The sequence below is a fragment of the Gossypium raimondii genome, chromosome 13 (assembly GCF_025698545.1).
Source record: "Gossypium raimondii isolate GPD5lz chromosome 13, ASM2569854v1, whole genome shotgun sequence".
Classification (NCBI taxonomy): domain Eukaryota; kingdom Viridiplantae; phylum Streptophyta; class Magnoliopsida; order Malvales; family Malvaceae; genus Gossypium; species Gossypium raimondii.
The window spans coordinates 5176593-5248681 of record NC_068577.1 but is presented as its reverse complement, the minus strand read 5'-3'; the positions used below and the strand labels follow the sequence as shown (position 1 = coordinate 5248681).

The 72089-nt window shown below is 29.8% G+C and overlaps 5 protein-coding genes across 8 annotated transcripts in view; all 5 read left to right on the top strand.

The window, feature by feature from the left end:
- LOC128036037 (uncharacterized) overlaps positions 1 to 586 on the top strand; it is a 1290-nt gene extending 704 nt beyond the window's left edge. Inside the window, exons 3-4 of the mRNA XM_052626575.1 lie at positions 1 to 48; positions 184 to 586. The exon at positions 1 to 48 is cut by the window's left edge and continues 64 nt beyond it. Of these exons, the coding sequence (XP_052482535.1) occupies positions 1 to 48; positions 184 to 586 (451 nt within the window). The remainder of the gene's footprint in view (positions 49 to 183) is intronic.
- Positions 587 to 2973: 2387 nt separating this feature from the next.
- LOC105782969 (MADS-box transcription factor 23) lies at positions 2974 to 12457 on the top strand. Of its 2 annotated transcripts, XM_012608106.2 has the most exons (8): positions 2974 to 3026; positions 3409 to 3672; positions 9467 to 9548; positions 10029 to 10090; positions 10477 to 10576; positions 10671 to 10712; positions 11856 to 11939; positions 12115 to 12457. In XM_012608106.2, exons 2-8 carry the CDS (start codon positions 3491 to 3493, stop codon positions 12286 to 12288), a joined length of 726 nt encoding a protein of 241 aa, XP_012463560.1. In that variant the 5' UTR covers positions 2974 to 3026; positions 3409 to 3490; the 3' UTR covers positions 12289 to 12457. The 2 variants fall into 2 exon arrangements, with proteins under 2 accessions (XP_012463560.1, XP_012463559.2); XM_012608105.2 differs by lacking the exons at positions 2974 to 3026; positions 10671 to 10712 and having other exon boundaries at positions 3383 to 3672.
- Positions 12458 to 16900: 4443 nt separating this feature from the next.
- On the top strand, positions 16901 to 23190 carry LOC105782968 (uncharacterized). 3 transcript variants are annotated; one of them, XM_012608097.2, is made up of 9 exons: positions 16901 to 17194; positions 17279 to 17386; positions 17490 to 17643; positions 18040 to 18219; positions 18469 to 18603; positions 19644 to 19726; positions 19838 to 19937; positions 20042 to 20130; positions 22806 to 23190. In XM_012608097.2, exons 1-8 carry the CDS (start codon positions 16941 to 16943, stop codon positions 20117 to 20119), a joined length of 1092 nt encoding a protein of 363 aa, XP_012463551.1. In that variant the 5' UTR covers positions 16901 to 16940; the 3' UTR covers positions 20120 to 20130; positions 22806 to 23190. The 3 variants fall into 3 exon arrangements, with proteins under 3 accessions (XP_012463551.1, XP_052482044.1, XP_012463550.1); XM_052626084.1 differs by lacking the exon at positions 22806 to 23190 and having other exon boundaries at positions 17490 to 17622; positions 20042 to 20645; XM_012608096.2 differs by lacking the exon at positions 22806 to 23190 and having other exon boundaries at positions 20042 to 20645.
- Positions 23191 to 40577: 17387 nt separating this feature from the next.
- On the top strand, positions 40578 to 48390 carry LOC105782972 (MADS-box transcription factor 23). Its single transcript, XM_012608109.2, has 9 exons — positions 40578 to 40709; positions 41091 to 41364; positions 43063 to 43144; positions 43644 to 43705; positions 46386 to 46485; positions 46575 to 46616; positions 47017 to 47100; positions 47361 to 47524; positions 48123 to 48390. Exons 2-9 carry the CDS (start codon positions 41183 to 41185, stop codon positions 48130 to 48132), a joined length of 726 nt encoding a protein of 241 aa, XP_012463563.1. The 5' UTR covers positions 40578 to 40709; positions 41091 to 41182; the 3' UTR covers positions 48133 to 48390.
- Positions 48391 to 60430: 12040 nt separating this feature from the next.
- Positions 60431 to 63169, top strand: LOC105782966 (uncharacterized). The gene is made up of 4 exons (XM_012608093.2): positions 60431 to 61627; positions 61891 to 61970; positions 62040 to 62304; positions 62440 to 63169. Exons 1-4 carry the CDS (start codon positions 60871 to 60873, stop codon positions 62697 to 62699), a joined length of 1362 nt encoding a protein of 453 aa, XP_012463547.1. The 5' UTR covers positions 60431 to 60870; the 3' UTR covers positions 62700 to 63169.
- Positions 63170 to 72089: the final 8920 nt, after the last annotated feature.

Below are 72089 nucleotides of genomic sequence, written 5' to 3'. Positions count from 1 at the left end.
TCAAACCAACACATCTTTCCGGCAGTGGCTGGGTACCATGGAGCCGTGGCAATGGGCTCAATGTTTTGACGAGGGCTTTCGTTATGGTCAAATGACTACAAACTTAGTGGAGGGGATCAACGCTGTGTTATTAAAAACACAACATCTTCCAATTTCATCTGTCTTCTCGGCAACGTTCTACAGGTTGGCTACATTGATGCCAAGAATGGGTCAGCAACAAATGAACCAGATGGAGGCAGGACATGTCTTTGTCGAAGGCATTAGGGATGCAATGGTTGTAAATCGTCGAATGGCGAGGTCGATGACAGTAGAAGTATATTCACGACATAATGAAACGTTTCGAGTTACAGAGACCATCGGTTGTCGACCTAGTATACCACCTAGGTCCTACGGTGTTGATCTCCGAAATAGACGATGCGATTGCAGAAGGTTTCAAACACTTCATTTTCCATGTGCACACGTCGTGGCAGCTTGTGCTAAAGTTGGGCTCAATGTAGAACAATTTATCGATGAAGTGTACACCATCGAACGCACGTTGCGTGTATGGGAAAACGAGTTCCCCGTGCTTCCTGACCTATCTACTTGAGAGGTACCTCCGACGACCTTCGAGCTAGTCCCAAACATAAGGTTGCGTAGAAACCTGAAAGGTCGTCCGCAATCATCCAAAATCCATAATGAAATGGACATTAGGGAGAAATCTGACGGGAATTTGTGTGGCGTATGCAGATTACCCGGTCATAATCGGAGTAAATGCCCTCTCCGAAACTACCATGTTGGACAATCGTCTTAATCGGGTAGAAATTGATATGTACTTTATTACATAAAGATGGTTTGAATCACAAAATTGTCTACAAAATTGTCTACAATTTGAAATTGTAAAATAAAAAAAAACATTATAATTTTATTTACATAAGAACTATCATTACATAAATATGAGGTTGTTTATTACAAAAACCCTAATATTACAATATTCATATAAAAAATTACAATATTCATACAAAATTACAAAATTACAATATTCATACAAAAAATTACAATATTCATACAAAACTATAATATTACAATATTCATACAAAAAATTACAATATTCATACAAATTACTAATCCAAAACTATAAATACAAATTTAATTATAAAATAATTACAATATTCATACAACATTACAATATTCATAAAAAATTACAATATTCATATATACAAAAAGTTAGAATATTCATACAAAATTCTAATCTAAACTATAAACACTAAATATAGATAATTTATAATTAATAATTAATAACAAAAATTCACAATATCTTCTAAAATATTCACAAACTATAAACTTTTAAAATTATAAACAAAATTATTTACTAAAAAATACATTACCTTTTTTCTTTCTTTCTTCTTCTTCTTCTTCTCCTTCTCTTCTTCTCCTTTCTCTCTTTTTTTTTCTCTACTGTGTGCCATGTTGGGACCATTTACATTTACTTATAGGCAAAAAGAAAAGATGCATGAAGGGACAACACATGCAGCAGCATGCAGTGGTGCAGCGGTGGGCAGAAGGCCAACCATTGGTGCCTCTCAATGAGGCACCTTCATTGGCGCCTCTTTATGAGGCACCTTCATTGGCGCCTACCTGATAGGCGCCACCCGACCCCACCCGACCCTTTGACCGTATTTTGACCCGTATTTTTTAAAAAAATATTAAAAAATATAAAATTATATTTTATTCAAAAAATATATATATTATTTTTTTATTCATTGGCGCCTATCTAATAGGCTCCAATGAAAAAAGTAACCTATTTTGGTAAATTCTTTTTCTGACACCCTATTTCAGTATTTTTTATTTTTATTATAGTATTTTGGTAAAAACCCGAGTATTTGATACAACTCTTTTAACTTTACACGTAAGTGTTTTTCTCTATTTTTACTTTTTAAAGTAAAATTTAAAAACTTAATTTGTAGGGTTCAAAAATTAGATGTGATCGTGTGTTTGATGATAATTCTATTTAAAATCTATAAAATAAATTTATATATAAATTTGTTAATTCGATTTAAAATCGAAAATCTAACTTGATCAAATTAAACTTAAATTTAACTTAACATGATTTGATCATAAAAATCAATAATTTAATGAATTTGATATTAACTTGAATTGATCGAATCAATTAACTTAAGCCTAAAATAATATAAACTCGAAATATTCTTAATAAATAAGAACACATAGATTTTATGTGAAAACTCTTTCGGGAAGAAATCATGGGCAGAGGAAAACAAATTCACTAATGTTGAAAAGCAAATAATATAAGAGAAGTTTCGACTATATCTATTTAATTGTTGAAAAACCCTATTCTAATCAAAATCAAATAGAAGAAATATAGTTCTATGCGAACTCGCATTGTGCAGTATGGTTCGTACTCTAGTCTAGTTTTGTGTTTAATAGGGATTTATTATTTTTTCAACAAGTGATGGGATTTAGGTCACACAATCTCTAACAAAAATAACTTCAACTTGGGGTACTCGAAAGCAAATTAACCTAAAATTTGCAAAAATTATATTGACTTCATGTGAAACCAACTCCACCCGTCCAATTTGTTAATTGTACTAATGCATATAGATATAAAATATGTTAAATACAAGTACGGATATGATAAAAAAAATTAATTAACAAAGTTGTTTTCACTCTCAAAGTCAGTCCGAGGATTCTTCTATCTAACTCTCTCGAATACCGATTTCATTCTACTCGCTTTGTTTAGCCGACTCTTGTCCAGTTCTGTACCAACTTTGTTATGTTGACGGACGCAGAAGTCTGTTCAACAAAGCGAGTAGTGAATTATTTAACAACTCTAGGGAATAGGGGCACAGTAACCTATAATATGGAAAACCGCTAAGCGGATTTCGGCTCCATGTTTTTGGGTTAGAAAACCACTTCTGGGTTTCCATTTAGAGTATAAATCAAGATTTTCCTCTTTCACTTGCAAGGGAAAAAGAAGATTTGAGTCTCTGTATATCATTCACCTTTCATCCATCATTATTAGTTTCAAACAAGTAAGCTTTTTTATCTTCTTCTTTTTTTTTTTTTAAATTCCTACTGCAAATCATATATGTTACCTGTTTACGCATCTTTGGTGATGGATGGAGTGAGAGATGCTAAATTCCATAACATAAAACAAGGTTAAATGTTTGAATATGGTTGCTAGAAGGGTGACGATACAGCTTGTTGCTTACTTAAAATTAGCATCGGAAAGGAGTATAAGCTCCGACATCTCGAATTCACGTCTGTCTTGCAACAACTTGAGAACCTCCAAACAATCTCTCAGCTCGATCCATGCGTAAACAGCCTCTAAACAGGATGGCACCCATTCTTACTACTTAATATGTGTATATATTTTATGACTTTGCTGAGAATTTCTTTTCTTGATCGATGCAGGCAAAGAGAAGCAAAAAGGGGGAAAACCCTAATTTTCTTTTTTATTTATTTATTTAAAGGGAAGAAAATTAAGGGGGTTATAATGGGAAGAGGGAAAATAGAGATAAAAAAGATAGAGAAATCATCAAGCAGGCAAGTGACCTTCTCAAAGAGAAGAAATGGATTATTGAAGAAAGCTAAAGAGTTAGCCATCCTTTGCGATGCTGAACTTGGGTTGATTATCTTCTCCAGCACTTCCAAGCTTCATCATTTTGCCAGCTCTAGGTCAGTTCTCTTTTTTCTTTTTTCTTTTTCATTCTTTTGTTAATTTTAATGAATTATTTTGGTATCATTTCTCTGAGATATGGGCAGTGGCGAACAGGGGTGAGCAAAACTTAATTCGACTTAAAAAAATGAAAAAAAAAATTTAAATTTCGAGTTAAACGAATCAAGTTATTTGAAATAATTGAGTTACTCGAGTCAACTCGATTTTTTTTGAATTTCGAGTTCCAATCGAGTTTAATTTTCGAATTCGAATAACTCGAATAAACCGAATACCAAACTATAATATTTTACATTTTGACCCCAAAGTCTCAAACCTCTTTACTTTTCCCCAAAACTTTTACTCCTCTCTCATCCCAACCCCTTCTACCCCAAACTCATTCCCCCCCCAGTGTAAAACTTCACTCTCCCCATTTACTTCCCCCAAAAATTTTACTCCCAACCCCTAAAACTTTTTATTTTCCCCTAAACTTTTACTTCTCACATTTTTACCTCCAAATTAAAAATTAAAATCATCCAAAAAAATCCCTAAACCTAAATAGTAATAATTTTATTTATATCTACTATTTATATTATTAAATTAAATTTCACATTTTTTACTATTTATATTTGTTTAATCATATTGAATCTTTATATTTTTATTAAAATTTATTTACTTGATGATGCTACAAAATGTTCGTGTTAAAATTTTATATTGGTACCAATTTCACATTTTATCTTTAAGATAACTTTTATTAAAAAACGACATTTTACATTTAATATATTTTTTAATTTCAAAATACATAGTGACAAGAATTAGAAGATAATTGAAGCAACTACACGCAAGCAAATAAGTTAACCTGTATATAAAAGATTAATAAATAAATTATGAGGGGATGAAAGTTAATAACAAAATTGATTACGGTAGGTGATAGTGATTATAAAGACTCAAAATCATTTTTTAATTTAACTCGAACAAATATATTTAATTCGATTCGATTCAAATTCCATCTCACTTGACTCGATTTGAGAAAATTTCAAATTGAGTTAGGATGATAAAATACGATTCGTCAACTCGATTAACTCGAAATTTTTTCATTCGATTCGATCGAACGCTCACCCCTAGTGACGAATCCCGGGGAATGTCTTAGTAATGATAAAATTGTACTTTTTTTCTCCCTAAAAATGATAAAAAATTTATTTAATTATTTAAAAATTATAAAGATATAATTTTTACTATCATAAAAATATAGAATTTAATTTCGACGCCTCAAAAAATTTATCTAGCTTCGCCTCTGGATATGAGGGTTGTTTATAATTACATATATAGGGAATGGTTTAGTTACTTTCATTCATTTGTCATGTGTGTAAAAATTAACAATTTAACAATTACAATTTATATCAATATAATCAAACTTGTCATGTGTGTGAAAGTATTTAATCAATCTGATATCTTAATAGAACATTAAATATAACAGTTGAATTATCAAATTATTTATCCTATAAAAGTTATAAAATTAATTTAACACATTGAATTTATATAGAGTATAAGTAAATAATGTTAATAACAGTGAGGATGATTCCGTACATTATTAATAAGGAATAACTAAGGTTAACATTAATTAATAATATTTTTTTGTTGAATAACAGTATAAGATTTTAAAATCCTTAAAATGAAATAAGAATAAACTTTATTAATTAATAAATTATTTTTCAATTATTATCATTATAAATAATTAATAAATTTTATTCAAACATAATATTTTATTATTCTGAGCAGATATAATTTATTTTGGCCTAAGTAAGAAAATAAACAAATTATTTAAAGGTATGAATTTAATTTATCATGATAAATGCTTCAAATGGTGACCTAATTGCATAATCAACAAAATGTGAGGGACCGAATTTTAAATTAGCCCATGATGCGAATACACCGATGGACATTTCTTTTATAATGGGAAGCGATCTGCTTATATCGTGTAAAAACTAAAGTAATTTTACACACTTCCATAACTTTAGTGATCCAACAGTTAAATTTATCAATATAATTGTACTTGTCATGCATGTAAAATTTTGAATTGATCAGATATCTCTATCATATCAATCTAAAATAATGTATATATTAATATATATTCAACAATAATTTTTTATTACATAAAACAAAGCAGTTAGAAGTTTTAAATTTACATCAAATTTAACATGCATGATTTATATGAATAGACAATGAAATATAATGGTTGAGTCGTTAAATATTAATCATATAAATAATTATAGAATTGTGTAAAACTTCTTTAAAAATGAATCCCAACCATATATATATAATCATGCACTACCAGCTGAATATAGCAACACTCATAAATAAATAAATCAAAACTTTAAACACAAATTTTTTATGAAATTAATATATAAGAAATTTTCTATAAAAATATTCACTTAAATTTATTTTTCTATGAAAATGTAATATATAAAATATAAGATGAGCATCAACGAAAAAATTCAATTAAATAGCGAGATTTTATCTAGGAATATTTATATGATTTTTTTAAAATTAGATTATTATTAGTTATATGCATAATTGAGTTAAAAGCTTAAATACTCATTATAATATGTATTATGAATTCTAAAAAGTTTTCATGTGGTTTTGGATGAGCGGTGCATTTATCTGTGGTTAGTGTAAAAACAACGGTGGCGGAGAAATTAGATATTGTAGCGATACTGTAGCATAAGACAAAAAATAAGCTAAGTGCACCACACCCTACCGTCCATCCAAACTCACCCTTAATTAGGGATGAGCATTCGATCGAATCGAATCGGAAATTTTCGAGTTAATCGAGTTTTCGAATCTCATTTTATTATCCAAACTTTATTTGAAGTTTTCTCGAATCGAGTCGAGTGAGATGGAATTCGAATCGAATCTAATCGAATATATTTGTTCGAGTTAAATTTTAAAAAATAATTTTGGGTCCTTGTAACCATTGTCACCCATCGTAATAAAATTTGTCCACCTTAATCAAATTTTTTATTAACTTTCATCACCTCATTATTTATTTATTAATTTTTTATATACTGGTTAGCTTCTTTGTTTGCTTAGTTGTTTCAATTATCTTCAGATTCTTGTCACTATGTATTTTGGAATTAAAAATATATTAAATGTAAAAATATGATTTTTAATAAAAGTTATTTTAAAAATAAAATGTGAAATTGATACCAATATAAAATTTTAACACGAATATTTTATGGCATAATTAATCATTTAATTTTAATATAAATATTCAATATGACTAAACAATTCAATAATATAAATAATATAAAATGTGATATTTAATTTAATAATATAAATAGTAGATATAAATAAAATTAGTACTATTTATGTGTAGTGATTTTTTTTTGGATAATTTTGATTTTTTATTTGAGAGTAAAGGGTGAGAAGTAAAAGTTTAGGGGAAAAAAAAGTTTTGGGGAATAAAAGTTTGAGGGAAAGTAAATGTGGGGAGTAAAATTTTGGAGGGAAAATATTTAAAAAAAAAATGGAGGGGGAAGGGTTTGGGGTAGATGGAAGGTGGGATGGGAATAGAATAAAAGTTTTAGGGGAAAAGTGTGAGGGAGTAAAAATTTTGGGAGAAAATAAAAGGTTTTGAGGGATTTGGGAAGTAAAATTTTGAGAAAAAGTAAATGGAAGAGTAAAATTTTTGTGGGAAATGGATTTTGGGTAGATTGGGGAGTTGGGAGGGGAGGGGAGTAAAAGTTTTGGGGGGAAAGTGGGAAGGAGTAAAAGTTTTGAGGGAAAAGTAAAAAGGTTTGGGAGTTTAGGGTAAAAATGTAAAATATTATAGTTTGATATTTGAATTATTCGAGTTATTCGAATTCGAAAACTCAACTCAATTCGAACTCGAAATTCAAAAAAAAAAATTGAGTTGATTCGATTAACTCGAATAACTCGATTCGTTTAACTTGAAATTTAATTTTTTTCGATATTTTCGAGTCGAATCGAGTTTTGCTCACCCCTACCCTTAATTAGATTGTAGGTATTTTCTCCAAATTTTCGAATGTATATATAAATGATTTAGATAACATTCGAATTCAAATGTTATAATTATTATTGACAATCAATGTTTTTGAAATCAGATCAATGGTTAAACCGACCACATCATCGATTCTTGATCCGATCGATCTGTCCAGTTCAAATTAAATAGAATATTAAAATTTTTATTAAAAAAATTAAAAATTAGTGATAATTATGCCACACTCTGAATAAGTTTTTCAAGTAGCATACTTCAATTAATATGAAGTTGCATAATAAATCATTTTACATAAGTAAATTGAAAATAAATTAAGAGTACATAAATATTTAAGAAATTGATACATATCTCATTCAACATATTTCATTAAGTTAGAGAGAATGTGGCAAATGGAGTAAATTTTTAGCAATCATTACCAGATATGCCATTCCACATATCTCATTCACAATTAGCTATAAAAAAAAGTTTCCCATTCTTGCATTTTTTGTTTTAGAGGTTTTAGCTCTATAGCTCTTGCAAACTTCAATTCACCAAACACTACAATTAGAGGGTTTGACTATCCAATCTTCCATTTGTGTTCAAATCAGCTTTCAAAACTCTATTTACCAAACACCCCTAAAAAATATTATTTATTTATGAAGTAATATTAGATGCAACATTTATGAATAACAACACAATCATTATTAGGTAAAACAGAAAATAGAAGAAGATTTATAAATAAATACTAAAATTTTTATTTAAACATAATTAAATATTAATTATAATTACTGTATTTTTTATTTTAGGTTTAGAGTTTATGATTTATAAATTAGGGTTTACTTTCGAGTTTACATTTAAATCAAGTTATGTATACCAAAAAAATAAAGTTATTAATATTTATTTATAAGTTTTCGATTATCTTTTTTTTTTCATCAATAATGACATGTCGTGTTGTTGTTTACTGACGACACACGAGATTAATACACTAATGGTGCATCGAATATTCACCCTTTATTTATTTGTTTATGTTACCTTTTTTAACAATTTTTCATAAGACACGTATTTATCAACCAGGCTATTGGTGTAATGATAAAAGATTTTATCAACACAAAATCGAGGGTTCCAACTAGATATTAGATGTGTCCATGGGTCAGGATGGGCCCAACCAAAATTTTAGGCTCATTTGTCAGACTCGGCCCAAAAATAGGCCTAAATTTTGTCGAAGTTCGGTCCGGATAAAAATTCTAAAACCCGGGCCCAGTCCGCCCATATTAATTTTTTGTATATATATTTTTAAAAATATAATACATAAAAAATACTAAAATACTAAAATAAATGTTTCCCAACAAATTGAAAATAAATTTAAAAAATATATGTATACTTGAATAATACTTAAAAATGTGCAATTTAACAAGAAAATGCTTCTAAAATAGGGACAAAATTAAAAATAAAATAAGAGTTATACAATATCCAAATAATAACAACAAAATAGTAACAACATAATTGTGGAATGATAGCAAAATAGTGGAAAAAAACAAGAAAATAGCAACAAAATAATTAAAAAAGAGTAAAAAACAACAATTTTTTTTGCATATTCGGACCGGGCTGGGGCCAAAAAAAGCTTTACCCAAGGCTTAACCCATTTTTTAAAAAGGTCTTATTTTTGTTGCCCAAACACATTTTTCGAACTTATATGTTTACCCAAAGCACTCCTACTTTTTGGATAGACCTTCAAATCGTAGCCAATTCTAGTTCCAACCTCGAAACCCTTTCCTCTTGCCTGATGTAAAAAAATAGTCATTAATGCATGTTTTATATAGCATGAAATCTGTCATAGAACGCTACAACAAGTATAGAGAGGAATATCATCGTCAACTACTTGATCCTGCTTCTGAATTGAAGGTAATTATTTCTCCACCATTTGCTTTTATTTCATAAATTTTCCTGCACTTTTTCCCTTTTTGGTTCAGTGTGTATGTGTAGCATTTTTTGCTACTTTTTCCCTTTCGGTTGGTTTTAAATTATCTTAAATGCTAGATTAAGCTTTCAAATGAGGTTTAGATATTATTTAAATTTGATTTGATGATAAAATGTTAAAGGATCAGAGATAACCTTTCTTTCAGAAGACAATAATTAAGATTGTTGAGAACTAATTGATTACTAGACGAATGGTATTTTGAAAATTTCTTTCAAAAGAGTTAATCCTCAACAAACTTGAACATATAACTTAAAATAAAATATTTTAATCAGAAAAACATGAATCCAGATCGAATCTAAAAATTAAAATTGAATTAATCTGATCTAAAACCAATTTACAATAAAATACTCCACATTCAAGAATATAATTTTTTTATTTAATATCTGATTTTGTGGTTGATATAGTTTTGGGAAAAGGAGGTAGCAAGCTTGAGGCAACAACTAAATGACTTGCAAGAATACCACAGGTAATCAATCTCCCATTATTCATACATAAAAATAAAAATATTTAAAGTTGTGTTTGAATGAAAATTTTGTGTAATTTTGAGACGGGATTTTAATAACTTAATTTTATTTTTTAAATTTCACTTAGAATTTTATTCAATTTAATATACATAATTCCATCATAAGATAAATAAAAAAAAACTTAAACTTCAAAAAATCATTTTATTTAATTATAATATATATTTTAGAATTTCGAACAATTTTGCCAACTGAGCCACGGTCTCATTGACATTTAAAACAACTTAAAATGCTATGTAAAAGATTAGTCAACTTAATCTACCATCATAGTCGACAAACTTGACCGATTTAGAATATCTTACACGACATTTTCCACTGTGATGAATTGCAGGCAGCTGATGGGGGAAGAACTATCTGGTTTAAGCATCAAAGATCTACGGAATCTAGAAAACCAACTTGAAATGAGCTTGAAAAGTGTTCGCATGAGAAAGGTAAAATTAACTTCAAAACCTTGGTGAAATTTGCATTTACAACATTCAAGGATTCAACAATGCAATTTTCTCTCTCTTATTGTTTTGTTTTTAGGACCAAATTCTTACAAATCAAATCAAAGAGCTAAGTCTTAAGGTTAGAAAAAATTTTGCTGCACTTTCATGTTTTTTCGCTGATTTTCATCTATAGAGATTTTCTCTGGTTTGATTTTGGTTTTAGTCCTCTAATTTTTATTTTTAATGATGTTATTAATTTGTTCCAAATTGAAAACGAATTAATATCGAGTTATTTTATTGACTGAATTGCATACACAACTCATTCTAGTTTTATTCTTTTTACTATACTAAATTTTAGGGTTTGCTCTTTTTACTTTAAATTAACATAACGTTGTCTTATTTTTATATTACTATTAAATTGTCGGCAAATTCCATATTGGTTGAAGAAAATCTTGTAAGAGGGTTTAAATATAGCTTTGCCTCTTACTTTTATTGAGTAATTGGGAGATAAGACCTAACACACATGCCTTGCTACTTGGTTTGTGTTCATGTTTTTGAATAATTTTTGTTTCTTTTATCAATTTTTTTTTTTGTTTTCAGAATATTTTTTCGGTTGAGGAGAATCCTTTGTATTTTTGAAAATTGACTCTGCTATTTTACTATTTTGCCCTTTCAGAAAACAATAGAAATACAGGCCATTCTTCTCATTTTTCACAACAACAAAAACAACAATCTCTTCCCTGCCTTTCTTAGCTCGCCTATTTTCTGTTCCAAAAACTTTTCCGGTCAAATTTCCAACCAAGTTTTTAACTTTAATTTCTAGTCTACTGTTCTGAATACTTTTGAGAAGAGCAATATCATTTGTGTTCTACCTTCTTTACTCGGGTGTACAAATATTTAAACACTGTGTTAACCTTGGGGAGCAACGTCCACTACACACGTTTACACCGATCAAGGCAAATTTACTTCTAAGGCAATAGTTATTTCACAGCACAGTGATTATTTTATTTATTTACATTCAATTTATTTATACTATTAGTGCTAACTATTTTACTTTGCAGTGGTATATTTTTAACATAAACGTCAAAATTAAAAATGATGTTTAATTGCTTGTTCTGATAGTTTGGAAATTTAATTAATCATGTTCAACCAATAATCAAAATATAATGCGAATACTTAAAAAAAAAAAAGATTCCATCTCTTTATCCGTTACTATCAATAATATTATAAGTAAAACACTAAATTTATAATTAAACATATTTTCTTGTTTATCGAATTTCAGGGACACCACATTCATAAAGAGAATCTAGAACTACAGAAGAAGCTAGACCTTATTTGCCAAGAAAATACTGAACTTCAAAGGAAGGTATTCGCTAAATATTTGAAGCAGTGGTTAGAGCTCGCGTTAGATACTTAAATATCATCCCTTGTTCTCCCAGCCCAATACTATATTGATAAAAGAAAATTCTTGTAACTGCCGGCAAATGAATAATTTTCCTACTGATAATACTAAGCAACACAAATTTTTGGGGGTGACACAGGTTGATGGAAATGGAACAGTAGAAGCAAATGAAGGCAGCAAAAGCTCATCCCACAGTTATGGTTTCAACAATGGATATGATGAGTTGCAGGCACCTGTTGTCGATCTCCGGTTAAGCCAGCCTCAACAACTTCCCGACGCTGATACATCGTATAGAAACCTAAGACTGCTTTGAAAACCAGGTAAAATTTTATAGAATGTCCCTGTACTATGCATTTTTAGCATATCTAATCCCTCTAGTATAATTTGATTGTTTTTAGTCCCTCTACAATTTGGAAAGCGTATTTTCAATCTTGAGGTCAAATTTTTTGTGAACTCCGTCAGATAATTTAATATGGCTTTAATATATATATATATATATATATATGTGATAGATGTAACATATACACTTTTGGCATTTTTGTACATTTGGACAAATGCCGTGTGATCATATATTTTACGTCACGATTTGGCTCCTGAAAATTATACCTTGGTATTTATTTTTTTTTTGTCGTATATAAACTATTATTTTTGTCTTATTTCACCCAAAAAAATTTATCCGGGTACAATAAGAACGTGACACTTTTTTATGTTGGAAGTAAACTGGAACGAAACTAATAGTTCATATACTAAAACGAGACAAAAAAAAGTTTAAGTACCAAAATAAGAATATGAGTTCAAGGGTTAAATCGTGACTTAAGCAAGAAATATATGTTACATCAAATTATTTGACATAATTAACGAAAACAAAATAGAGAGACCAAAATTGATCGAAATATAGGAGAGAGATTAAGTCCGCGTAGCAAAGGGACTTCATATAGAATTTGACCATAAATAACTAGAGCATATAGAAAACAAGAAAGCAAAGCATTTCAACATCCAACCCTAAGGATAAACTTTGGGTGGACATATCATCAATGCTCCAACGACGACTTGCCCATGCATGGCTAAAATTAAGCTTCAATGGGTGAGCTTTTTCATATTCCAGATACTATATAAAGTATGTTCCAAGTTATAAATTACTGTAAAAATAAGAGGGAAACAAGTCTAATAGGATATAAATTTAGGTAATAAAGAGAATATAACTGATGTTACTCAGCTCTGCCTTGTAGGGTAGGTTTGGATGGGCGATTGAGTGCGGTGTGGTGCGTTTAGCTTACTTTTTGTCTCACGCTACAGTATCACTACAGTATCTAATCTCACCGCCACCGCTGTTTTTACACTAACCGCAGGTAAACGCACTGCCCATCCGAATTCACCGGTAGACAGAAATTGACTAGCTGCAAATAGCAGTTGCATGCTTTATTTTTTGTTATCCAATTTACACTTCCGTGGGTGATTGAAAAAAGGGCAAATAGAAAAGGTAAATGAATGAACATTGGTGTCGATACCAAATATGAATGGAGGAGAAGAAAAGTGGTTCGCACGGTGGTGCTGAGAGGCGAGAGAGGTGGTTTTGGAGTTGTGAGGTTAATTTGGCAAAATTTCGATATGTGAAGGGATCTCTTCGTGGTGAGTATGGTAATGATGAGGTATGTCCCCTTGATATAGGTCTCAAGTTACGAAAAGCAACTAGCTAAGTTAGGGAAGCTACTCCTTGCTATCTCTTTAGGCGAAGTAGCTCCTTTGGACGAGTTAGTTTCCCGGCCCCTAACAAATTGTGTTAACTATATTGGTGAAAATTTCAACAATTGGTCGAAATCATATAGTTCTCACTGATAAATGACGGGATGCATGAGGATGAGAGGGGGTGTGTAATAGAGATGTTTATGTATTGGAGTTGAGTTTGTGCGTGCTATAATATTATATTTAATTGTTTAAGTATGGTCTAGTTCGGAATATGAACTTTAAATTTTGTTCAAATTCATCCATTTTTGTAAACGGCTAATCTAAGTCTATTTAAACCCACTCATTTTTTTAAAAATATAATTATTTTTAATTAATATTTAATAATATTATATATATCTTCTCCTACAATTATATACATTAATTAATTTTATTAAATATCAACATACACAACTTAACATGTCTTTTTATATTTACATTATAATTAGTTTATTTAATTTTTCATATAATATAATTATATAATATATATCACAAACTTGAAAACGGATCACGTAACACCTTACACTCCAAGAATGCGCACAAGTGTTATATATAATCGCACACAAACATCAAATACAAATCTCCCGGGTGCTAAAAGCAAATTTGCTTATACAAAAATTTTAAGAGCTCTTTTATTTTGTGGAATGTCAATTATACCTTAATATTTTTCCAAATCGTTTAATGAAGCTCTTAAAAATGATCGAGAAAAAATCAAAAATTCAAGTTGTCCCTTCTACATGGGTTGATGTGAAATGAATAAATGGAGAAGGAAGTGATAAAATCAAGTTTTTAAAAATTGAAACCAAGAAGAAATGTTCACAAATTATACAATTACCAAGTCAAAAATAGATGAGATTGAACCATGAAACTGAAGAAAAGTTTGAAGGGAGTTTGAGAGAGAAATGGAGAGAATTTTGTTTGAGCAATTTTGCTTCTTTCATGAATGGGGAATTGGACTAATCGGTCCTTCCAATTGAAATTGGTAATGGTCTATTTGCTGTAGTACCCTTCGTCAAAATACCCATTTAACCCCTCACATGTTTCTAAATCACATCAAAACTCTTAAAGACATTTGAACATCAAATTTTAGTTCTCTTACAAAATAGTTCATACATAAATTTCTAATGTCTAAATTCTAACTAATTTTATGCTATTTAATAATGAAAATTAAATTATAACTAATTTTTTAATTAAATCTAATATTAGTTAAGTGATAATTAAGATACTTAATAACTCTATTCTCATTAATAAACTCTATTTTGGTAATTTGATGAGAATAGTTTATTAAATTAAAATAGAGTTATTAAGTAATTTGATTAAAAATATTAATAGAAATACCGACATGCCTTATTGAAAAACCGAAGTAATAATAAAACCGATCACCCATAAATGTAACCCAACTAGAAAAAATAAATTATAATTATAAACTATTCTCATCAAATTTAGTAAATTTTTAAATAAACTATTCTCATCAAATTACCAAAATAATACACAAAATGCTAATTAGTTTATACTTTTTAAATAGCTTTACTTTAGGTAAAATATATTTACTTTAATAATAAAATAAAGGGCTTTTATGAGTAAAAATCATAGATTAAGAGCTTATTTAACTACAAAAATAGGTTGAGGGCTTGTTTATTAAATAAAAAAGTGAGTTGAAGAGAAATAAAAAGAAAATAATAAATAAGGAGGGCTTAAAAGGCAATTAGCCACATTTCAATTTTAGTGCGCCCAGACAGCGGCAGCAATTCACTTTCAAAATCTAAAATAGTAAATTTTCATGTCAGGTCCTTAAAACTGCAGATAGTTACATTTTAGTCCCGCCAATCTCTTTGGCACCTTTGGTGCCGCCACATGTTTTTTTTTTGCAGGTTTTTGTTTTTCGTTTTTGGTATATTTTGGTAAATAAAAAAAATTATAATATTTTGGTAAATAAAAAAAGTTTAATATTTTGGTTATTTTTTATTTTTTTATAATAATTTAGTAAAAAACCCGTAAAAACTCCATATCTGCAAAATTGTTTCCTTCATCTTTTATAAGAAAAGAAAAAAGGTGAAATATTTTCAAAGATAAAAATATAACTTTTAAATTCAAAGTTGTTTCTTTTTCTTTCATCAAAAATTAAAAATAGTTTCGGTTCACTAAGAGATGAGGAGTCAAATAATTTGAAGTTGCCTTAGGAATAAACGATCAGTGAAAGAATATGGTTTTAAGTTTCGCTAGGTTTAATTAAAAATTTTCAAATATTTTAGAAAATTTAATTAATTTTTTGAAAAATTGAGGTTTAATGAAAAATTTCAAAAAGTGTAATTAAAAATTTTAAATAATTGAAAATATTAACGATAACTTTTAAAAATTATAAATGATTTAATTAAAATTTTTAAAAAATTTAAAAGATTTAGATAAAATTTTGAAACTATTGAAAGCTTAATGAAAATTTCGAAAAAATTTGAAAACCTTAATAACAATTTCGAATTTTTGAAGGGGCCAAGGCCCCCTCTTAGTTTTCGCCCTTGAAAGGTAGCCATATGTACACCTCTCTTTAGCTTTGTGTACTTTCAAACTTTTTACATTAAGGGTGAGTTTGGATAGATAGTTAGATGCAGTGCATTACATTGCATTTAATTTATCTTTTTGTCTCATGCTACAATATTTAATCTTATCGTCAGCGTTATTTTTACGCTAATCATAGATAAACACACATCCATTCAAACTCACACTAAATTTAAGTATTAAAAAATATTTTAAAATAAGGTATTGATACTTTTTAGCTCACCCTTACTTTGCTAGAATCCACCTCAACCAAACCTTATCAGTCATCTCAAGGAAGCACCTATCCATTCCCCCATACGTAAAACTCGAAATTTTATCATTTAAAAGATAAAATTATGATTATTAAAATAATTATTTTCTACCAATTTGTCATTTAGAAAATATTCTAACCTAATCTCATAATTTGGATTTTTATTTTTCTTTTTTCATCAGCCAACTAATGAAATTATTTAATAATGCTACTGATCTGTACTAAAACATAATATTAATAATAGTAGAAAGAGTGAATCATGCCATATTAAAATATAAGGGCTAAATCCTTAAGTTGACTATATTACAGGGACACAATAAAAATTTGACCAATAATATTTTTACTCCAAAATGACAATTGGGGACCCTAGCCCCTAAGATTAAAACATATTAAAATTTAGAGCCCACGAAAATCTGTGAAGTTCAGTTCCCTCACCAAACATGGCTCGCTGGATTGGCGGAAAATGTAGGCCGATTTCACTGCGAACTCCGTATCCATGGCGGCCTCGGACCTTCCGATCAAACGCCGCGCTAGAAGCCATAGCCACAGCAGCCGAAGAGAAAGTCCGAACCGTGGCGCTATACAATTATCCCTCATTTTCCGGCGCGATCTCCGCTCTCTTCGCTCACCTCTACCACTCCCGCCTTAATCTCCCTTGCCTCATCTTGCCTTCCTCCTCCGTTGAACCGCTCAGGTTCTTTAACCTAAAAAAATTTCAAACTCCAAGGTCTAAATTATTCAAATTTCAGTTTACTTATCGTTTCTTTCATTTTCACAGGGTCGAAGATTTTTGTGTTGAAGGAGAGGGACTAGACACGTGTTATCTCCTCGACTTCATCGGTCCCAAGGGATTTGCATCAAAGCTTTCACAGCAAGCAATGTGCGAGTAAGTGGAATTCGGAAATTTTTTTTTTTTATTTACTTTCGTAATCGTTTCGTTTTAGAAACTGCCAAGTTGGATGACACTACGATTATTTGAAAATTTGTAGGGTGATAGCATTTGATCATCGGAAACCGGCACTTACACAAATTGACTGTTGTGGAGATCCGAGAGTTACATTCAATGTTAATCTTGCGAAGAGTAGCTCTGCTGCTGTATATGAGTATTTTTCTAATAAGCTTGTCAGTATGATGTTTCCTGATGTAAGTGTGTGTGTGTGTGTATTGTCAATCCCTGTATTTTGGTAAAGGTTTAGTCTATGTACTTTTAAAAATTAAATCATCTTGACACCGATAGTATTCTGTCAAAGTTTCCGTATGTTCATCATGATTTGCTTTTGAAGTTGGTATGATTACCTAGGTGTATTGATGGAAAATACTAACGGTGTCAATGATTGGACTAGGATTTCTAAACCAAAGTAGTAAGAGGAATTAATTTTTTAAATATAGAGACTAAATCTCAAGGCTTGGACTAGATGCATATTTTGACCTTGGTTTGCTATGCTTTACTAGAGTGATTTGGTTTTGTGCATTTATGTGTGTGTATATGTATAACCAAGAGATTAAATGATTTTTCTTTGTTTTCCTAATTTGAATTAGGTGGGGGCTGCAAATTTGTTGAACTCAGAAGACCAAGTTCGCCTGGAAAAAGTTCTGAAGTATATTGAAGATGCAGATCTTCGTAGATGGAGCTTACCAGAAATTAAAGCTTTTACAATTGGACTCAGTGAATGGCGCTCCAAGTTGAATTGCATCACTAATCCATACATGTATGAGCAGGTTAATTGTTCAGAAATTGATCCTTTTCCTTTGAGATTTTTTGGGCTATGGTTCATGAGATGAATTCAAACCTTGAAGTTATCTCACTATGCTTTTCTAGATGAAGAAATGGTGTTAAAATCTTCTTAAATTTCCCTAATTGTTTACCCTGTAGCTAACAATTTCTTAGTTGCTAAAACATGGACTCACATGTTGCATCATCTTCATGGTTTTTCTTTTTAATGCTGAAGGCCTTTGTTTCTGTCGCAGTTACTTGGGATCAGTTCTAGTGATTTGATTGCCAAGGGAAATCTGGATATTTCCTCTCGCCAAATAGCTGCAAACAAGTTTCTGGATAAGACATTTAAAGTTCGCTTGGGCAGAGGATTGTATGGGGAGTGCCTGGTAATGACATATCAAAGGTTTCAGATAAATCATCCCCGAAATAGATATCCTTTCTTTGTCATGAGTGGCTCTCTTTTGAGATTAGGATCCCATTCATTACTTTCTGAATTTCGGATATGATCATATGAATCACATGGAGTCGTTTTATCCATTTGACTTATATGTTGTGTCTCTCTTCCCCAAATCTTTTGTCAGGAGTAGGTTACCTTTTAGATTTAGGATCCCAATGATCACTGAGTTACAGATATGATCATACAAATTGCATGGAGTTTGTTTTTTTCCATTTGGCTTATGGTGGTGTCTCTCTTCCCTAAATCTTTGTCTTGAGTGGTTTATCTTTTAGATTTAGGATCCATCCAATGATCACTCTTTGAGTTACAGATATGACAGACGAACTCATGGAGTCTGCTTTTTTCCATTTGGCTTATATGGTGTCTCTTTTCCCTAAATCTTTGTCTTGAGTGGTTTATCTTTTAGATTTAGGATCCATTCATTGCTTTCTGAATTATGGATACAATCATATGAATGGCATGGAGTCCATTTTATCCATTTGACTTATATGTTGTGTCTCTCTTCCCCAAATCTTTTGTCACGAGTGGTTTACCTTTTAGATTTAGGATCCCAATGGTCACTCTCTGAGTTACAGATATGATCATATGAATCGCAAGGAGTCCGCTTTTTTCCATTTGGCTTATATGGTGTCTCTCTTCCCTAAATCTTTGTCTTGAGTGGTTTATCTTTTAGATTTAGGATCCATTCATTACTTTCTGAATTATGGATACAATCACACAAATAGCATAGAGTCCATTTTATCCATTTGACTTAAATCTCTCTTCCCCAAATCTTTGTCACGATTGGTTTACCTTTTAGATTTAGGATACCATTGATTGCTTTCTGAGTTATGGATACAATCTTACAAATCGCATGGAGTTTGTTTTTATCCATTTGATCTCCTTTGGCCTTACTCTTTGTACCTTCCCATTTTCTCTTTTCATTTTCGTAATGTTCTTCAATTAAGTTGTCTTTTACTCTGGTTTTAGGGAGTCAGAGCCGATGGAAACTCTGATTTAAGCGATGAAATCGGCAAGCAGCTAAGTCTAAAAAGTGCCAAAGCCGGGCTGAGGTAAACACATTTGTATGAGATCTTTAAATGTGCTATCATTCTCTTTTCTAAGCAAGATGTGATCATTGTAATTGGCTATTTGTCTTACAATGTATGCATTTCTGATGTTAGGCCCATAGGAGCTGTTATATGCTATAACTTCAGAAGGAAAAATCTTAAGATGTGCCTAAGAAGCACGGATACTGCAACCGATACATCTGAAGTTGCAAAGGTTGGCATCATAAATTAATGCATTCATAACTTCATATTTTATTGCAGAATGAAATATTTTGTGATAAACCTTGAAAATGATTCTTTCCCTTTGTGAACTTGAAGGCATACGGTGGTGGCGGCTGTCCGAGTTCCAGCTCTTTTATAATAAGAATGGATGAGTATAACCAGTGGCGATCCTGAAACGGTTGAAGGTATTAAGTATTTCACTCAGGCTCTAACTTGACAATTACACAATTAATAAAATTCACTAGGTAAATCAGCGCCTATTTGGTCGAGTGATAAAGAATTCGATACCTCTTAAGATAGGTTTCGGGTTTGTGTCTTATAGATGGAGAAAACAGAAAACAGTGCTGTGAGAGATTTATCTCTCATTTAAGGGTCTAATTCAGCTCGACTTTGGATTTAGTCGAGCTTGAAGTGGTTACCAAATACCGAATGGTCATGGACCAAAAAATTCAATAGGTAAACCATATGATCTATGGCTTGTTCAGCAGTGTTTTTGTCTCTTTAAAAGTGCTTTTTGGCGGTTAAAGTATTGCGAAAGTACTTTTTGAACCACAAACAAAAGCAGATTTAAAGTGCTTTTGTGGTTGCAAAATCACTTCTGAGTGTATGATTACTTTTATATTCATTAAGTAATCACATATTTGCATAGTATGTATAAAATTATATTTTAGATTTTATTTTAAATATAAAACATTATTCACTTGTAATATATTCACAAATTTTAAAATCATTAAAATAAAAGTATTTGTAGGATGTAATAAATTTTTTTTGAATAAAATTTAAAAATTAGTTTTATATAAATTTCCAAAGCTAATTTTCATATTTATGTATTTTTAATATTATTTATTTACTTTGTAAACATTACAAATAAGAATAACCTAATAATACCATATTTTAACATGATATGCATTTTATACATTATATATTCTTACAAAATTTCTTAACAGTAATATTAAATAGCATTTCTAAAACACTTTCTTACTGGACTACTTTTTCGAATAGAATTTTTTCCAATTACAACGCGATGCTAAAGTAAATAATTAATATAGTTGACATGAACAATTTAGTTTTTTTCATGAATTGTGATTAGTTAAAAAATAATTTTCACACCTTTTATTTTTTATTTGTTTTATATTTTTAGTTTAAAAGCTTTGATGAACATCCCATTATCTTATTTTCTTAAAAAATTATTATGCCATTTATCCTCAATAGATTTTTTTAATTTACAAATAAATTAGTAAAATAAAAAAATACATAGATACATTTCAAGAAATTAAAATAATAATTTTAATCTCACAAAACACTCCCGTAACTTGCATTTATCTTATAAATAAGTATAAAATGAGTATTTAGAGTTTTATATTTGAAGAAATTCATGAAAAGATTTATATTTTAAAGTTATTTATATATTATTAATATATGATATATATTATGAAAGAGTGAAATAATAATCTTTTATTAGTTCGGAAATAAATCGAAATATTACTAACCTTTGCAAATAAGTAACTCACCATGGTGGTGAAATGGAATAAAATGGTGATTTTAATACTGTACTAAGATTTTGCAACCAATATAGTATTGCAATATTAAAATTTTCGGTATTACGATTTTGCAAATGAATGTTAATCCTAATAAAATTATCATAATAATTTCAATATAGTTCTAAGATTTTGTAATTGCAAATGAATGGGGATTTCAATACAATATTAAAATTTTGTAGCCAATGCAACTGTTATGGTAATTTCAATACAGTATTAAGATTTTGCAATACAGTGCAAACTAAGATTTTGGTGAGGTGGTGATTCCAATACAATATTAAGATTTTACAACCAATTAAGTATTAAAATTTTGCAAATGAATGGTGATTTCATTACAATACCAAGATTTTGCAACCAATATAGTTACAATAGTGATTTTAATACAATATTAAAATTTTGCAAACGAATGATGATTCTAATATAGTGTAAATTAATATTTTGCAAATTAATGGTGATTCCAATACAGTGTACTTAGCCACCAAAATGTTAAGATTTTAGTGACCACCTAAAAGTTGTAACCTTTCTGAAATAACACTTTATGTTTGGTTTGCCTGCATAGTTAAACCATTCTAGGCATATTCAGTTTTCAACAGTATTTCAAACGTTCGGTTGATTGAATGTGATTCCGCAGAATTACCTAACATGGGACTAAACAACAAAGTCCTGTAATAACTAATCAGTACACTCATGTCTAAATGGTTATTTTGCAAATGCTCGAAATGAGGGAAATTTTTTTTTTACCATATTACCCATGAAAAAATAAATCATCTAAAACCCAAAATTTAAAGGAAAAAACTCAATCAAAACTCCCCAACATATGAGTCAACTTAAAAACACATAATATTAGAGTTGTGTGATCAAAATTCTAAGAGTTTGCTTGCAAGTCAAGTTAAACAAAATATATTTTCTTTCTAGAAGATTTAGTATTTATTAGTATAATATATTTAACATTTATTAGCATAGTTTATTTGACCTACTAATTTAGCCTATAAATAGGTTCTTTTGCAATATTAGAAAATATACCCATTAGAGATTATAACTCATAACACATTTAGAGAATTTTGTATTTATATTTTGAGGGTTTTTATTTTCGAGTTTTGAGTTTAGTTTTTATCTCCATATTTTGTACTCTTTGTTCTTTTGTCATTATAGTAAAATTATTTTTACCCGTGATTTTTTATACTCTTTGAAGAGTTTTTTCACGTTAAATTTGTGTGTTCAATTTTTCAATTTATTTCGCTATTTTTTATTACTTGTTGCTTAATCGGGTCGATCCTAACACAAAAAAATAGAGAAAAATGAAAGATTCTCTATCTTCTTAGGTCTTAGGTGAGATTTCATATTCCAAGTGAAGAGAAGAGAGAGACTGGGAGAGGATGAATGTTGGTGTTCTGTATTCATGGCCAGCAATGGATAGTGATGAAGGCAACAGATGAAGCGTGGCTTTGGATTTTTTATTTTCTGAGCTTTTGCACGTGGGTGAGATAGAAAGAGGAGTGAATGGGTGAGACTAAGCAAGAGAAGAGAAGAATCATTATCAATTCATGACCAGCAATGGACAAAGATGAAGGCAAGTCGACGGATGAAGGCAGATTTTGGGTTTTTTATTTTCTAGGTTTTTGCACATGGGTAAGATTGAAGAAGAATGAATAGAATAAGAGAAGAGAAATTATTATGAATCTGAGAATGAAAAGAAATGTTTTAGTACCCCAAAAGTAAATTAGTATAGATAATATTTTTATAAAAATAAAAATATAATTATATTAAAAATGTTATTAAATTAAATTAAATTTTTATTTTTATTAAATCATATTTAATAATAATTCTATTAAAATTTAATAACAGTAATGACCTACTTAACAAAATTCTGTTAAGGGTGCTCTTGTCATTTTAGCTTTTTTGATATGTTATTACAATCTTTATTCCATTCAACCAAACAGAGAATACTATTACAGTACTATTCCATTCCACTCAACCAAACAATTGAATTACTTATTATAATTCTATTCCATTACAGTCCTATTTCATTCCATTGAACCAAACGTAATGTTAGTGTTATGATCTTTTTGAAGTTATGACATTTTTTAAACGACACTTAATCACCTTTTCATAGTGATTACCTTTTTGAAACAAAACTTAGTGTTTGATCTTTCTGAAACGACACTTAATCACATTTCCGTGGTGTTTATATGTGTTTTAGAATCAAGTACAAAATATATACAATGCAATCTTTCTTTCTTTTTTTCTCTTTTAAGTGATTTTTGGTCTTATTCAATTTAAATTGTGCAATTATTAAATTCAAAATTTGATTGCAAAAATAACCATAAAAACATTTGATTTCTGATATTATTTAATTCAAATGTACAATTGTTCCATTCAATAGTATAAGAAGAATTGCTTCGTTCAAGAAAAATACATTATATTATATCTTGGGAATAATATTTCTTTATGCAATTAGACATGTCCAAAGGCTAGTAGCCCACTTGGCCCTAGTGGCTTGGATAAGGATTTCGCATCTCGGGTCGATCCGACCAGAATTTAATTTAAATAATAAAAAATATTTTTAAAATTTAAATTTAATTATAAAAATATATAAAATATCAATTAAAAATATAATTTCTAATAATTTATTATTTTTTAATTAGTGAAAAAGTCTTTTTGGACTGGTCGAGTAAGCTTGAAAACGGGCCTGAGCTTGAAAATTTTTTTAGAATTAGACCTCAGCCCGACCCATGAACACTTTTAATTGCAATATATCATGGGAATATTATTATTTTTATTGTTCTGCAAATAACAATCCTTAGAAAAATTGTGTGGAGTAACTGTCAAATTTTCTTTTGGATCCAAAATTTTTATATAAGAATAATAAATTGAAAAGAACTATTTATATATAGGCTTAATTTACGATTTAGCTCTTAAAGTATACTTGTTTTTCATTTTGATATCTAAATTTTTGTCCCAATTTGGTACTTAAAGTATGATTTAGTTATATTTTTAGTCTATTTTTACATATGTTAAAAATTATTATAGTCAATCACAAAGTGCCATTTAGCATCTTTATGTAAAAAACAAATATTTTTATTAAATGTATATACATATTAAAAATATAAAATGAAAATAAATATATAGAAAATTCAAAAAATATATAAAAATCTAGAAAAAACATCTAAATTATAAAAATAAAATTTACAAAAATATGATAATTGAAAATAAATTAGTTGAATTAATAATATTATTACAAAAAATGTAAAAAATTGTAAAATTATAAAATGATTGTAAAAAGTTTTAAAAATAATTTTTATAAAGTTCTAAAATATATAATTATAAAATTCTAATAAGGTATTAATTTTTTTTCAATTACCTGAAATTTAAATACCTTTTAAAATTTTATAACATTATCAATTTTATATATTATTTTGACTTTTAAAATTTATAATTATATATTTTAGAGTTTTATAAAAATATTTTAAACTTTTAAAATATATATATTATATATGATTATTTTACATTTTAAATCAATATAATATATATAATACTAAAAAAAGGACACGTGACATGTTCTAATTTTAAATTTAGAATAAGTAGATGGTCAATGTCGGCCAACGATCGGTCAAAGTCGAAAGCATTTTTTAATATTTATATATTTAATATTTTTATTTTTAACTTAAATTTAAAATTTTTTATTTTAAATAAACCTAATTGCCATGTGACAAAATTTTTTGTCAAAATATATCACGTGGTACTTTTTCATTAACCAGATTTGTCTAATAGGTTTTTTAATGTCCATTACAAAATGGACCAAAAATAGAAAAAAAATGATACTTTACTATTAAATTGGGTCAAAAAAATATTATATGAGAGAGCAAAATAATAATCTTTAAAAAAAAAAAGTTGGTTTCGAACCAACCACAACTTTACTTACCTTTGCACATTCGCATCCAACTAAGATATTGGCATTCGTACTAAGACTTTGACATCTTTGCAACTTACGTCAGCATTTGTGCTAAGGGTGGATTTGGATGAATGGTGCGTTTATTTGCAATTAGTGTAAAAACAGTGGTGGTGATGAGATTAGATACTGTAGTGTGAGACAAAAAGTAAGTTAAACGCGCCGCACCCCACCGCTCATCCAAACTCCCTCTAAAACTTTAACACCTTTGCAACTTTAATAACAATCAACTTAGCAAGTGATGCTTAAAAAGTGTTTGTCCTTTTGTTGATGTGCTGAGTTGGCAGTGATCTCTTAAGTTGGAGAATTGGGTTTATGATATTGCTGCTTCCTGTAGACACAAGAGAATTAAGGGGATTACAGGTGATTATGGGTTGCGTCAGGTCGAGTTTAGTCAAGTTGTAATAAAATTTTAAGTCTGTTTATAGGCTCGAGTTCAGCTCGACCCTAAAAATAGGTCTAAAAAATTTTGCTCAAGTTTAATCAGGATAAAAAAAGCTAAAACCTGAGCTCAGCCTGGTTTGCTCGTATTAATTTAAAACATTAAAATAAATGTTTCTCAACAAATTGAAAATAAATTAAAAAATCTTTATACTTAAATAACACTAAAATAAGACAAGCAAATACCTCTAAAATAGTAGTAAAGTTAACAATAAAATAAGAGTTATACAATATCTAAATAATAACAACAATAGTAGCAATACAATAGTGAAATGACAACAAAATAGTGAAAAAGCAACAACAATTTTTTTCTTTTTGCAAATTCAGGCTAGGCCCGAGCAAAAAAAAAGCTTACCTGAGGTCCGACTCATTTTCTAAACGGGCCTTTTTTGTCCAAGCTTATTTTTCGGACTTATATTTTTGCCCAAACCCTCCCACTATTCAGATGGACACTCGACCCGACCCACGATCAGGTCTAATCAGGACCCGACCCATGATCAGGTCTAATCAGGATTTTGATATTGAAATGTATTTTTATACTTAGATTAGTAAGAAAAGCTTTACAAGAGAGAAACAAGAGCTTAACTAAGCAAGGAAGTACGATAGATTCTAGAGATTAAGGACCTATTTAGTAAAGTGTTGAAAAAAACAATATTTTTAGTAACTTAATTTTTTTAAACTTTGTTTGATAACCCACAATGAAACTTACTGGATTGAATATTTTCTACAAAAAAGTGTAGAGAATGATAAATAGATAAGGACTTACTTATCACTTATAGAGAATAAATTCAATTGTTTTATTTTATTTTATTCTTTTCATTTAAGGCTATATTATCATTTATCAAACAATTTAATTATAATCAATATTTAATTTTAAGTAATACACTAAACATATTTTATAATTTAAGTCCAACACTTAATTTTTCAATACTTTTTTTTAGCACTTATTTTTTTTAGTTTATAAAAAATATCGTAAAGAGAGCTTGAGTTTATACTTAGTGGCCCACACAATAATGATTGGTTAATCGTTTGTCTTCAAGGGCATAGCTAAGGGGGGGGCTAGTAGGAGTCCCGGTCCCCCAAAAATAGAAAATTTTTTTATTTAGGCCCTTTCAAGTTTTTAAAATTTAAAATTAGTAAAGGTAAAATTACACTTTGGCTCCCTAAAAATGATAAAAAAAATTTGATTTACTGCTTTAAAAATTATAAAGATATAAACTATTAAAATGGTGAAATTATATTTTTACTATCATAAAAATTACAATTTAATTTCAACCCTCCTAAAAAAAGTTTCTGACTTCTCCGCTGCTTGTGTCAATATAACATTTATTTCTAGTGATTGTTTTGTTGGATTTTCAGTCCCTAAAAGTTGCATTTTATGCTAAGTGCCTCACTTTTTAATTGTTAGATGGTAATGCAAGAAGTTTGGATCTTGCAATCTTTGTGCTTCTTTTAGGTTATAATCTAAATTCTATCGAGCTATGCCTGATTTGTCTATAGGAACATCACATATATGAAATCACAATTAAAGCTTTCATTTAACACTTAGATAACACTTAGGGCACCACGTTTGGTTCACTGTAATGGAATAGAGCTGTAATTGAATAGAGCTGTAATGGAATAAAGCTGTAATCAGTAATTCAATTGTTTGGTTGAATGGAATGGAATAGAATTGTAATAGTATTCTTGTATTTGGTTGAATGGAATGATGTTGTAATAGCATAAGGAAAAAAAACTAAAATGACTAGAATACCCTTAGCAGAATTTTTTTAGGTAGATGATTATTGTTATTAAATTTTAATAAGATTATTATTAAAATAATTTAATAAAATAATATATAATTTAATAAAATTCTTAATATAAATATTATTATATGAATTAAAAATCATAATATATAATACTATAAAATAATATATAATCTACATTATTATTTTTAAACGCAATACATATTTAATGTGCTAAAATATCTTTAGTGAAACAAATAACTTAATTATTCTATAATAAAAACAAAATATTAGAAGTAACAAATAACTTGAAAATTATATTTCACATCCAAACATAATATTCATATATTAACAAAAGTTACATGATTTCATTAGTTTATAGGTCATAATCCATATGTTATAAAATTTTACAACATCAAAAAGTTACAACATTGTAATGACATTCTATCATGTCATTATACCATCCAAATATTACAAACACAAAAAGTTACCAAAATATCATCAACACAACCATGATTTTTAATAGTCAGCAAGAAATCTTTTGACCCATTCCAATCGCACAGAAGAAGGTAAACTAAAGAAAATGAGCATTTGCGTTGGATGATCTAGAATTTTGCTCAATGCGCGATAGCGCTCATCCTTAGTTAAACCTTCCACTTCACATAATGTTGGATATAATGTTAGAGCTCTTTCTTGAATGGTCATTTCTGACTTTTTTTGAATTAGCACTTCGGAGGCAATACTCCTACTGATTTCAACGCCAACGGTTCGTATATTTTCTGCCAATAAAGTGGTAGCATCATGAAATGAAGTAGAAGAAATATGGTCACTTGCATCAGAAATATTTTTTTCTTCTTCTTTGAAAATGTGGAATCACCTTGGTTTCTAGCTGGTTGCGGTTGTGTAGCTAAAAGATTCATGTCATCCAAAGAAACATCAACTTTGCATCCACAGAAATTGTTTCTTTCTTCATGAGTATTTGTAGTAGCTACATCCTCAACATCTATTTCTTCAATAATATCAGCGGCTGTTTGAGCATCTTTCCCAGTGGCTCGATTTTTTGCATAAATGGTAGCAAGTTGGTCATAATAAGGGAAACTACGATGTTTGAATTGACCGGCTTCTTTATGACTATAAAAATGAGGAATTCATATTAGATATAAGTTTGGTCAAAATAAGATAATAAAGACTTGAAATAATTCTTACATTTATATATGAGTTCCACACCGCATCTTCAGCAACAACAAGCTGCCTATGCTCATCCCAACCAAAACCGCTATTGTTTTTTCCACTAAGCATGTCATAAACGATTGACCAATCCCTTTTCAATGTTCTAATCCTCGATTCAAGATTAGGTTTAGCCTTCAACATGGCATTGGGTAAAACTTTTTCTAACATTTTTTTCAACTCATTTAAATAACTGGCTTTGAATCCCATTCAGCATTGAAGGTTCCAACATTGTGCAAGTCGACCATACAGGCAACCAACGCAGCATCTTTGTTTGGAACCCATTTTCTTTTGGTTCCTTGAGAATTTTGGGAAGAAACACTTGATTGTGAAAAACATGACATAAGAAAAAAACAAATTAAAATTAAGTTCAATATTATGAATCAAAAGGTCAACACTTTATAAAATTATAACACATGATGAATCAAAAGAAAATAAATTATAATTCAACAAGTCTAGTACAATACAAAAAACAATTCAAACACCACCAAAGTTCCATAAACTAGAAATGTAACACCCCAAACCTGGCGTAGACGTTATGGTCGAATCTGGCGTGTCACATTGAAGTGTCTTTCGAATAATGAACTCGTTGGTAAAAATTTGTTTCTAAGTTTATAAAACCCCTTTATTAATAGTAACAAATCAACTAGTCAAAATGTTTATCTAGTTATCTGATATTGTTTTAATAAGTTGGTCTAAAATTGAGGAAGCTTTTTAAAGTCTATTGTTAGATTTCATGTTTTTGAAAACAATAATTATTTTTAAAAAAATTCATCTTTCCCTAAACTAGCAGTTTAAAATAAGTAAGCAAAACCCAATTAAAAATTAAAACCAAATTAAAGGCCTTATTACACAAAAACAAAACCTAACATATAAGTTAAGGTAAAATAACAGCCAATGTAAACCGCAGCAGTCGTGTGGCTTCCTCCGAATCCTTCGTAGTTCCGAATCGTCTATGGGTGAGGATTACCTGCACAGTTAAAAGGAGATGGTGAGTTTACGAAACTCAATGTATAACCCCCTAACAGTCAATTAGTATACGACATGCAGTGACAGTCTGGGCCTGAGCCCTATACAGTAACAATGTGGGCTTTAGCCCAGTACAGTATCAGTACAGTGCAATAATGCAAACTATCCCAATCCAGCCAACACACCACTCTGTACCACCAACACACCATGTGGGGATAAAATCGACCCACCCAGCCAACACACCAATATCGCAAAAAAGTCGCCAAGAGTAGCATCGCAATGTAGGCGCCAATATCGATGATCGTAGCAAAGTTGCCGAAAGCAATATACTTCCTCTATAACAGAATCCCAACCCCATGCAATATGTCATGTCATAAATCATACGTGTATACGAAATATTATATTTAATCATAGTCATACATACATAAGGTCGTAATAGTCATTCCAACTCCTAGGGGTATAACAGTCATTTTACTCTACGGGGGTATTTCGGCCATTTTACCTTATGAGGGTATTTCGATCATTTTACCCTTCGAGGGTATTTCAGTTATTTTACCCTTCGAGGATATTTCAGTCATTTTACCCTTCGAGGGTATTTCGATTATTTTACCCTTTGAGGGTATTTTAGTCATTTTACCCTTTGAATCTCAAGTTGGGCTTACCACTCGAGCGTTTGCACGCCCGTGTGGTCTCAAATGCTGTGTTTATGGCTTTTTGGCTTTTCACCGATCTACGGTTGCGGTGGGGTGATTACACACCTGATTTGTGAAAACGCACCAAGATCCACAAGCATCCAAAATCTACATTCATACAAGTTTTCCGTTGTCGCTAAACAAAAAGGTTAATCTCCTTCTTTTTACACCCTTAACCAAAACATTTACCTCGATCGACAAAAGTGGTTTAGCCCACTTATACCACTGACGAATGTTGACTATAATCCTTTAGACGGGTATCTGCATCACAACCAGATTATTAACCAAAATTGTTTAGTCAAGTGGTTTAAATCCCCTTCATGAAAACTTACAAAAACGCAACAAACATTCGACCTACACCTAGAAAGTTAGCCCACATATCTGCCTTAAATTGAGAGAAAAGAAAAAGGTTTCGATGATTTGGTATTACTTGATACTCCTTCAACCCTCTAGGAGTTCGAACCAACAGAAAGGAGTGATAAACGGTTAAACCACAAACAATAAAAGAAAATAACTCTCAATAAAAAAGAAATAAAATGAGGTGAAAATCAAGGATAGAAAGAGAAAAATATTCGGCCAAAGAAGAAGAAGAGAAAAGAAAGAAGGTTCGGCCAACAGAGAAAAGAAAATGGAAAGAAAGAGAATGAAGGATTCTACAAAGAAGAGAGGGGAAAGAGGAAAGAAAAGAGCAGAATAAGACAAACTCGAGAGGCACTTCCCAAAACTTGGCAAAAGTCGGCACCAAAAGCTAACAGGAGAACACGAAATTGACCCAAAACCGAGTATCTTTAGAATCTAAAGACCAAATTCAGCAGATGCTACCCCAATAAGTTCTTCCAAATGCCAAAAATACCAATCTATTCCCCCTAGCTGAAATCCCAAGACTTCAATTACCCCAAACGGCACACACACCCCCTAATCAAATTCCTCAATTCTTTCCTAAAATCTTTCCCCTTATCCCTCATTGATTTTCTCCACCAATTCCTCCTCAACTCCCCTAACCACTCCATTCAAAATCCATTCAAACTCCCCATTAGCTGTGTTTCAGTCCAACTCCACTACCTACACAGCTCAAGCAGCAAAATAAATGTTCAATTGCACAACCCAAGACTTGAACCTCAGACCTCACAATTACACAACATGCCACCTTGCCACTAGACCACAAGCTCTTTTTGTGTCATGAAACAAACTCTAATATTTATAAGTCCTATATACCAAAGTCCAGATTCAATTAAGAGCAAAATTAAAAATTCTGCCAAGGCCAAGACTTGAACCCAGGCTTCTCAAACACTCCCAAACACACCCAAATCACTTAGCCATTAAAGAAAAAAAGAAATTTGTGTCAAAACATACAAAAATTAAAGACTTAGATTTTTAGGGAGTTACAAGAAACATGAAATAACATAAAAAAATTAACGTTTATTATTTTTACCCAAAACCTAACTAATTTCTAGATGTTTGCCATTCATTGAACATTTGGTTAGCTAGTTCCATCCTTTAAGTAGCCCATGCATCCGGTGGAGTAATATTTACGATATTCGGTTCATCGTCATCTATCATATTACGAGGTAATCCTTCTTCCAACACCGCTTCAATAGGATTAAGACTCATATAGGTTCGAATAAAATTATGGAGCAAATAACATGCAATAATGATTCTATTGTGCACCCTCATAGGATAGAATGATGGACTCCTAAGTATTCCCCATCTAAGTTTTAATAACCCAAAGCATCTTTCAATAACATTACGTGTTGAAGCATGTTTCATATTGAAAAATTCTTCCGGAGTACTTGGTTGGTAACCCTGACGCCACTCATTCAAATGATATCTTTGTCCTCTAAAAGGTGCAAGGAATCCCTCACAATTTGTGTATCCAACATCAACTAGATAATAACAACCTATAAAAAAACTATTTGTCATGGTTAATTTCCCCAAAAAGTATAATCTTAAAGATTAATTCAAAGTCCTCTAATTTTGCACTTTACCATGAGGAACTTTTAGTCCATGTCTCCTACTAATGGCATCTCGAAGAGCTCGTCCATCAGCAGCAGAACCTTCCCAACCAGGAAGAACATAAACAAAATGCATATCAGGTGTACAAACACCTAACATATTTGTTGCTATGTCACCTTTTCGCGTTCGATATCTAGGTTTATCAACTGTTGGAACCCTAATCTTGATGTGTGTTCCATCTAAAGCACCTAAGAAATTCTACATCACATGTATAAAACCTTGAGTTAGGATACTATATTTAAATCTAAATCAACTAAATTATGTACAAGCTATATATAGAACTCACTCCAATACCTTGAACCGTTTCCACCTTGGGTCTGTAGAATTAGCTATAATTGGCTCAGCTTTTTTAAACAACACATCTTGTAAGCGTATGACATCATTTAAAACATTGTGAAATGATCTGCTAACGGTTTTCTCGGACCTATTAAAGTGATGCTTGATAACTCAATTTTTAAGGTGATGAGAAATGATATGTAAAATCATTTTCACTTGCTCATCAACAAACATGTTCCTTGACGACTTCAATTCCCCTAAAGTTTGTAACATCTCACATAGTTTAAAAAAGGTAATTCTATTCGTCCTAACTTGTTCAATACAGGTCTCGTCACTAGCATATACAAGTCTTTTCACATAATCTCGTTTTGCATAAAAATCTAAAATATAAGATCTAATCATTGGTCTATAAGTATGTAGGCTATGGATGGCACCTAATGTAACTAAGAACCAACTCGCAGCTGTACACGTTTGCAACCACATTGTCAATACAAGGCCGATTCTTTTAAGCCTCACACTTTGTAGTATTAAAGGCAGACGAGCCATTACTGCAAGATATTAAAGTGATATATATCTTCAAATCGTAGTAAAAAGGTCACATTTCTCCAATACTAATTTCAATAACAGTAAAATAAAATCAAAAAATTTAATTGCCAAAGAACTTACAGTGATTTAGTGAATACAAGGCGCTCAACTGTGGGTGGAGGAAGCAATCAAACAAGCCAAAGAAGAAGAGGAAGTAATAACACACTATCAAAGAAAAATGAACAATACATATTAAGAATTTTTAGAAAGCACAAAATACAAATTACAACTATCTTTGCAAGTAAAAAACTTGAAATTCATTTCTTTATCAATCACCCAAAAAATAAAAAAAGAAAGAAAGAAAAGAAAAGAATGTGTTTTTGTGGATTTGATTAATTGATGGTGATGTTTAATAATTATTTTTTAAAAAAATACCCATTTGATTAATATGAATTTAATAATTTTTATGAGAAAAGAAAATAAGGTCTTAATTTCTTTTATTTTGTATTAACTCAATTCGATTATAGGTATATAGTGTGTTAAATATCTTAAAATTATGTATTTTAAAATATTCAATTTTTATTTTTATTTAAATAAAATCTAAAACTCCATATACATTACATTCTTACCATAACATGATTTGTTTGTAGCATTTTACTTTTTTTTGTTTCGTTTGTTGAGATAATTTTTGTAGTGTTAATTATAATTTTAATCAAACAATATAAGTAATATAAAACATTGGTTGAAGACCAAAATTAAATATAACATAAATTAAAGACATCGAAAATAAAAATAGTTTAATAATATATTAAAAGATTAAAATAGTTTTAAATGAAACATATCAAAAATAAAAACATAACGAAAATTAAATATAACCAAAATGTTCTTGTTTAAAGTAAAAAGATCAAATCCAAATTGTAAATGTAGTTTAACATGTATATATTGTCTTTTCCGTATTACTAAAAAAGAGTAATGGTATTATCATTCCAGTGGAGATATTTGTTTATGTCCCTTTTCCTTGTTCATTTTTTTGTTGTTGTTGATTCTTGGCATTTGGTAGCCTACGAGGTTTGCTGCTCTTTACCTTGGCAGCCTCATTTTCCATTAACAAATCTCATCTTTCCAAAGTTGAACACATAACTAACTTACAACAAAGACATTGGGAGGGTATTGTTACCTTAGCACACCCTTGAGTGATATTTTTCCCCTTCTTGTTGCTACCTTTAACCTACAATGAGGACCAAAAATTAATTTCCTTTAGGAGTTACAGAGGATGATCAAATAGGTTCACAGATCCCTTACTTTGATGATGAACGACTCGATGTGCATAAACAAATGACTCAGCATTCTACCACTTAAAAGATGATTTGTTCAAGGAGTGGATAGATTTGCTTTAAAGCTAGTTTCTATTGTTGAAAGATGCATAGAACACGAGCATAAATCACTTTGAAGTTCTTACTTATAAATACATGCAATGAATCTTATCATAGCATAGGCTGCAAGGCAAATTTTCGAAGTATATATATTCAAGGATAACATGAATTACATGTGAGACATGAAACTTACCAATCTGCTTATTTGCAAAAATAAGAAAAATAAGAACTGCTACTCCTCTCAGCTCATCTTCTTGTAAAAGATTCACCCGTGAAACTTGTCCAGAAGAAGCATTAATGAAATACATAAAACAAGCATTGACAAATGAAGTAGGATATTGTAAACACCAAGTAAGCGTTGTTGGTTACAAACATATAAACAAGTCATCATCACATTCTAGGGAGCAGAAAGAAGGTTTTCATGTAGCATTCTTTCTTTTTATCAAACTTCTAAAATATAAATGTTACTACAGTGGACCATGAGATCAATGTTACTGCATGCAAAGTAATCTATATATCATCTTTAATGCATGGAATATTTATAAGATAAACCACAGCAAGGTTTTAGGAAGTTTTTAAGAAAGAGGGTGATTGATATTTATAAGATATACCATAGCAAAGTAATCTATATATCATCTTCAATGCATGGAATGTTGCTATAGAGGCTGGTTTATACTAGAAGCACCGTTTTATTGAATATGGGAACAAAATATGAACCATATACTAAAATTGAATAGGATGATTAATCTTTTCTTCTGTCATGAACACACGAAAGCATAGATGTAAACTTTTATTTTATTTCAACACTTTTAGACATTGAGATAACCTGGAATAGCGCTAATAAATTAAATCCCAAGTCCTAATTATAAAAGTGGTACAAATAGTGGCATCCCATGAATACAACAGTGAAATGCTATGATAGACTCAAAGTTAGTTTGTTCTAAAGGTAAAAAGAAAATCGAAATTCACTTATTAGCCATGGGATTGTTAATAACAATTAGGGGTGTACATTTGGTTAACCGACCCGAAATAGCTATAACCGAATTAATCGACCTTCTAAAATTTTTAACCGTTAACCGAACTGAAATTTTTTAAAAAAACATTAACCGAACCGAATTTTTTTTGGTTAATTAGGTAGGTTAACCGAATTAACCGAAAATTGTATGGTTTTTATTTTTGATTAAAAATTAATCGAATTAACCGAATTAACTGAATTAACCGAATTGCCCGAATTACTCGAATTGAATCACTACATAATTAAAAATATTACATAAGTCTTTGAATCACTACATAATTAAAAACATTACATAAGTCTCGAAATTAACACATAATTGAAATGTAAGTCTTTAATATTCTCCATTTATATCCATTTCTTCTCTCCAAAAAATCTCCATGTGCATTAAACCTAAAAAAAAAAAAAACATGTGTAATTGGGTAGAGACTTAGAGTTAGACTTTAGTTTTAGTTTTATTGGGTTGGGTAATTGGGTTGGATTGGATAATTTTATTTATTAATTTTTTCAATTTAACCGAAAAATTCGGTTAACCGACTGGTTTCAAACCGAATTAACCGTTAACCAAAAAATCATAAAAAATTAACCGACCCCCGATCGAAAAAATTCGGTTAACCGACCGATTAACCGAATTCGGTCAGTTAACTGAATTTTTTCGATTTTACCCGAATTATGCACACCCTAATAACAATAGTTATAAAATCTAGGCATACACTTCTTTTACAACTTAAAAGAACTTACGGGATGTCATATAAGTTTTAGAGCAAAAACTATTAGCTTAATTAAATTTCTAAGCGGCCAGATGCAAACTCATAAACACAAACTTTACATAGAGCTTCTAGAAACCAAACATCTTATTTCAAAGTTGCCACTAGCCAGCAAAATATTAGTAAATAATGAAGGGATATAAAAACAATGCATGTTTGTGAAAGTTACCTGATACTTGTCTGTCCACCTGAATCAGTAAATAATAAAGATGTTATTAAGACAAGAAATTGACATCACTTGTGTTAAAATATTAAAGCTCCAAATGATAAAAGAAAGCAAAGTTGTAGAACAAGGTATTAAATGAATACATTTCAGTCTAAACTAAAGCATTAAAATTCCACAACTTAATACTATTAGTTTTGACGAAGTTCAGTGGCTTTGAATAACAACAAACTTGGAATCAGAAAAGAAGAACCTTAAGTTTGTAGAAATAGCTTTTGGATTGGTAGCTAGAGATAGAATATCCCACATAATATCATATTTCATCCAGTATCGGAAAAGTAAAGCTTTGATGATAAAGAGTGATTAGTGCTGTAAATTTGCTTAAAGCTGCTACTATGATGGTTTTACGGAAGAAATAATAAGAACAGATATATAAAGATATAGATAAGAGGCAAAAGAATCATGCAAGTTGTGGATTAAAGCTACTTTATGCAGTTGAGATTTACAATAACAAGCATTATCTCAAGCCTTTGATATAAGAAATTATGAACTTCGACATCTCTTTACCTTCAAACAATAAAATCGATAAGAAAATATTATCAAACTTTCAGGACAGTACTATAAAAAATCTACTATACATGTTAAAGATCCAGATCAAGAAGTAGTGATCGACATACCTAAATCCCACTCTTGCAATTTGATGTCATTGTACTACACTGTTTCGGCATACCTCTCTCTCACATAAGCCAGCAAGGGCCCACTCAGCCCCTTCCCAAGCCGACTGGTTGTTCGATTCTCTCTCGTCCCAAGCCACCTTAATGCCTCCACTCGGTGCGCAACTTGGGTAAGAAAAAAAAGACATACATGAAAATGAAAGGAACAACAGAAGGAAAAATGTTTACCTGACCTTGGATGAAGGGGAGGAATGTCGGAGTCGAAGGAAGCAAGAAGTGGTTGCCGTTTGAGTGTTTTTGAGGTGAGAAGTTGTGAGGGTAAAATAGGGTTCATATGGCAATGAATGAGTAAACGGTGAAAAGGGAAGGGAATAGAAATCCCCAAATATCTCTGCTTAAGCCCGGAATGGAATATACCCATAATAGGGTATTCCCTTGAACCAAACATCTGTTTAAGTGGGCCTGCAGAATAGGCTTGTAATAGACAAGTAATGGAAACATCCCCTTAGATTCAACCCTGTTATGTCTCTTTCCTTTTCCTTTAGTAATGATTAAAAGAAGGTAAGTGGATATTTTTTTGTCCTTTTCACAAACAAATAGGAATTAATGTAATACTTAGTTTTTAAGTCTAATTTGGTCAAAAATAGAAATTTAATATTTTGTTCAATTTTGCAAATAGTTAACTCAAATTTGTTTAAGTTTATTCATTTTATCTTTTTATTTTCAATATATGCTATTTTTAGTTTAATATTTAATAATTATATTTATTTTATTTAAATCTAAATATAAACATTTTATTAACTTGGACTGCCGCGTAAGGCATCCAAGTTGGCATTTAAAACCCATTTGGACTGTCACGTAGGACTGCCGTTAGGAAGGTAATGGAGTTTAATGGTAAAGTGATCACTTCGTAACAAAACGATAATGTAAGTGACAAAAATGTAACATTTCAAATATAAGTGACTAAAATGTAATCTGGGGCAAACAAAAGTGACTATTTTTGTAATTTACCCTTTATAAAATTTTAATGGTAGTTATAATAACTTTTTTTTAAATAATCTTATTATAAGATCTGATCATATATAATCTTTTTGACAAAATGTCTAGAATTATCCATAGTCCCTTCCCAGCTCATAATAGGAGGATAATACGCTTTAGTGCACTCGAACATATCCTCCTACATTGAAAATAATACCCATGCCAATACAAAAGTTACGCAATGTAAAATTTAGATGTTGATATATGATAATTATACTGGTAAAATTTAAAGTTAAGTATTTAAAGACCCAAACCTTAGCATTTGTTAAAAATGGTAGGTTTTTTTTTTTTTCACTATGAAAATAGTTTGAAATTGGAAAATTGGTCTATTTTTCCTCTTTTCCGAGTTTTGGCATGCATACATATGATGTGTGCATTCTCTTTTAAATTATTTTAGATTTAAATTTTCTTATGTGTGAGTTTTGTCTAGAATTATTTTGATCTTAAATCGAGTATATATTAATTTTTAGTCCGTTATATTTGTATCGAGTTGATTATAATTTTAATTTATTTAGTAATTTGTTGTTACAATTGAACTTATAAACTCCTAAAAAGGTTGATTTTCTTTTTGTTTAATATGTAATTGAAGGCATTGATGAAAACCTAATATAATAAACATAAATAATTGGAAGAAGATGATAATTTTTGCATTCACCAACACAAATTCAAACATTAGACAAATAAGATATAACACATGAAAACGAATATATAAAAGATTATTTGATGCAAAATATTACTATTATTTTTTTCAAGTTAAGTACTAAATTTAAGTTATAAAAGTATACAATTTTAAACTAGTATTGTTTTATAAAACTAATATAGTTTTAAATGAAATAAAAATAAAATAAAATAAAATTTAAGTTATAAGTATTTTTAATTTGTGTTTAAAAATTTAAGTTGCTAAAAATATTAAATTGGAAAAGATGTACGGATATGAGGGTAAATTATCAAAAAAAGCCCTATTTTTTTAAAATTTACAGAAATGGGCCCAGTAATTTATTATTTACCGGAATGGGCCATTTTCCCCAAAATCGCGTCCACGTCAGCGCGATGTCAGGGGACGTGTCAGAACATCGCGTCCACATCAGCGCGCTTTGCTTACGTGGACAAAAATCGCACCTACGAGGACGCGATTTGCTGACGTGGATGAACAGTTTATGTTTTTTAGCTTGGAAAACTTTGAAAGGCCATAACTTCTGCCTCGGTTGTCGGATTGAGACGATTTTTTTTTGATTTCGAATAAATTTTCGAGATCTACGCGCTGACAAATGCCGAAGGCGGTTTGCTTGATTTTAAATCGAAAAAGATCCTTTTGCCCTAAATTTTGATTTTTCGGTTTAAAATTGAATTTTGAAACATTCAAATCATTATTTTCCTTATTTATTTGAAGTAAACACGAATTTTTTCTGAAATTGTTGTATTATTTTTTTGATTTGACACGTGTATGGAATAGGTCCGATAAATCGTTAGAACGTAAGTAATATAATTAAGATAATAACATATTTCTATAATATGTCAATTAATTAGTTTAGTTTATTTGGTTAAGATGCTTGCTCTTTTCCCTTAGTACCTTGGTTCAAATCTTGTTGGTAACAATTTTGAATCTTTTTTGTACTTGTTGCTATTGATGTAATATTGAAGAGTTAATTGATTAAAAAAATAAATACAAGTACAAAAAGATTCAAAATTTATTTTTTTCAAAATACCAAAAAAGCCCTATATTTTTAAAATTTATCGAAATGGGCGCGATTTCCTTCCACGTCAGCATCTCACGCTGACGTGGACGCGATTTCCTGACACGTACCCTGATATCGCGCTGACGTGGACGCGATTTCCCGGAAAAGGACCATTCCGGTAAATAATTAAAAAATGGGCTCATTTCGATAATTTTTTAAAAAAAAGGGCTTTTATTGGTAAATTGCCCCGGATATGACAAGAACAATTAAAAAAATAAATTAAATTAGAAAATCCCGTTATAAAATATGTACGATACGAAAAAAAACTATTTTATTAACAAACGTTGTTTTCACTCTCAAAGTCAGTCTGAGGATACTTCTAATTTAACTCTCTCGATTACCAATTCCATTCTACTCGCTTTGTTTAGCCGACGTTTGTCCATTTCTGTACCTTTCGAGGTCAACACAACTTTGTTACATTTGACGGACCCAGATGTCTGTTAATTAAAGCGAGTAGTGAATTATTTAACAGACATCACTTACAGTACTAACATACTTCGGCTCCATGTTTTTGGGTTAGAAAACCACTTCTGGGTTTCCATTTAGATATAAATACAAGATTTTCCTCTTTCACTTGCAAAGGAAAAAGAAGATTTGAGTCTCTGGATATCATTCGCCTTTCATCCATCATTATTAGCTTCAAACAAGTAAGCTTTTTTATCTTCTTTTCTCTTTCTTTTTAATTTCTATTGCAAATCATGTATGTTATCTGTTTACGCATCTTTGGTGATGGATGGAGTGAGAGAGATGGTAAATTCCAGAAACATAAAACAAGATTAAATGTTTGAATACGGTTGCTAGAAGGGTGACGATACAGCTTGTTGCTTACTTAAAAGCATCGGAAAGGAGTATAAGCTCCGGCATCTCAAATTCACGTCTGTCTTGCAACAACTTGAGAACCTCCAAACAATCTCTCAGCTCGATCCATGCGTAAACAACCTCTAAACAGGATGGCACCCATGCTTACCACTTAATATGTGTATATATTTTATGAATTTGCTGAGAATTTCTCTTCTTGATCGATGCAGGCCAAGAGAAGCAAAAAGGGGGAAAACCCTAATTTTCTTTTTTTTTCTTTTTATATTTTTTTTTTGAGGGGAAGAAAATTAAGGGGGTTATAATGGGAAGAGGGAAAATAGAGATAAAAAAGATAGAGAAATCATCAAGCAGGCAAGTGACCTTCTCAAAGAGAAGAAATGGACTATTGAAGAAAGCTAAAGAGTTAGCCATCCTTTGCGATGCTGAAGTTGGGTTGATTATCTTCTCCAGCACCTCCAAGCTTCATCATTTTGCCAGCTCTAGGTCAGTTCCTTCTCTTTTTCTTTTTTAATTAGGAAGAAATCACTTACAGAATTAACAAACTTTCATTAACTTTATTTATGATAAAAATAATCAATTATTTTAATTTACTTAAAATTTGACACAAATAAAACATGAAATAGTATCCTTAAATTTTCATTGCTCGTGTAAGATCAATTCTAGACTATTACTGTAAGTGAATCCTTCTATATATCAGTGAGGACGACTCCGTACATTATTAATAAATGGTACGAAGTTGACATTAATAAATAATATAAATTTGTAAATTTCCTTAAAAATGAAATAAGAATAACTTTATTTATAGGTGATTATATAAATGTGTATGTATGTATTTGTCAAGATTTATACATATTCAAGATGATGCCTTCATTGTAATATATATATATATATAATTATACTGACAATGATACATTAAATATGAAAACACTATAATAGAACAGGTTTTTAGTGGCACTTTTTTTAGAGTCAAAATTTGGATTATAGCACAAAATTTATTATTATTTGTTTCTTAAAACATTTAATATATTTTTAAGAATATTTAAATGATCTCTTTTAATATTAGATTAATAGTTATATGATTAATTGCGTTAAAAAATAATAAAGTAATTACACTTCCTTTGAATGAATGGTGTGTTTCTCTTTATTGAAATTAAAAATAATAATGGTGATAAGATTGGATATTATAGTAGTGATATTAAAAATAGCGATGGGGCATGTGTTTAGATTTAAACTCGGTTTTAACGAGTGAAGCGAAAATAGAAAATAGTTATTAAGGACATTAGATTAGAAATTATATATGATAGATTTTTAAATTATTTTATTTTATAAAATTTAATTATATGAATTTGTGATTTTATTTAGTAAACTATTAATATGTATCACAATGTTTTATATTACTTAAATTATTTATTATTTTAAATGATAAACAATTTTAATGAGTAAGAAATTATACAAATTCACGATAAATAAAAAGATAATTATATTAACTTAATAAACAAATTTAATAATAATAATTAAAAATTATTGGTTGAAAACACTTTCCACCTACACCAAACAAATAATAACGATTCCTTTTTTTTCTTTAACTTTCATCATATATGTTTTCTGTTTCATGTAAAATAATAATAATAACATTAGAATATTATATTACTTCATTATTAATTAAAATGATCTTTCATATCTTTCCAGTGTTATTGTCGTTCAAAGATTCGATATTTTATCATCAGTCCCTGATCTAACCGGTTCAAAGTCATTCTTTGGATTAGTACCCTTATCAATTTTCAGTCCAACTGGTCGATTCATTCTGATTCAAACATTATTTTTTTTATACAATATTAAAGTAGGGGATTGAGATCACACAATTTGAACTAATATCTTATTTATTTATGAAATAATATCTAATGCGCTATCAATACATGAATTTCATGCATATTAGTAAATAACAACATATCACATTATAGTTAGGTAAAACAAAAATAATAGAAGACTTATAAATAAATATTAATAACTTTATTTAAACATAATTAATTATTAATTATAATTATTACAATAATTCTTATTTTGGATTTAGAATTTATGGTTTGTATCAAATTTACGATTTCAAATTTATATTTAAATAAATTTATTAGTATTTATCTGCCACTTATTAGAAAAAAAGTATTAAAGCATGTCTTATATCAGCATGAACTCTGTCATAGAACGTTACAACAAGTATAAAGAGGAAAATCATCATCAACTACTTGATCCTGCTTCTGAATTAAAGGTAATTATTCCTCCACCACCTGCTTATGTATTTTCTCCATAAATTTTCCCCTTTTTTGTTCAAAATGTATGTATGGCATTTGTTGCTATCTTTTTCCCCTTTCGGTTGGTTTTCCATAGTTACAAGACATGCAAATTAACTTAATGCTATATATTAAAGCTCTCAAATGAAGTCTAAATTTCAGATCTGTCAATTCTGAATCGAACTTAAAAATTCAATTTGATTAATTCAAATTTAAATTTGATTTAATTATAAAAATTCAATAATTCGAATTCGAAAGAACTTAAACAGATAACTTGAAATTAAAATAATCCCATCTAAAAAATTTAAACCCGAAATCAACATAAAAATTTAAAACCTGAATTAGTTAACCAATTCAAATAGAAATTGATGTCCCAACTTTTGTGAGACATACTTCCAATTTTTCGTCTTTTTGTGATGTTAGTTTACTATAAAATGCTTCACATTCTTATTTAATATATGACTTTGTGCTTGATAGTTTTGGAAGAAGGAGGTAGCAAGCTTGAGGCAACAACTAAATGACTTGCAAGAATGCCAAAGGTACTCAACATCCCATTATTCATACATAAAACACTTTTGCAGTGCATTGGACGGAAAATTTTAAAGAAATTCATTGTGTCATAGGTAACATTTTCTGCATAATCCGTAGGTCAATATGTAGTTTAGTCTTTGAGTTTGTCTAAATTCTTTTTTTTTTTTACTTAGTATCTAAACTTATATTCCGTCCCACGTTGTCCACAATTTGTTAATCCTGATAAAATTTTAATGGTTAACATGTAGTTTGCCCCCTAAACTTGTCCAAACTACCTAGTTGTTACTTGAACTTTTCAAAAATTTATATTTTTAAAAATTAATTTAAATTTTTTTAAAAGATTTTTTATTTTTAGTTTATGTCCACCACATGTCATACTGAGAGGTTGTCATGTGTCACTATAATATTAGTTATCAGTGCCACATCAGCAAAAAGTAACAATGTTAGTGTAGAGGTATCAACTTGAGTGATAAAATACAAGTTCAAACATCAACTAAATTCAAATACTAAGTACTTTTAAATAAGTTTAAGGGATAAACTACATATTAATCCTAAATAAGTTCACGATATAAACTACATATTGTCCTAAATTGAACTCACCAAACTTGAGCATATTTATATATTTTTATCACTTAATTTAGCATCAGTTTTACTGTTAGGTCACAAAACTTCAATTCCATTGAATTACATCACCAAAAATTAAGTCATTTATGCTACCCTCAGTAAGTTGGCTCAAAATATGGTTGTGAATATTAACAAGTTTTAGGTATAGTGATAAAATATTTTGTATTTTCAAGGAAAATAGTAAGTTTAAATTTTAGAGATAACATTGTTATGAGAAGCAACTACAAACTCGAACATGAATTGAGAATATTTTTAAAAAATTGTAAATTAACATGAAATATGTTTAAAAATAAGTTATGCATGTTGAGACAAATTTATATTAAAATTATGTAAAAGGATTAGCATATGTAATCTAATTTATTAATAATAGTTCAGCTATTTAATTTGATAAAATTAAAATATGGGTAAACATGTCACTAAACTATTGGTAAGTTTACATTTTGTTCACTTAATTTAAAAAAGTTACAAAATGGTCACTGAATTACTCGAAAGTTTTCATTCAAGTCATCAAACTATTCGAAAGTTTTTATTTAAGTAACTGGATTGTTAAGTATCTTTTTTTTTCTTTTTTAAATTTGGCTATCAAGATCCAAGCAACGATTCGACGATTGGTACGGTGAATCAATACCAACATAATTTAGATCCAAGTCGATTTGATAGTTAATGTCGAAGATTGAAGAAGAAAGTTATTTGAATTTTGGTTCACTGATTTATGACATTCAAAGTTGTTCCATGAAAAAAAAAGAACTATAAAAGAGGAGAGGTTTTGATTGGTGTAAGCAATGTGGATAAAAAATGTCATACAACAACAGTTTTAACATCTCAATAACTTAAATGAAAACTTTTGAATAGTTTAGTGCCCATTTTGTAACTTTTTTTTAGTGACCAAAATGTAAATTTATCAATAATTTAGTAACCTTGGGTGCAATTAACCCCTAAAATACTAGGCCTTACATTAAAATTAATTTTAAATTCAGTAAGCTAATAAACACACCATTAAGACAAGGAAGTTAAGGCTGGAAAGCATATAAAAGAATATTCTTAATATGTACACCTTTAATCTTTACAAAAATTGTGATTTGGTTTTATATCTTAATTTAACATAATTTGTTACTTCTTTTATAATTTTAAGTATCTGACGTGTATATCCGATCAATTTAGTTAAAATAATTGAAAATTTGAATTAACTGAACTAACCTCATACTTTAACCGATTTACTGATTAATTGTCTAATTCACCTAATAAAACCAAGTTAACATCTATTAATTTAGTTGGTTAAATCGTTTTTCCTCTTATTTTCTTCCAAGTATTAAAAATATAAGATGAAATTTTAATTTTGGTTAAAATTTTATAATATTATATATTGTAAGTATAGATATTTTATAAAAATAAAAAAAAGATATAGATCTTATGAAAATTCATAACTAGAGGTGTTCATGGGTCAGGCCTAAATATGATATTAATATATTTTATACTTGTCTAAGCTTGGCTCGGCCCAAAATATGAGCTTAAAATTTTGTCCAAACTCGCCCATATTTATAAAAGATTAACCCAAACCCATCTTATACCCGCTCATATTATTTTTTTATATTTTAAAAATATTTATATTATATATTATATTAATATTTAATAATTTTATATATTTTTTATTTATTGAAAATTTTTCTATACTCATCTTAACATTATTTTAATGTTTACATTAGAATAGTATTATATATTTTGTACAGGTTAATTTTTTTAATGTGTTCTAAATTACACAATATAAAGTATTATAAACTTAAAAATGGGTCGAGTCAGGCTCGGGCCTTGAATGTTCAAACCCGAGACCAACCCATATTTTAAAGGGACCTAATTTTTTATCTAAACTCATTTTTCGGGCTTAATATTTTAACCCAAATCCTCTTAAATTTTGAACTGACCTTCGAGTCTGAACGAGTAGCTCAATCCATGAACAGGTCTATTCATAACAAATGACTAATCTATTTTAACCACCTATAGAATCAAATCAACTGTCATAACTGACTTCATCGAATCGATTAACTTAACCTATTTTGAATACTGTAGGCAGTTGATGGGGAAAGAGCTATCCGGTTTAAGCTTCAAAGATCTACAGGGCCTAGAAAACCAACTTGAAATGAGTTTGAAAAGGGTTCGCATGAGAAAGGTAAAATTAGCTTTAAAACCAAGATGAAATTTGGATTTACAACTTTCAAGGATTCAATATTAATTTTTCATTGCAATTTGCTCCCATAGGACCAAATTCTGACAAATCAAATCGATGAACTAAACCGCAAGGTTAGAAAAGGTTTTGCCGCATTTTCTTTTCTGTTGATTTTCACATGTAGTGATTTTCTTGGGTCCAGTTATGATTTTAGTCCTTTTATTATACTGCAATTCTGGATTTAATTATTATATTTCAATTTAACATGATTCGGTCATTTTATTTTTATATAATGTTATTAGTAGGTTCAGATTCAGAACAACATTGCTATTGTTGATGACTTAAAATTTTCTTTTGTTATCAGATCAAAATCGCGTAAAAATTCAGTCAAACATAATTATCAATTCGGACTTGCTAATAATATTATAAGAGTTTCAACTATTACATGACAAAAACCACTATTAAACAGGGTGTTTTTTTGTTTTTGTTTTTGTTTTTGTTGAGTTTAACAACTTTCATTTATTGAAATTGCAGGGACACCGCATTCATCAAGAGAATCTAGAAGTACACAAGAAGCTAGACCTTATTTGCCATGAAAATACTGAACTTCAACAGAAGGTACTCACTATAACTATATATATATATATACGATAAATATGGATTGGTCCGCTTCAATTTATATTTTTCAACTAATTTGATGTGGTTAGGTTTAGTGTTTATAAATAATTTAAAAAATATTTTTATGAATTTATAAATAATAAAATAACTTTTTAGGTGAATTTAGATAAGTAGAGATGGAACTCGTTGATCGTGTTCGACCCACGAATACCTCTATTGAGAAATGTACTAAGCAACACAAATATTTGGGGGTGACACAGGTTAATGGAAATGGAGCAGAAGAAGCAAATGAAGGCAGCAAAAGCTTATCCCACAGTTATGGTTTCAACAGTGGATATGATTATTTGCAAGCACCTGTTGTTGATCTCCGGTTAAGCCAGCCTCAACAACTTCCCGAAGCTGATACATCAAATTTGAAAACTAGGTAAACTTTTATGGAATGAGCTTCAGTTACGCGTTGTTAATAGATTTACTGATTGCTTTTAGTCTCTCTATTATTTAAAATATAATTTTCAACCACAGACCTCTATCAAATAAATATGCGATGGTGTAACATATACATCTTGGCATTTTTATACAATTAGAAAAATATTTCATGTCATCATAAATTTTAAAAAAATTTAAGTTATGATTTAACCTTCCAACTAAATATATTTTATTATTTTGGTATTTAAGTTTTCCTTTTTCATATTTTGGTAGTTGTACTATCATTTTCATCTTATTTTACCCCAAAAATTTAATAATGTGCTACATGTCACATTTTTATTGACAACTTTTTGTTTTGGGATAAATTGAAACTGAAAATGATAATTCATTTATCAAAATGGAACTAAAAAAAAGTTTAAGTATCAAAGTGGAAATATGAGTATAATTCAAAGGTTATATGTATATATTAGACGGAAATTAATGAAAACAATTGATCTCAAGACAAAAATAAAATAGAGAGACTGAAAGTTATCTAATTATAGTAGATAGATTAAATCCACCGAAAATGTATGGTACAAAGACTTCATCATATACAGATCGACCTAAGAACTAAGCAAGAAAGCAAAGCATTTCAACATCCAACCCTAAGAACAGCAAACTTAGGGTGGACATCCCATGGCTGTAAGCTTCAGTACGTATGGGTGAGCTTCTTCATATTCCAATCTATGAATTACTGTTTTATAATATGTAAATTTAGGTAATAATGAGAACGACTGATGTTACTCAACTCTGCCATGGAGACGAAATTGGTATTCACTGCAAATAGCATTTGCTTTACTGTTGAGGGTGATGAAAATAATGTCAAATACGAAGGGTTTATGACTAAATATTTCATTTTCATTGGCATTAATTTGTGTTGATACCAAATATGGATTGAGGAGAAACGCAGTTGGCTCATATTGTGTTCTACTACAAGACTACATTAAGTTTAATTCTCGGGAAAGAATCTCTTTACAATGTAATTTAATAGTACAATATATATCACTACAATTGTACCCTATAAAATATTAAAATAAAAATAAAATGATAATAAAACTCCAGGAATTCAGCGAGGTTTGACAAATTACTCCTCCGTCACTACCAAATATATTTCACTGCAAAAGATACAAGTGAAAACTAACAAATCACATGGACTGTTCTTTTGGGCCCAATATTTTTTACTTCAAAATCATCATGTTGAAGCCCAAATGGATTGGGTCCATAAAATCTGCGATCCAAACTTACATCATCGGCCAACAAATAAAAAAACTCCAGCCCCTTTATGCCTCTATACATGCTCCCCATTCCTTTATTCTAAAGAATTTATTCATTTCTATTTCTCGATTTTAAAATTTTAAGTATAATTGTTGATATCGATTAAATTATTTTGTTATGTTCATTATTATGATATTTTAATTTTTTTTAAATGTTCATTTGATAGTTTGTAACAAAAATATAACATTGTAATAGACTTAAATTTAACTAAGAATTTTAACGATATTAATAATTTTAAAATTCGAGTAAAATATCTAAAATAACTAAAGATATTATATAAATTAAAGTATTATATTATGTCAAAACTAAAATATAAAAATTAAATCAAGTATATTGTAAAGAAAAAAACTAAAATTTTATCATTATTATATAATTTTTAAGAAAAAGTAAAAGGTTGGACATATGTCATGTAAGGAATGCTTATGCATTTATATATATATATATAGTAGTATAGATTTTATATTTTATTTTTATATGTTGCATTTTAGGGATGTGATTGGTATAATAATTCATAATTTGATTTAACATTTATATTTAATGTAGATTAAAAGAGCATTTCATTAATTCTTTTCATTTTTGAAATACGCATTTAAAGTTGTCCACAACTTACAAATTGATTTATTATTTGAACTACTTAAGAAAATATATTAAAATAGAAAATTATTTTTTTTTATTTTTAGTTTTTATTTCTAAATATTATATACTTGCGTGAAAAATGTATCTTATTAATTTATATTTTATTTTAAATGATGTATTTAAATAATTAATTCTATGCGAAGTGTGGATCAAAAACTATACTAGTTATTATAAATAAATATTACATGTGAAAATATAAAACTATCATATTTATATATTTTGTTAGTTATTATTCCATAGATTATAATTTATGTATCCCGCTATATATACTCTATCACTAAAAAAGAAGGGTTAACATATAGTTTGTCTCTTGAACTTGCCGAAAACTACTTAATTGGTACATTAACTTATTTTAGACCTAGTTGGCACCCGAGCTTGTATTTCACCGCTCAGGTTAGTACCTCAATGCTAACAATATTAGTTTTTGTTGACATGGCACTAATAGCTAATCTGATTGTAGTACATGACAACCTCTCTATATGCCATGTGGCGAACATAAATTAAAAAACTTTAAATATATATATAAATTAATAAAAAGTATACTTTTTTCACATCAAGAATGAATTTGTCTAACACACCAAAATATAGGGGTTTAATTGTAAAGAATGACCAAATAAATGATTAGGCTTGATGGTTAAGTGTTTAGTGTATTCTTTAGAGATCCTAGGTTTAAGTTGCACTTCTCCCATTTCTTTTCTTTATTTTTCAGCAACCTATGATCAAAATCATACTTGAATATATATATTAAATGGAGTATAAAACAATTAAAAGTGAGAAGTATCTCAAATGATTAAGCCTTTACATTTTCCCCTTGCTTTCCCAAGTTCAAGTCACGCCACCCTCATTTTTTTCCCTTTTAATTTCGGCAATATGGGTAATTTACCATGCAGCCCCTCCAAAACATGTTAAATCTATCTATTTAATCCCTTTTCCTAGTCATAATAGAATTTTGTTTCCCTTTCCAACCTACAGAGAATTGTTTCCCCCTAATCTTTATATTTCCTTCTATTTTCTTTTCTTCCCTTTACTTTCCATAATAATTTTCTCCATTGCTTATAATTATTTCGTTTCTCAAATCAAATCACCCTCATTCCGTCGTGTTTTTATCAATTTAGCAAATCGCCCTCAATTTCTGTAACAACCCGATTTAGACCCTAGTCGGACAGTGATTTCGGGACCACAAATCCTAGTCAGAAAAATATTTTAATATTATTTTCCGTGCTTATAGTATGTGAAGTGATATGTGTAAATTTTTTGTGATTTAATCCATTTGCGTGCTTAATTCGTGAAAAGGGCTAAATCACATAAAAAGTAAAAGTGGCATTCTCATTGTTAATATGCTAATTTGTTATAATTTAATTTATGAGGTTAGTGGACATTTATATCCATGATTTAAGTAATTTATATTAATATATCCTTAAGGTTAAAGTAGTAATTCATTAAATCAAAATGAATAAAGTAAATAAAACCAAAATGCTCATCATTTCCAAGTGTTCTTCCATCGAAACTAGAAAGAAAATAAGGGTTTTAAAGCTTTCATTCATTCGGCCTTATTCAAGCTTAATCAGGGCATGTTTTTGTTTCGGTTTTTGATAATTTCTACGTTTTTGTGATCGTTGCTTTGTGTTTTAGCTAACCCATGCTTTAATTTTTGAAAGTGTTGATCATTTTGAAAGTTTCCATTGATGAACGCATGTGTTTTTGGATATTTGATGATGAACTATGAAAGCTTAGTGATAGATATCTAAGTTTTGTAAAGTGATTTTTGATGAAAATATTAGTTAGGGATTAAATTGAGAAAATGTGAAATGTTGTGGTTAAAAGTGTGAAATAAATGAAAAGATGGGCTGCTAGGAAGCTATAAAAAATTCGGCTAGCATGGGTTGTCTCTAAATTTCATGAATTTATAATTTTATGAAATAAAGACTAAATTGTGAAAAATGCGAATTTTAGGGGCTAAAGTGTAAATTTCCCTAATTATGTGTTTATAGCTTGAATTGAATAAAATTTGATATTAAATAGCTAAATTTGAATTTATTTAGATCAAGAACAAAAGAAAACGAAATTAGAACGGGGAAAGTCGAAAGTGGTCGAGTAGTCGATTCCATCCGTTTGTCTTCGTCCGAGGTAAGTTCATAGTAATTAATTGTTGTTAAATCCATATATAAATGTATTTAATTGTGCCAAATTGAATTATTATAATTATATATGTGTATGTCAAATTGATTTAAGTATGAGAGAAGTGATTATGAGCTTGAATCGATGGATTTACGATGTCCGAAAGCCCTGTACGAACCATAGGAATAATGGGGATATATATATATGTCATGACATAAAATTTTGATATGAGTTATCGTGTAAGACCACGTCTGGGACGTTAGCATCAATTTGAGATTTACGTGTAAGACCCTGTTTGGGATAGTGGCATCAATGTTTGATTACATGTAAGACCACGTCTGGGACGTTGGCATTGTACGAGCTTTCCAAGTTATTCTAATATCCTTATTGACTCCGAATGGTTCAACGGGCAATATTAAGAAATGAATGATTGTGCAATAAATGTATCCGATTTAGGTACGTTAGGTTTGTTAATATAATTCGGAAATGAAAAGTGAGTATGATTTAAATGACTATATTGAATTACATGACAATGTATGATGCCTATGTAGTAAGTGAATATATATATTTGAAATGGTTGGTATTCGGCTTATTTGAATTGAATTGTTAACAATCTCAAAATGATTTATTTTCTATGACTTACTAAGCTTTTTAAGCTTACTTTGTGTGTTCACTCAGTGTTTTATAAATTTTGGAAGCTAGTTACGAGCTCGAGGATTGTCGAGGAAATCCATCACACTACCGAACACTATTTTGGTATTTTGAAAGCTTGAAACTTAGAATATATGGCATGTATAGGCTAGCACTTGTTTTGGTTGGTCTTGAAATTTGTATATATTTAGCCATGCGAAAATGGCTCAATCTTTATCCTAATGATCTAATGCTTATGTAATTTTGGTCATGATATATGCGTATGGTAATCTTGATATATAAATGTGTTTTGAATGTTAATGATGTTGATGTTAATGCCTTTTCGGTCATGGTATAGATTATGTGACTTATGATTTGTTCACTTTAGTATTTGCTTATTACTTGAGCTTATTATGGAAAAAAAATGTCCCATTGTATATATGCTTGTGATGTTTTGAAATATAATTCGGTATTAGACAATGAATAGCTTGGCCTATATTCGGCTATGAAAATAGCTCACTTTAAAGGTGTGTTTATGGTATATGAAACATAGGTTAAATTATGGTTATGTTATTTGGTAGTTTGGTTTGGTCTTATGAGTTTGAATTCAAGAACCGAATATATAAATAATGAAATGGTTGAACATATGTTATTTGGTTGATTTTAGTTTATGTGAATTTGGGATACTATTGATATGTTCATTGTGGCTTAGTTATTTGGATTCGGTTTGTGGTGTCAAATATATACAAATATTATATTTGAATGTTTAGTCATGTAAGTTCGGATGTTAAATGATAAGTATTGAATATGTTTCATGATTGTTTTAGTAATTATTTTGGTACAGATCTAAATGGTAAGTGATGATTATGATTTAAGTATGTTTTGGGTAGCTTAAATGGATAGATTGAAAGTATCAAGTTAATGTGAAATTTTAAAAAAATGGGTATGCGCATATGTGTACTTGTAAATTCCGTTTTGATATGTGGATTTTGCTTTTAGGGAAAGATGCGTATTATACATATACATATACATCCATAATATGTTCGGCCAGGTTGCATTGTTACTAAAGTTGCATATGAGATTGCATAATAATTATAGTAATTTAGTTCGAATGAATTTAGTGTTTGCGTGTACAGAGGTTATGCAAGGTTATGTTGATATTTAACTAATGAAATAAACGAAGGCCATTAATATTAAGGTTATGTGGTTTGGACATTAAACTGTATTAAATACATGAAATTTGGTTTTGTTGCATATTAGTTAAATTCGAATATGTGGTTATATAGATTATACTAATAAGGTTGAAATTTGAAGCATAGTTTGTATATGTGTCATAAGTAATAAATCATGACAAGTTTTATCTGGTTACGTGTTCCATGTGTATAAAACTGATAAATGACTACTGATCTGTATTTTGTCCGGTAATGCCTTGTAACCCTAATTCGGCGACGGATACGAGTTAGAGGTGTTACAATTTCATCCCTAATTTTGGCCAAGATTCGGTAAGTTTAAATCAAATATCGATCATCAATTCTAAATTCTCATAGAATTTGCATCCGATATTAATCTTTCATTCGAATAAATGGATCTTTTATGAATCTTGCTAGAATTCCCGGTAATCTTGATAAATCTTTAAAATCGTTATTAATTCTAGCATAAATGTTGTTTGAAGGACCCGATTTAGGTACCCCAGACCAGATTCGAACGCGAGGATCATCGCTCGAGATCCTGGTGACAGGTGTGTGTTCTTTTACAAGCGAATCGGGACAAACCGTGCCAGCCACACAGGCATGTGGACCACACGACCCCTCACATGGTCATGTTCCCCCTAAACCCCTAAAAATTCAATTTTCACACGGCCTCAGTCTGTTACACGACCCAACCACACGACTGTGTACCCCTCCTCCACACAGTCCAAGGCTTTCCACATGGTCTGGTCATATGGCCGCATGTCAACCTATTTTTTAGATTTTACAAGTTTGCCCCTATTTTTCAAAATTTACATTTTTGTCTAGGATTTTATGATTTGTTCAATTTAGCCCCTGAATGATTTCTGAACTATTTTTAGTGTTTTATTTTTTATTCAATTAAACCCCTAATAATATGAATAATACTAGAATCCATGATCTAATTGACTAAACTAATGTTATGTGAATATTTATATGAAATACACGTCTATTATATCTGTATTTGTGATTGTGCGTACAACATGTCTTATGATACCGATAAACCAAACACTTAATAAGCATGACTTTTGGCTGCTAAGTTGATTTATTATAAGCATATTATTTGTTATTGTATTGAAATGTTATAAGCATATTGATTGCTATCGTATTGTTCTGTTGAAAGCATAATTAAATGCTACTATATTGATCTGTTTGAGCTTGCCATATTGCATTGCATAGGGTGGGACGATGCGAACGGAGGAAGTTGAGTGGTTTATCCACACCGTATTAGCAGCTTTAATCTGCAAACATGTTGTGCATCCACAACCTTGTGACAACTTGTCTGCAAAAACTTTTTATCAAAAAATCTGGTGGTTCATCCACCTTTTTTACTAGTGGTTTATCTACAATGAGTGGTTTGTCTACAACGATGAGTGGTGTTATCCACAACGTGGTGTAAAGGTAGAGGAGTTCTGGGGAACTCCTATTGTGGTATGTAGCGGTGGGGTAGGACCCTTTTTTGATAAATTAAAATTGCATTGCATTTATAAGCATTTGCATGGCAGTGAATACCGAGAAATTATGATAATGAGTTAATCTGAAACACTGAAATTTTGAGTTGCTATTCAATTTATGTTTATCTTTTGAGTTAATATTCTGTATGTTTTGTCTATTGTTTGCACTGATTTTCTTGTGATGAAACTCACATTGAGCTTCATAGCTCACTCCCTTTTTATTTCTATATTTACAAATAGCCCACCAAGTTACGACGTGGACTTAGCAAACAGAGGGCTCGACTCGGATTGACCGTTCTATCATAAGAAAATTTTGAAATTACTATTTGACATTTTTATTATTCCAAGACTATATCGTTTTATTTTGAACTGTAACTTGGGACTTAAGTTGGTTTTAATTAGCATGCATATCTTTTAAATTGTTTTTAAAAAATATATTGAATTATGGATTATAATCAAATATGCATGAAATATAGATTTTATTAAAACTAAGTTAAAAATCACTTTTCCGCTGCAAGATTATAAATAAATTTTGCCTAATAAATAAACTAGAAATTAGCTAAGTTTTTCAATGATAATCATTCTTTACAAGAAAGATGTTAAACTAATTGTTTTTTTAACTCATGGATTTTTCTGAAAATAAATTAAGTTTTTTTCTAAAATAAATAAAATTTTAAATTGACTATTTTATAAACCTCGATCGCTACTAGGCCATTTCAGTGGTCGATGTAATCTCCTGAATTCGGGTCTAACGTTTAGGCTGGATTAGAGAGGTAACAATTTGGACAAATGGATTTAGATAAATAGTTGTCCAGATCCATTCTCTTTTTTAATAAGTTTACTTATTTTAATTTTTATAAATATTAATTTTTGGTTATTATTATTTTAAAATATATAAAATATAAATCCATAAATATATACATATATACATATGCAAATAAAAATGGGTTAGTATTTGATACATTAGCAGTGTACTTTTTTATTCCACAAACAACCTTAAAAAATTGTCATGTGTTTCTTTTTTTTTTAAACATTTATCTTTTAATATTTTACTATACCCTTATTGGACACTTGTCAACCCCTTAGCCCTATTTGTGGAGGTACCAAATATTTTTCCATTAGAAATATATAAAAATTTATAGGATGAGTATTTAGTACACTAACAGTGTACTTTTTTTATTCCACAAATAGCCTTAAAAACTTGACATGTATTTATTTTTTTAAATGTTTATTTTTAAGGTGCTCACTGCCCCAGGTGTGGCCTGGGTTCGAGTCGCGGTAGTCTCGTTGCTGTTAGAGCTTTGCTCGCCTATTATAATTCATCAAAAAATACTTATTTTTAATATTTTACTATATCTCTATAGGACACTTATCAATTCTCAGCCTGTTTAAGAATTTAAAAACTCCATCGACAAATTGTATCAAATAATTTCCCAAATTTATAATATATAATATATAAATTAATAAAAACTATAAATTTATAAAAATATATAAACATATACAAGAACTAAAAACAATCTACAATGAAAGGACATATGGTTGTCCAATTACATTTGTATCTAAATAACCTTCTATTTAGGTTTCATTCTTGACCTAAAACTTTAGGTTTTATTAATTTATATATCTTATGATTTTAAAATTTTATATATTTTTATTTCAAAATAATAATATAAATAAATTAATATTTTATAAAAACATATAAATTTACTAAAATACATCTAGAATGAATCTAGACAAAAGAGTGTTTAGATTCAGATGTATCCGAACAATTATTTGTCCAGGTTAATTCTTGATGTGAAGAAAATATACTTTTTATTAGGCTTATATGTAAAATAAGCCTTTAATAATGCAAATAAAAAATAAAAAAAATCAATTAAGCCCATATTGTTAACTAAAATAATAAATTAAATCTTCCATTAATGATTTTCATCATTGACGATGTTGACCGTTAAAATAAATTGACGGACGAATCAAATGGTGAGACATGGCAACTTCAGGTTTAATATAATAATTTCCTATATAAAAATGATTAAAAATCAAGAAAAATTTAAAAAATATTATAAAAACTAAAAGTATTAAAAATATTAATATTGCTATAAAATTATAAAAACTTATAAATATTATAAAAATATAGAAATCTAATAAATTGAAATAAATTACAAAAAAATTATAAAATTAAAAAAACATATTTATAATTAAAAAAAACATATTAGAATTCTTAAAAATAATAAAAAAATATTAAAATTGATAAAAACGTATAAATATTTAAAAATCATAAAAACTTGAATTGGACCAGTTAGCCCAAAATCGACAAGGGTATGAGTCCGACGAAAGCCATTAGACTGATTGACCTGGGAACTGAAAAAGTGAACCAATTTTTACTTTTTAATATTTTTTATGAAACCAAAATTTCATTATCCAACTATTAACATACATATGTCAGAATGAAATATTCTAACCAAGGTTTTCATAACCTGATTGGTCCACCAGGCTGCTAGTTCGATTGATTTGTCTAGTTAAATTGAATAAAATGTTTTAAAAAATAAATAAAAAATTGGCTAATGGCTTTTTTGGCTTTTTTTGGACCAATACCCTCGCCAATTTCAATCTACCGATATGATCCAGTTCAAGTTTTTATGATTTTTATTTTTATATCAATTTTAATACTTTTTATAAATTTTTATGATTTTTATAGAATTTTAATATGTTTTTATAAAATTTTAAATATTTTTATTAATTTTATAATTTTTTTAGAATTTGTTAGATTTATTATAATATTTATAATTTTTAATAATATTTATAAATTTGTATCAATTTTCATATTTTTAAATATTTTTTATAATTTTCTTTTTTAAAAATATTTTATGGGAAAATATTAAATTAAACCAAAAGTAGACATGAGTCACCATTTGATTGGCCCATAATTTATTTTAACGGTCAATATGGTCAATGACGAAAACCGTTAACAGAGAGGTTTAATTGATTATTTTAGTTGACAACACGGGCTTAATTGGGTGTAAATTTAATATTGGGACTTAATTGATTTTTTCTTTTACATTTCTTAAGGGTTATTTTTGACATATAAGTCTATTTATTAATTTATATATTTTTAAAGCTTTTTTAAATTTACATTCGTTATGTGACATACTAAAAGACTGTCCATTAAATTGGTTATCAATATCAAATCAATTAACATAAACTAAAAGTGTTAGTGTAGTAGTATCAGATAAATATTGTTGGACAAATTCAAGAAGAAACTACATATTAACTTAAAAAAAAAAACCATAAAACCCGTAAAAGAAAAGTTTGTTGCAAATGCAAAATCTTTCGTCTATTTACGATTTTATCCTTCAACCTTAATAAAATTGAGAAGTTGATCAAAATTTTGTCTTCATAATCTAAAAAACGAGAGTTTAATCCAATTAAAAAGCAGTGTTAAACCTTTTATTAAATTATTAATCAAATCAATAATTTATATTATAAAAATTAACCAAAATCAACATCACAACAATTTATAGAAAACAAATCAATAAAAATTAATAGTTCAAAATATTTAAACCAACAACCATATTAACTTTTCGATTTTTGTAAAATACAATGTTCAAATTTTGATAAAATAAAATAAATGGACTAATTTCTCAATTTTTATAAAGTAAATTGATGAAATTCATGATTAGACCAATATCTTTTGAGTTACAAACTTGGGGAAATTTTTTTCCATTAAAATTTTAAGGGTAAACTATCAAACTAGTTACTTTTGTTTGTCTCAGGTTACATTTTAGTCACTTATGTTTGAAATGTTACGTTTTAGTCACTTATGTTATTGTGTTGTAACATTTTAGTCACTGAGCATTAATTATCGTTAACGGTGTAACGGTAAGCTGACGTGGAATGTTAAATCATCGTTTTAAACGAAAATTTTAGGTTAAATTATACAAATGGTCCCTATATTTTTTGTTTTGAGCAATTTAATTTTTTTCTTTTATGTTCTTTGAACTTTCTTTTTTCTTTATTTTCCATTTCCCTCCTTCTCCCTCTATTTTTCTCCCTTCTCCATTTCTTTTAACATAGTTTTTCTATGTTTTTCATTTGTTAAAACTAATCCCTATACTTTTATTTTTGGAACAATTTATTTTTTTCATTTTTAATTTCCTTCTTCTTTCCCTTTATTTTCTCTCTTCTCATATTCTTCATTGCGGAAACATAATCTTTGCCCACCAAATAAACCAAGTCCTTGTTTCTTTCACATGATTCCTAAATTGAATTTCACTAAAAACCGAATATCAATCATTCTTAATCAAATCTCGATTTGAATATAACCTAACTTTGAAACTAAAATTGGATCCAACTAATCAATATAAAAAATCATATCATTAATCAAATCTAAACATAAACTGAATTCTTTATATTAAAAAAAATTGTTTCCAAACTTTTATAGATTCGTGTAGAGCATTCTTTTCCTTTTCTTTTATTCACTGACGAATAAAATTAAGCAAACGATAAAATTGATCTAAACCTTCTTGGATATTCAAAAGCAAGCTTGATTAAAAGCTGAGCATGGATGAACGGAAGAGAGAAAGGGGGCATGGAACCAAACTGGTTTCGGTAAAGTTGAGGGTATGTTTAGTATGGTGGTCATTTAAGTCATTGAGGGTGTAGAGCTTGTTTGAAGAATCTGTGAAACAATGTAGTTTTGAGAGGGCGAGAATGTTGTAGGTAAGATAGATAAGGTGGTCGTGGAGATTGATTAGGAGGTTAAGGGAACGGGCTCGAGAAACTTTGTTGAGAGTAGACTGCCATAAGTCACGAATGACGAGGTCTTCGAGTGAGGCGAGCGTGTGGACCAGGTTATTGAAAGATCCAAATTGGTTATTTAAAACGATGATGGATAATGAGAGTCTGTAATTGTGGAGTGAGAATATGTGAAGCAAGTTTATTTTGGTTTCAACTTTCTTCTTTTCTTTTTCATTAACATAAAAAAAGTTCTAACAAATGAAAAATATAAAAAAAAAACTTATGTTAAAAGAGATGGAGAAAGGGAGGAAAATAAAGAGAGAAGCAGAAAAAAGAATGGGAAAAAAAATGAAAGTTAAAAGAACATAAAAGAAAAAAGATTACTCAAAACGAAAAGAATATGGGATCAATAGTATATTTTAACCTATTTTTTTTGTTTGAAATGATGATTTAACGTGCCACGTCAGCTTACTGTTACACCGTTAACGACAAGTAACGGCTCAGTGATTAAAATTTTACAATATGCTAACATAAGTGACTAAAACGTAACATTTCAAACATAAGTGACTAAAATGTAACATGAGATAAATAGAAGTGACTATTTTGATAGTTTACCCAAATTATAATCTTTGCCAATATTTAGTTTTGTTCATTATTATTTTCTTTTTTTTGGTAAAAATAAATGTACTTCACACATAAAAAGCCTAAAACTAGAAGAAGATAAATAAAAGCATGATTGAGTTCCCCGTGAATGTAGGTTCTCTCCCCATTTTTGTCTACTTTCACCTCCTAAATTATCTTTATATCTCATGTTCTTTTCTCTTCTTTTTTGGAAGCAATCTTTCTTTTCCTTATAAATCCAGAAAATTTAACCCAGTTTATTATCCAATTTGCCTATACTAATCACCACTTAAGCAGAATTGTGATTAGTATTGGCAGATTTTATTTTTCTTATTTGCTTGGTTTCAACCTATAGAGGTAAGCAACTTATCTTGTAGTTTTTGGCTAATCAGATTGTGGCTTGCAGGGGCAACAACAGTTGAGATTTCTTGCAAAATTTCTTCCTCTGCTATCACCCCTTTTACATTATTGAAACTTGAGAAATCTACATTTTAGCGAATGATTTGGAACCCCTCATTGGGTTAAATTGAATAGTTGAATTTGAAATTTCCCAAGTTGTGCAATATATCTTTGTGAGCTTCATTGGTGAAGAGGAAGTTGAATTAGAAGTTATGGATTCAGTTGAGGAAGAAGTACCATCCGGAGGAGAGATGGAGGAATTGGTTAGACCGTCCTCCACAAATGTCGCCGCCTCGGTAAATGAACACCCGACGTCACATTTCTCCGGTATGGTGAGGCAAAAAGCATATGTTTTCGACGGTTTCGGGAATTACTTTAATAAGGATTGGGATCTTGGTGAAGGTGAAGGGAAGGAGTTTTGTTGGTACCATGTAGAACTTCCAAAAGTGAGACAAAAATGTTGTCAATCTGCCCAACACCTTATAGATGTCCTTTGTCCACCTTTAAAGCTCCAAGACATTCTCTCACTCGCTAGCAATGGGCCGTTTTGCGGACATGTGGATGGAGCACTGGTCTTTCGGGTCAATTCACCTGGCCCTATCTCCAGTAGCTTTACGTTTAGACTAGCTGCAAGGATTACCGAGAAATCGGTGATCACCGTGTCTTTGGGACGTGTTCCTCGATTAGGTTTCTCGCCGGTCGGTCAATCACTTCTCTCAGAGATCCCTAGTGTCGAAAATCCGTCGAATTACAAAAGAGGAAGTACTAATCGGAGCGGGATTGTTATTAAAGAACATGTTCTGGAGTTTTTATTAACAATGAACCACTCGGAGGAGGCCGATAATCCGGTTCCCAAATCAATCTCAAACCTTGTAGTTCACGTCATCGACACCCACGTCGATCACCTTGAAGATGTCGTTACTAAACTCGAAATGGAGTTGGAAACTGTGGAGCTTGAGTTGGATAGAGGTAAATTTCATATATCAAAATTAATTCACCCCTTTATTTCTTGCATGTTGAATAACATATTAATGCATTAACAATTTATAAATTCATGCTTCCGTCAATAATAAGGCACCATCTATTAAAAAAATTATATTTATTTTTAATGATTTTGAAAGTTACTCATTAATTTACAATTTATAAAAATTATATTTTATTATCTAATTCCTTCGCCCAACTGTTGAAGAACATATCTGTTTTAGAAGTGAAGCTAATGTACTTACTCTCAGGTGGATTTGCTTTAAAGAAAGAGATGCTAGACGATAGGCGATTCCCCAAAATGCATCTAAATTTGCAACGTCTCCTTCAGGTAATTTATCTTCGCCACTTGTTTTTTCAGGTTGGAATTTTTCACGTTGTCTGTTTGTCCAAAATTTAGGTGATTGCACATGGAGAGCAAGTATTTCCCCGAGTGAAGGAAAAATGTTTATCTAAATCATGGTTTCTTAGTAAAGACATAAACTCGCTTGACGAGTTGATCGGACGGTTGAGGAGGTTGAAAGAGAACGTGGGGTTTCTAGCGAATAGGGTTACCGCAATTCAGGCGGGTTTGGACAGTTGGCAGTCGGAGCAAATAAACAAAAAGCTCTATTACCTCTCTTTCCTTTCTATAGTATTCCTTCCTTTATCTGTCATCACCGGAGGTAATGACTTACCATATACAATACCCCTCTGAATTTAGTTAGGGATGGTAACAAGGTCGCTCACCCTTCCCTTTACCTCATTTCAAATATCATTAGCATTCAAGTCTTTGATTTTGGTTGAATATATTGTTTCAGTGTTTGGAATGAATGTGGGTGGAGTTCCATGGACAATGCAAAATAACCCTGAAGTAAAAGATGGTTTCTTCAAGGTTATGGTTCTTTGTGTAGCGATGTTGCTGCTAGTGTTGCTATGCTTTCTTTTCCCGATACTCTATTCACACGTGATGGCCTGGTATAAGAAGCGTTTTCTCAGACGAACTTGGTCTCATAACCGGAGATCCTGTCGGAGAACCATTGGAATCCAAGAAAGAAGTTGTTGCCCGAGGATTGACTGAGTTAACAAACAAAGTCTCATATTCTCACAAAATTTCTAGACCTCACCCCAACTCAAAGCTCATTTTGACAATAGAAAAAAAAACATTAATTTGTATTCAAACTCACTTAAAACCTAAATTCACCCAAAACCAAAATAACCTCAAACCCAAACCTAAATTATCGAAACTCAAAATTATTAAAATTTTCTTTTTAAAAACTAAGATGAACTTACTTAAATTAATCCCTCTCAAAAGCAATTTAACCCATCCAGTTGACAAGGTCTAGGTATTTTGATGAAATCAACCTTATGCAAAGTGTACCGTCTATATCCACACTTGTTCATATTTAAGCTTTAGAGGCAATGAAAGCACTTTCTCTCTCTAAATCCTTTTGTATGCCATATATTTTTGTTTTGAAAGTTTGGTTGTAAATGGGATTTTGTTACAATTTTATTTCTACAAATAAGATTTGATGTCAATGAAAATTCTTTGTTATTACATCACGAATTTAGTAGATATATTTTAAATTTTATTTATTTTATTAATCTCATTATAGGTTCTAATTATATTTGTGTTTTTTTTACACAATATTTAGAACTACCCATAGCCTCTTATCAACTCATAAATAGGAAAATAATGCGTTTCAGCATACTCAAATTCATATCCTCTTACATTAACAATAATATTCATGCCAATTGAACTAAGAATCAACTTGCTTAAAATTCATTTTTAAATCATCAGTGAATTGATGTAGTTTGTGTTCACTTTCACTTGGTATAAGTGGGCTTTTATACCTAAATATTGTAAAAAAAATTAAATATGAAAATGGTATGTCAGTAGGATTAAATACGACAATGGTATGTCAATAGTGGTGGTGCCTATCTCATAGGCGACACCACTATTTTTTTTTAAATTTATTTATTATTATTATTTTAAAAAATATATTATTTTATTAGTGGTGCCTATCTCATAGGCAGCACCACATTCGTATAAAAGTTTCGGGTCTAGTATGCACCCGTGTATAATTACGGAATTGGTATATAGGGGTGGTGCTTATCTGATAGGTGGCACCAGTGACCCTTATCTGATAAGGGGTACCAATGAACCAATTTTGGGATCCTGTTTAATGGTCCCGGTGAAGAAGAGAATTAGGCTTAAAAAAAATAGCAGAAGAGAAGGAAGAAGAGAGGGAGAAGAAAGAAAGAAAGAAAGGAGAAGAAAAAACAAGGATAAGGTATTTTTGTTTTTTTTTTTAAAATAGAATGGATTATGATGAGGATAAATTATTTTGTTAGCATTGTGTAGTTTGTTTATTGTTATTTTTATGTTGTTTTTAATTTATTTTAAAGTTATTTTGTCAGTTACTATTATAAATTATTTGTTTAGTTTAATGTTTATTGTGATTTGTTAGGTTATGAATGTAATTTTTATTAATTTTTAATTTATTTTAAAGTTATTTTGTTAGTAAGTTTTGTGGTTAGGTTAATTGTTTGTTTAGGGTTTAAGGTTTATTGTGATTTGTTAGATTATGAATGTAATCTTTTAATATTTTTAATTTATTTGAAAGTTATTTTGTTAGTAACTATTATAAATTAATTATTAGTTAGTGATGACACTAGAGAAAATAGATAAAACTGAAAATCGAAAGAAAAAATTATTTTCTGTCATAGATATTGGTAAAAATGACAATAAATCTAATATTGTCTGATGAGATAACAACTTCAGCACAAAGGAGAAAGTTGATAAGAAAATGAGAGAATTGCAAGATTACAGAATGAAACCAGAAGAAGACATCGTTCAACACCTTATTACCGTAAATCAAAATATGCAAGAAGTATTATGGAAGGGTCATGAACTGATTAGAAAGAATAAAGTGCAATACTTGGCTTTTAGAGGGACATTAATAGAACGGGAGCATCAAATCATTTTAGACCAATTAGAAGACATTAGTACCACGAACCTATTGGAATATAGTTATATACTTCGTGAAGTTTATAACCTCTTATGGAGTAAGGAAAATAGTGAAACAAAGTGTAGGTTTGCGAAAGTTGACTGGAAAGCAAAATGTCTTTGACATGCCATGGATGAATAAATTAGTTGTTAGGAAATTACCAAGATAATTTATAAATTCAATACCCGTTATAAAGATTGAAGAGGAAGAAGATTTTGAGGAATTTCTAAATTAGATTGTAGAAGATGAATTTGAAGAAAATTCAAAATTTAATATAGAGAATTTTTCGGAGGAAGATACAGAATCGGAGATGAAAGAAAACGTAGAAATGATGTTAAGTGGTTAAATGTAAAGCTAAATGTTAGAGCGTAAAAATGTGAAAAAATGAGTAAATATGATTGTACATGTATGAAATGAGAACTGAAAAAGTTTAAGCTTATGAATGAAAAATTTTGCATATTGATATAATTTTGATATCTTTTATTCAATAAATTTTTATGTAAGTATTTTTTACTATTTGAAATTGTTTTGAGAATTTTTATTCCTTTTTTTAACAGATTTAGTATTGAAGATGGATAATCAGTTTTTCATATGTGTTTATTTTGATGGAGTAAATTGACAACAACCGTTGGAGGTATATTTGAATGTCACCAACAAATAGCAATGATATTTAATAAAAATGTCTCGTTTGATGATATGAAGGAAATGATTAGTGTAAAAATTGTTAGATGTTGCAGGAGAAGGATCTCGAAACTTTTCTACAAGTTTCTAGTTTCGATAGATCCCATCAAATTTACCGAAATGGAACTTGTAGACGATAAAGACGTGGAGACAATGGTTGTTCTTTATTGTGGGAATCAGAGTGAACAAAATACACTGATTCAGTTATTTACTGAGTTAGCTGGTATTGAGCCAACTGAAGATCCCACTCCATTAGGTGAAGAACATGGAGCTCAAGAGCTGTGTATGGTGGTTTTGGTATCGTACATTGATAGTCAATCGACTGTACCTGGGACCGATATCGATCTTAATGTTGCACTCGAGATTGGTATGGTTGGTGATAATGGATATGATAGTAGTGATCCTTTTGATCACGAGGTCGATAGTAATAGTGATCCTAGTGTGGACGAGGTCCCGAATGATATTGACGACGAAGACGTGAATGACGATAGAAACGTTAACGCACTTTAAGTCGAGAACCAGATTCGACGTATTCTGATACACAATAATCCTGGGGCACACATGTCGCTCATAGACCCCAATGCGACGCATGCAGCCGAGTTCCCGGAGTACCCTAATATACTACCTCCTCACCTGCTGGTCGTATATTCTGATTCTGAGGAGTTGTTTGTGGGCCAGAGATTCGAAAGTAAGGAAGAGTGCGTATTTGTCATTAAGTGGTATAACATAAATATACCAGTGGACTACAAATTCGTCGTGTCTAAACCGACATTATATATTAGGGAGTGTTGGAGGTTAGCGGAAGGTTGCAATTGGCGGGTACGAGCTGCATTTATCCAGAATTCACAAATGTGGGAGATATGAAAATTTGTATGGCCTCACATATGCACTTCAACATGTATAACAGAAGATCATTGGAAACTTGATTTCAAAACTATTTGTACGTGCATCATGCCAATGGTGAAGGACATGCTGACCATTAAAGTTTTAGTACTGGTTACCGAAATGCAGTTGCCCACCAAGTTTCAGTACTGATTCTAAAACTATATGTACGTACATCATGCCAATGGTGAAGGACTACAATCAATTGCCCACCAAATAAATATGGTTTTCTCGTATTGGAGTACCACTGTATGTACTCTAACGAGGGTTACAAATCGAAAGAAATATCCATCCGAGGTCTTCACGCATCCGGTTGTCCCACACTGCAATATATTGTTAATGCACAACCCTTCAATTATTTCCATGTTTTTCCCTTTTGTTAATCCCGTGAATCTTCCCCAATTGCATTGACGGAGCTGGAATATACCATATGCAACTAAACTGCCGAAGTACTTGATCCCCGTTATACCACTCTACTATCTGGAAATTGATAATGGGTGCGTTAATGCACCACAGGTGTAAGTGAATGTGAGTAGACGAGGGAATAATAGCCGTAATTTTCGGTCTCTAATAGGGCATCCCGATGAATTGCACAATTAATAACATAGTTAAATTCTAACACGGTTCAAGTAAGATATACAAAGTAATTACATGTCATGAATATTGGAATAACTTACCCCTTCCCCGACATGTTGTTCAATCATCAGATGGTATATCAAAATAGTATATGACCTCCCTATACTCGGATTGGTACTCCATCTACAAAAACAAATAACATGTTAGAATAGTATCATTAGAAAAAAATATGTTAATTAATTGCTATAACGGGTAAAATTTTGTCACTTTTTCACTAGTGGAAATACATATGCTTGGTGAATAATTGATGCCAAGAATGACATTCGGTAAAGATCCCAAGACTATAGCAATATAAGGTATCCGCCTATGTCCACGGTAGAAGGCTTTGCCGTCCGACAAAGCTCACGATACAACATAACCAGTATTGCGGAACCCTAACTATATGAGCGGATATTCTGCAAATCAGTTAATAGGGGTAAATACATCAAATGAACCTTATTGTTGTTTGCATCCGGCATGAGTACATAGCCTATAATATGCATAATATACGTTTGAGCCGAGCACATCACCTTCCGCTCAGTGGCATTAATTGATAAATGCTCAAAATTGGCTTCTAGCCATGAAAATCTCAAACCCATAAATTTCAACTCAGCATCACCGAGCGAGACTCCTAGTAGGTTATAACAAAGGGAGACCGGCTCAGAGATCGTACTTACACCCGTTACTGCACTCCCGTCAATTTGGAGCCCAAGTTGCAGTGTAACATCCTCCAGAGTGACAGTACACTCCCTACACGGCAAATGAAAAGTGTGGGTATCTGGGCGCCAACGCTTGACCAAAGTGGATATTAAGTCGTACTATAAATCAAACATCCGGATCAATGCTTCTGACCTGAATCCGGCTAACTCTAAGTATGACATCAGTCGTTCATCTAGGGGATATCCTAAACCATTCACCTGACCCCTCAATGCGCAGTACGGGCCCTGACACTATTAAATTACATAAAATAGTTATTGTAACATAATTTATTTTCGTAAATGACATTGAACTTTTTATAAGGGAACCCGTAAATAAAAAATAACAATATATTACCATCTTATTAAATGTGTTTGATATGTGATCATCGTTATTAATCAAATAACCTATTTTGATACTGCAATTTTAAAATAAATTTTGATAATTAATTTCTAAGTTTGATCCATTTTAAATATTTATCAAAATACCTAAATGTGATACAATAAATTTTACAAGAATACAAGTACAAAATTTCATTACAAAAATATCAAACAGTTTTGTCCACATTATATTTTTGTTATACTATTGTAGTATATAACTAACAAAATAAAATTATCTCATAAATTCCAACTCAATGGTTCCATTCATAAATTCCAACTCAATGGTTCCATCATTTTCCTACATAAAAACAAAAATTTATGTTAAAATAATAAAAATAACATGCCAATAAAAAAATAACAAAAACATAACATAAACTATCTCAACATAATAAACCTAATAAATACAAATATTGTTATTATTATTTTATTTGAAATAAACATAATAAATCTAAAACACACATGACAAATAAATTACATAAAAAGCAAAACATAGAGGATTCTACATAAATATGAATGTTGTTATTTAAATATAATAAAAAACATAAAAAAAGTTACAAATGAAAATATAAAATAGAAACATACCTTATAATACCTCTTTTAACGAAATAATACCTTACAAAATTAAAATAAATTTGAAATAAATAAAAACAACAAAAAATTAACATTTATAACAAAAAAATACTAAATTAAAAAATACCTTTTATGATTTTTTTATACATCAAATCCTTATAACCCCCAATATAAGCTCTTAATTTTTTTTCAAACCCTAAACACAACCTCTTTTCCTTCCCTTTCCTTCTTTTCTATTTTTTTCATTCTCCTTCTCCTCTCTTTACCCATTCTGCTTCTCTTTTTTTTCTTTCTTTTTTTCCCTTCCTTCTCTTCCCGTTCTCTTCTTCTTCTCTTCTTCTAAACTGTATTTTTTCATTCAGATCAAAATGGCATTAGGGACCATTATAAGGTCCCAAAACATAAGTCATGAGACCGGTGATGGTCCCGTCCCATCGCTGCCACCGTTGTAGGCCACTTCAATTCACAGGATTAGTGCCGCCTGTGAGGTTGGCTTCACCAGCCTAGTGCCGCCTACCTATTGGGCTTCACCTAGGTGCTGTCACCTGCGATGCCGCCTATAGTTTGGCTTCACCTGTGGTGCGGTCATCTCAGTGTCAGGGGGTTGGGTTTTGGTGGTATACGAGTCGTATTTGACCCATATTTCTTTGGCAGTTTATTATTATTTTTATTTCAAGTCTCAAAAATTTAGGGTGGTGCCGCCTATGCACCACCCTCCACTTGCATGAGTATACCATTTTGGTACATAATTTCACTAATATACCATTTTGGTACATTATTTTTTTTTATAATATTCAAGTAAAAAACCCTTATGAGTAATTAGATAGTTGGCTAGCCAACAAATTTGAAGCAATTAGCGCTTTAAAAGACAAATTGATTGAATTGACAAATGTGGTGGTACATAGCATCCTAGTGCATATTTTAGCTATGATGATGATGGTAGATAGAATGGAATATTAATAATTAATATGGTGTAAATTTTAAATTAAATTATAGAAAAATTTGTATACATTTTAGTTTTTCTATTTTTAAAATTTGAATATTTTATTTTAAATGATAGCAATTAAATCTATTAGATTGAATTTCGCTATTAATTTTGTACTATGTTTAAGTTGTGGGTTTAATTATTATTCTCTAATTTGATCATTTTTCTTTGAACTTTTGAATTTCTAAATTTCTATATCGAATCATCCATTGCACTAGCTAATAGATCCATTAACTAAAATGGCATGGTTTTTTTGTGAGCATTATGAGGAAATCGTAAGATAGTATGTTAGTTGCATAAGATTTCAAAAGTAACAAAACTTAACATAATGAATTTAATGATTATTGTTTGAATCAAAATTGAAATTTCAAAATTTAAAAACATAAGAATTAAAATTGATCAAAGTATAAGGATTAAATTTATAATTTACACAATAAGTAATAGCAAAATTTAACCCATGCCAACTACCAGAACATTTATAACTAGGATGAATTTACTTTCTTGCAGAGCCTCTTAAGAGTTTATTGTAAAATCTTTTATTCTTCTCATTTCATTGTATTTAGCACTTAAACTTGGACTTGTGTGCACACGCACACACACATTAGAGGTTAATCACTTGTTTGCTTGTTTTCTTTTTGTATTTATAGGGAATACTTAAAGAAAACTTTAAGGGAATTGAAAGGATTTCTAATTAAGCCACAAAAGCTAAAAGGTTTTAGTTTACCCATAAAAACTAGGGGGGGGAGGTTCTAACCTAGCTTTCAAAAGTTAGAGATTGTAATAATTATACTTTATCCTTAAAAGGTATCAACTCAATTGAGTGAATTAGAAATCTTTGGTTAAGGTATACCTATGTAGTGGAGGTAGATAATTGGGGTAAAATCACTATAAATAGAATTGTCAAAACATTTCTTTTCTTTTCTTTTAAAAAATGTTTTTTTAAATCCAAATTTATCCCCTTTTAGTATTTTCGGGCCTAACAACTTCAAATGAAGTGAGTTTTTTTAAAATAGTGGAGGGCGATAAGGGGAAAGTGTTTTGTTTTTCTTGAATGCGAGTATATAGCAATTCGAGTAATTGTTTTTAACATTTTATTTGAAATATGAAATTAGCATTTTACCATTATATGTATAACTATTAAAAATGAGTTTGTGGTCTGCATTTAGACTTGTTGGAGGGACAAGTTGGATCAAATTTAGGTTGGGCGCATATAAGGCATGAATACATTTTGTGCCTACCTAGGCTTAACCTAAAATACGAGCAAAATTTTATGATTAAGCCCAATATTAAAATCAAACAAGTACTTGGGCTGAGCCAGGCTTGAGTTTGAAATTCTATCAAATATAAAAAGCCCATTTTCAATATAGGTCAAATCTAAAATATGGACAATTTTACTAGAAGTGAAATAAAGTCCTAAATATTATATAAAGTTTTATTTGGGATAGACCAAGCTTGAGCTTGTAATTCTTTACCCAAGGCTCAACCCATATTGAAAGCAAGATTTTTATTTTGTCCAAGACCACTTTTCGGGCATTACATTTTTGTCCAAATTCTCTCACCTTTCAGACGAGCCTTCGAGCTTGGATACATAACCATGCCCACGAATAGGTCTATCTGCATCATATGACCCGATTGCACTGTTAATTAAGTTTGCTTTGTGATTTTATGGTGGTTAATGCTAATAGGAAGACATTGATCATCTAAGTTGTTTTGGTACAAGTTTAACAATGAGAAGGGATAGGGATGCCTATATCCAACTTTCATTGAGTTGGTTATGGTTTTTACGATTGCACATTTATTGTGGAGAGACAGAATGTGCAATCAATAGAGTGTGATGGATTTAGCAATATTCATCTTGTCCTACCTTACTTCATTGTTATTCCTCACCGTAAAAGATTTAGAGGCTTAAGAATAACTTAAGAATCTTAAAAAAGTCTTGTGGTTAACAAACTAGTTTGCGCAACTAAACTTAAAAAATATCAACAAATACAGAGTACAAATTTCAATATCAATAATTATTTTCTCAATTTTGAAGTGGTGTCAAAGTGGTCATGTGTTAATAAAATCTGGTTAATAAAATCGAATTGTTTTCCCTATTTCTAGGCAAATAGTTGATGCACATATTTAGTGGTTGAAAATTATGGATTTATTTTATTTAGATTTTTCTCTAGTTCTTAGTGTCTATTTTAGTTTTTTCTATTATGTAAAAGCTTATATAAATAGGCTCTTAGATTATGAATCGATGTACTCATCACTTAGTTTTCCTTTTCTTATTATCTTCATCTTGTTGTTATCTCTTTCAAGAAATTAAAATCATGGATAGTGCAAATTCGGATATTTGTTGATATTGAAGTTGTTTTTTTTGTAGATTGCAATGTTGAAAATTTGAATAATTTTCAAATTTAGATATTCTCATTACTAGTTGCTATGATTTAGAACAAACTAGTTTGTATTCCGTGTCATGTACTGGATCGATTGTGTATATTAAATTTATAATATTTTTATAATATTAGTTTTGTTAGAATTTTAATGATTTAGAAAAATAATTAATAATTTGAATAAGTAATGTAATTACAAAATATTTTAAAATATTTAATTAATATAAAAATCAATTATATATTTTTAATTTTAAAATATTTAATATTAAAATA

What these genes read in the sequence shown, in the direction of transcription:
- LOC105782969 (XM_012608106.2), top strand. Translation starts at nt 3,491, where the DNA reads ATGGGAAGAGGGAAAATAGAGATAAAAAAGATAGAGAAATCATCAAGC. An exon ending in CATCATTTTGCCAGCTCTAG is followed by an intron (nt 3,673 to 9,466) that starts GTCAGTTCTCTT and finishes TGTTTTATATAG; the next exon opens with CATGAAATCTGTCATAGAAC. An exon ending in ATACTGAACTTCAAAGGAAG is followed by an intron (nt 11,940 to 12,114) that starts GTATTCGCTAAA and finishes GGGGTGACACAG; the next exon opens with GTTGATGGAAATGGAACAGT.
- LOC105782968 (XM_012608097.2), top strand. Translation starts at nt 16,941, where the DNA reads ATGGCTCGCTGGATTGGCGGAAAATGTAGGCCGATTTCACTGCGAACT. An exon ending in TCCTCCGTTGAACCGCTCAG is followed by an intron (nt 17,195 to 17,278) that starts GTTCTTTAACCT and finishes TCATTTTCACAG; the next exon opens with GGTCGAAGATTTTTGTGTTG. An exon ending in AGTGCCAAAGCCGGGCTGAG is followed by an intron (nt 19,727 to 19,837) that starts GTAAACACATTT and finishes TTCTGATGTTAG; the next exon opens with GCCCATAGGAGCTGTTATAT.
- LOC105782972 (XM_012608109.2), top strand. Translation starts at nt 41,183, where the DNA reads ATGGGAAGAGGGAAAATAGAGATAAAAAAGATAGAGAAATCATCAAGC. An exon ending in AAAGGGTTCGCATGAGAAAG is followed by an intron (nt 46,486 to 46,574) that starts GTAAAATTAGCT and finishes TTGCTCCCATAG; the next exon opens with GACCAAATTCTGACAAATCA. An exon ending in ATACTGAACTTCAACAGAAG is followed by an intron (nt 47,101 to 47,360) that starts GTACTCACTATA and finishes GGGGTGACACAG; the next exon opens with GTTAATGGAAATGGAGCAGA.
- LOC105782966 (XM_012608093.2), top strand. Translation starts at nt 60,871, where the DNA reads ATGGATTCAGTTGAGGAAGAAGTACCATCCGGAGGAGAGATGGAGGAA. An exon ending in GGAGCTTGAGTTGGATAGAG is followed by an intron (nt 61,628 to 61,890) that starts GTAAATTTCATA and finishes ACTTACTCTCAG; the next exon opens with GTGGATTTGCTTTAAAGAAA. An exon ending in ATTTGCAACGTCTCCTTCAG is followed by an intron (nt 61,971 to 62,039) that starts GTAATTTATCTT and finishes TCCAAAATTTAG; the next exon opens with GTGATTGCACATGGAGAGCA.